Here is a 56786-nt window from a genome sequence, read left to right on the forward strand (position 1 = left end):
AAAACCAAGATCAATCTAGAAACATGGTATAGCAACACCTTAGGGTGATGCGCAATAAAAAATAGCATGTGTTTCGGTATTGTCTTGCTACACAACAGTTGTACAACACAATATGGGGAAAGAGCTCACTCTGATGCAGATACTAATGCAAGACCACAATAGAACACCACTTGTTACAACGTTATTTACCAAACTGAGGTAAATCCATTAATAGAACATACACCTAGGGCCTAATAAACCTTATTAGATCATAAAATAGAATTTGAAGAAAAACATCTATGTCATTGGAATTTATAGATTGTTGCTTGAGCAGAATGAAAACACTTTTGTGACAAAAGCCAAATATGTCTATGAACATGAGCTACCTCATGTACCAATTCAATAGTAAGAGGGAGGATGTTATACATAGAGGAGGGGTTTAGAAAATCTGTATCCCAATAAAAGTCATGGAAATTATTTACTTTAGGCCTCAAAAGTCAGAGAAATATCCAGATGCCACATCATAGCAGGTTACCAGCTGGACAGAGACAGGCAGAATGACACAAATCTACACCCTAAAAAAGCAAGGGAACTCATCTCCTGGAAAGATACATGTTCTAAGAGACTCCTGAGATGGCAGGCAGCCAAAGCCTGATCTCATGGGACCAACCAGATGTAGCCTTGGGGACTTTTCAACATGCCAAGTAAGCATGTTCAGGTGGTTATGTCAGGAAGATGCCTCCTTTAAGTCTGACTATAAGGGAGACCCTTTGGAAGAGCTGAAGTGGAGTAGCCTACATCTGGAACCAGAACGTGTGCACACACCATTCTTCTGTCCTGACCAAGCCCAAGCACCAACTAATTATTGGAGTCTGGCTAACTCCAAAGTTAAAGTATGAATGTGTGAGTGAATTAGGTACATCATTCAATCTTGTTATTGAAATGTGGATTTTTGTCTGTTGCTGATTTTTGCCATAATTATTTGTCACTGCTACCAATGCTGAATATGTTTACCTTTGTGCAACCCTTGCCTTAATTAAAAATTATATGCATTAATGTCAAAATTATACCAGGCCTCCAGTAGCTTCCTCCCTCTAACGCTCTGGTAGCGAGTGGGAGACCAACCCCCACATAACAGTACTAGGAGTATATTATTCTGGGTTCCCAATGGAAACAGAACACAAGGTCTTTAAGCAGGGAGAGTGCTTTATTCTTCCAGTGATCAGTTTTTAGAGCAAAATCTTTATCCCGGTTACTATATAGTATACCAATTTGGTTTAATCAAATCATTTAAAGTCCAGAATTGATTTCTTACCAAAAATCCAAAACAAAACCTGGGTCATCTGTGCGGCCAATGTTGTGCCATGCCTGGAAGCTGGCTTACCAACTCAAGCATGAGTGGCCATTTTAAGTTACTAGCTGCATTTAATATGTTTAATGCCACAAGGATTATTACCTATTATTATTAATAATAATAATAATAATTTGATTTCTAAACCACCCTTCCAAAAATGGCTCAGGGCAGTTTACACAGAGAAATAATAAATAAATAAGATGGCTCCCTGTCCCCAAAGGGCTCACACTACCTTTACTATTTACTGACTTGTTTCTTTGGTGAAAAGTTGGCAACAAAAGTTAAATACTCTTAGCCTTTCCCAGGATTTGATTCTTTGATTAGAGTACTACAAAGACAGGACATGAAGGCACAAAGGCTTCTAGACATAGCCAATAAATATTGGCCTCTGGCAGGAAAAGTCCTCTTTATAGCTGTCCTAATCATTCTTCATTTACAGTATCTTACCTATTGCCTTGAAACAGACAATCTATTACATCCAGTTACCTAATGGACTCTCCCTTGATGGAAGTCTTCATGCAGAGGTTGGACAGCAATCTGTTGGAGATGTACTAAGCTCTGGATTTCCTGCATCAGGCAGGGAGTTGGATTAGATGGCTTACAAGGCCCGCTTCCAACTCTATGATTTTATATAATGCCAGATATAGAGAGAGTAAGCAAGTGATATAATGAAGCTATACACCCAGCTCCTCCAGCGTGGTGCAGTGGTTAGAGTGCTGGACTAGGGCCGGGGAGACCCAAGTTCAAATCCCCATTCAGCCATGAAACTAGCTGGTTGACTCTGGGCCAGTCACTTCTCTCTCAGCCTAGGCTACTTCACAGGGCTGTTGTGAAAGAGAAACTTAAGTATGTAGTACACCGCTCTGGTCTCCATGGAGGAAGAATGGGATATAAATGTACTAATCATCATCATCTTGGGATGAGAGGGGCAATTGAGGAGCTAGGCAGCAAAGCTTTAACAAGACTGAATTATGCTCACAGAGCACCAGGAGCAAACGTCAAGGTATTTTAATTCTACTCCAAGCCATCAGATAGTGTAGTGAAAAGGCAGAATTACCACCACCCCAAAACTGACAGACACACAAGTCGCAAACAAGTCTTTATTTCTCGAACATGAAAGAAGCAAAATCTAAAATATACATAAGCAAAAAAAAAAAAAAAAGCACATTTCCATGAGAATGGCTCTTGGGATAGTGAGGGTGAACTACCAGGGGCCAGAAAGCATTTTAAAATACGTACAGCCAGAAAGTATGGCTACAGAGGGGGAAACTGGGTTTTTAAAAACTACAGCTACCTTGCCTTATGAAACAGACACCTCTTTTCTTGAACAAAGTGAATGCCCTGTTTTGGACACAGGCAAAATGTCATTGAGAGACAGACCACCACCTTAGAAAACAGCTTATCTTGGAGACCCAACAACATCTGTCAGTTCAAGGAGTGGCAGATGCAAGTTGGTGCTGGGACCTGGAGTAAGAATAAAGACAATATGCCCAGGACTCCCCATTCGTCTTTGTTGCCACAAAGTAGACGAGGCAGAAGACTGTGCCCGTCACTCTCAACATAGTTGGAATCTACTACTGGAGGCCCACCAAGAACATTCTTTTATTATAATTTTTTGGAGGGACCAGTGTCTTGCTGTTAGCAGATCCAACTTGTGTCTGGGTCACAACAGCTTCCTCTTGTGTTGCAAAAGAAAACCCAAACAAACCAAGAACACCAGGGGGTGGGGGAACCACTACCTTGTCCCCCCTAGGAGCAAAAAAGGAGTCCAAGAGGAGAGCAGGGTATAGGGTTCTGTATTTCCTCTCAGTTTATTAGTTTCCATTTTAATACAAAAAAACACAAACTGTGTATCCATCAGAACAAGGGCATAAATTTTTATCAAGCAAAAAAAAAAAAAAAGAACAGTTCAGACCATTTATACCATAATCTAAGCAGTCAAGTTCTACAATAACTCTCCAAAAAAAGGCAGAGAGGTGCAGAAGGGACAGAGGGCTGCTCAAGGGGGACCAGAAGAGTGGAAGGCAGGGACAGGGTGAGGGCAACTTCAAGATGATGCCCTTTCCGCATTTCCTCTCCTCCATGGAATGCTGGTCCATTCGACAGAAGGCCGTTTCTCTTATGTGGCTGTTCCCTCGTCCCCACTGCTCCCCTCAGCCTTGGAAGATATGGCCTCTCCCGAATCAGTGGTTGGGGAGCCATGGGGAGGAAGGCTGCTGCTTTCTTTCTGCGGGTCATCCACATTGATGGGGTCACGCAGCACGGAAAACTTCCGATCGCCGAAAGCAGCACTCAACTTGGCTTCAAAGAAGCGCTGCAACCCAATAATGGACTGAACATCCTCCTTGTCCTGAGAGGCAAGAGCAATATAGAGAGTGGTCAGTTTCCAGAGACACACATCTGGAACACTGTCCACTTCACAGTCACAAGGCACTGCAAGCAAGTCCCGCCTGCATAGCCCTCACAGTTCCCACTTTACATGGTAGAAACACAACTGAGACAAGTCTACCCAGGGTTACTCTGAGCCCCACTGCTGTCCTGTGACCAACAGAATTTGATGGGAAGCCACTGCCAAATTTCCTGAAATCGTGGCCCTATTTTCTATTCTCAACTATGCTCAAAGCTGCTAACACAATGCCCAATAGGCAAATTAAAATATATACCAGCCATGACAAGTTTAAGAACTGCTCCACTAATACACACTCCAATCAGTTGAAAGGCTCCCCCCAGCAAAGGCTTACTCGAATAGAATATTTTCAAGGCTTGCCAAAAGTGGGAAATTGAGCCAGATGGGACTTCTTTTGGGATGGCATTCCATGATCTTGAATCTCTGCTGATTCAGATGCCCATTCAATGTCATCAATTAGCCTGCGCGCGCACGCACGCGCACACACACAGTAACTGTTGTCCACCATTCTAGCCATTACCTAGAAGGTCAGCCCTATTCCCTTCATGCTAAACAAGCCCTCACCTCTGTCAGCTTGTTAAACTGCCGGAACATCTTCCAAACGTCGTCTGCAAATTCATCAGGAGAACCATAAGGTGGTGAGAGCTTCCGCTGCAGCTTGGCTCTGATCAAGGTCAAGTCAATGGTGTTCTGCCCCTCCTGAAGGATAAAATGACAAGTGAATAGAAACAAGCTGTCCAATAAAGTACTACAACTCCAATCAGTCACAAATGGTAGCTGATCTTTAGAACAGACAGACATCTGACAAACTTGCAAGTTCAAACAAGAGGCAACAGATGGCACACTTTACCTTTACCCTTGTTAAATAGAGACATTCAGAATTTTCCTTCTGCCTTGTACACTCACCGTGGCATTGGAAAGCCGGTGAAGGGGTCTGCATGGCTCATAACACAACAACTCCAGGAGAACTTGTTCACATCTCTAAAACAAAAGGAGAACTAGATTAGCACAGAAAGATCTGGTCTTCCCATGGAATGGAGGCATTTCAGATTGCATTCCAAAGATCTTCACTAAACCTAGATTACGCAGAGGTTCCAGAGTAAAATAAATAGTTCAGCAATAACTAGGCAGGCAGACTAAAGGGATAGATAGTATACATTGTAAGGTACAACGGACAAGTCTACACAAAAAAGCAAGTTAATATTTTTAATGCAATTTTGGGCTATATTAACAGTGGCACAATGTCCTGATCACAAGTAGTAATTCCAGTCTATACTATGTTGGTCAGACCTCACTTACCTCTCTCTTGCTGTTGCTCCCCTGCAACTGGTATTTAGAGGCTATATGTGGCCTATAGCCAGACTAGACATTGATAGACCTGTCCTCCACAAATTTGTCTAAGCCCCTTTTAAAGTCATCTAAGCTGGTGGCCATCACCAGACCTTGTGCCAGAGAACTTCATAGATTAATTATGTGCAGTGTGAAAAAGTACTTCCTTTTGTTGGCCCTAAATTTCCTGGCCTTCAGTTTCATGGGATGACCCCTGGTTCTAGTGTTGCGAGAGAGGGAGAAAAGGTTCTCTGTCCACTCTCTCTCCTCCATGTATAATTTTATACACCTCTACATGTCTCCCCATAGTCACCTCTTTTCCAAACTAAAAAGCCCCAGATGCTGTAGCCTTGACTCATAAGGAAGGTGTTCCAGGCCCTGTCATCTTGGTTACCCACTTCTGCACCTTTTCCAGTTGTACAATGTCCTTTTTAAGATACAGTGACTAGAACTGTATGGAGTATTCCAAATGTGGCCACACCATAGATTTGTAGAAGGGCATTATAAAATTAGCATTTTTATTTTCAATCCCCTTCCTAATGACCCCTAGCATGGAATCTGCTTTTTTCACACATCTGCCATGCACTGAGCTGACATTTTCAATGAGCTGTGCACCATGACCCCAAGATCTCTCTCCTGGTCAGTCACTGACAGCTCAGATCCCATCAGCATATATGTGAAGTACAGGGCAGTAGTGCAGTCGACTATGTTATGGTTTCCCGCTTCCTGCTCCCCCAGATTACATCTTTTGAGGTGGGCGAGCAAACTTTTAGTGACCATCTCCTGATGCTCACCTGTTTAGATCTACCTTGGGTGAGGGGGGGGACACCCCTTTCCCTTGTTTGTTTGCACAAAGATCAGCTAAGTTGGGTTGTAAAATCCAGTGGTCAAAGGAAGTTGAAAATGAGCTGAATACTTTATATGATTCCCCAAAGGGAAGCAATTTATATAATTTGATTTACTTAGTCGTCTCAAAACTGGTAAAGCTCCTGGTCCTGATTTTATTCTTCCAGAGGTTTTGATAGCCAATGTGGATTAGTGGGCCCCAGTCTTAGCTAATTTGTTTACTTCGATAAAACAGTACAGGTATCTTCCCTGCAAAGTGAAGAATAGCAATAGTGGTCCCGGTCTTCAAATGGGGTTCCCATCTTGACCCATCTAACTATAGGCCCATTAGCCTGCTTTCGGTGGTGGCCAAAGTATATGCCCTTTATTTGTTATCCAAACTTGAAACGTGGAGTTCTGACCAGCATTGCTTAGGGACCGAGCAGGCAGGCTTTAGAGCGGGTCGTTCCTCACTTGACCACTGTATGATTCTGAACCATCTTGAATGTAAATACTCTAGTGCTCCCAAAGGTAGACTTTTTGCTACTTTTATGGATTTAAAAACTGAGATCTAATTCCTAGGGAATTATTGTGGTACAAGTTTGGGAAATCCTCGATGATTGTTGTTCCTGATTATGCAGCTCCATGTCAATTCTTATATCTGAGTCAGATATGCTCCCAATGGGGCTCTAACTGATTCAATCCCCGCCACTCATGGGGTCAGGCAGGTTTGTGTTCTGGCCCCTTCATTGTTTAATCTTTTGATCAACAATTTAGCACGGTGTTTAGAAATGGTGGGTTCACATGCCCCCAAATTGGCTGACATTCATGTGCCAGTGTTGCTATATGTGGATGATGCGCTGTTATTGTCCCAGACCCATCTTGGTCCCCTTAGATTGCTGGGGGCCTTTGCCCGTTATTATAATGACAATAACTTATCTATTAACTATGAGAATCTAAGGTTCTGGTTTTCACTAAAGCTAGGAAACTTGGGTGGTAAATAAGGAAAATATTGAGCAAGTTTATAAATCTAATTATCTTAGTATACATTTCCAATATAATCTTAACTGGAAATCTCAAAGATTGCATTCTATCTCTATTGCTCATAAAACTCTCAGTGCTCTTTTGTGATTCTATTATTCCAGTATATACCTATGGCTCTCCAAGTTTTCTGAGCAAAGATTGTAGCTCAGTTACTTTATGGGGTCCCACTTTGGATTCAGGGAGAAACATCAGAGATGGAAAGGGTTCAATCAATATTCCTTAGGGCTATCTTTGGAGTACCCCGATGTGTACCTTATTCAGCGTAATGTTTGGAATCTGGATCACTTTAAAAAAGAAATAGTAAGTGATCCATGGGATAAGCATGGGAGCTTATTTTTATAAGATGGATTAAACTTTGCTTGGATATTCGGGAGCCCTCCTATTTTTGGTTTCTATGGAGGGACTCCTTTCCTAGCCCTTGGCTGCCATAGGTCAACAATAAAATACTGCAAAAGGGTCTATCTTCTTCTGAAATTCTACTCATGGGAAATGAGAAGGCGAAGGTTATACTTATTCAATGCCTTCATGACATTGAGCACCATTACTAGGGGGAAATAGGCTCCTCAATTTCCTCCTGCTCTCCTCTATTTTTTGGTATTATATCCCCTTTGGGGAATACAAGTGCTAAATATTTAGCTTCCCTACACTTTTTAAAGTTTAGGATAGCATTCACTAGGGCCTGCATGAATGTGTTGCCCTCAGCCCTTTTGGAAAAAAGATCCGATAAGGGATTGTCAGATTTTGGCCTATGCCCTTATGGTGCAGGCCTCCCTGAAACAGTTTCGCATGTGTTGTTATATTGCTCCCTTTACTATGATACTAGGAAATAATTCATATTCCCTTTGTTACAGCAATTTCCAGGTAGAGTTGACTCCTATTATTTGAATTTCTGTCTTGAGGATCAAAACAATGAAATTACTAAGGTGGTGGAGAAATTCATTTATGTCACTATTAGACTAAGAACTTGTTTAAGGTCTAATTCATAGGAGCTATTGTTTTGTCCTGTTTATTATGTATGATATTATTGTTGGCATATTGTGTTTTTAATCTTGTTTTAATCTTTGTATGTTATCTGTATGACCTATGGCTGTAATAAATTGATTGTTTGTATATGTGAAGTTGGGGTTATTTGCCCCAATATGCATCACTTTACACTTGCTTACATTGAACTGCATTTGCCATTTTGTCACCCACTCAGGAGAGATCCTTTTGGAGCTTCTCACAATCGGTTTTGGATTTTGCAATCCTAAGTAGTTTAGAGTCATCTGCAAATTTGGCCACTTTGCTGCTTACCCCAACATCTAGATCATCTATAAATGAGTTAAAGAGCACTAGTTCCAGTCCAGATCTCTGGGAGACACTTTACTTCTCTCCCTTGTCAAACCTATCCATTTATTCCTACCCTCTGCTTCCTGTCCTTCAAGTAGTTACAATTGAACCTGTCCCCTTATCATATGACTGCTAGGTTTACTCAAGAGCCTTTGGTGGTGATCTTTGTCAAAAGGTTTTTGGAAGTCCAAGGTTAGTGAGGCAAGACGTGCCCTTGCAGAAGCCATACTGGTTCTCCTTCAGCAAGGCCTGTTCTTCTATATATGTTTAACTTGTCCTGAAGTATGCTGGATCCCGGCCAACCAAATCCCTTTTGGAAAATTGGAGTTACATTAGCTACTTTCCAGTCCTCTGGTACAGAGCCTGACTGTAAGGACAAGTTGCATATTTTTACTAGGTAACCAGCAATTTCACATTTGAGTTCCTTTAGAATGCTTGGGTAGATGCCATCTGGCCCTGGCGATTTGTTGATTTTTAGTTTTTCAAAACATCCTCTCTCATCACCTCAAGTTGGCCCAGTTCTTCAGCCTCCAAGCCTGAGAAGCTCAGTTCCTGAGTGGGTATATGGTCAGTATCCTCTGCCGTGAAGGCAGATGCAAAGAACTCATTCGGCTTCTCTGCAGTCTCCTTACCCTCCTTAAAAATCCCTTTCATGTCCTCATCTAAGGGTCCAATCACTTCCTGACAGCTCTGCTGCTTCTGATATATTTCAAGTTGTTATCCCTCTTGACACTTCTAGTTATATGCTTCTCAATGTCTCTTTTTGCATTCCTTATTGTCTCTCTTCATTTCTTTTGCCAGAGCTTGTTTCTTTCTGTTCTCTTCAATTGGACAGGCCTTCCATTTTCTGAAGGATGTCTTCTCTTTTATAGTTTCCCTGACTCTACCTGTTAGCCACGAAGACACCCTCCTGAACTTGGCAGTGTCTTTCCTCCTTCTTGATATACATTCCAACTGAGTTTCTATTATTGTGGTTTTAAGTAAGTTCTATGCTTTCTGGAGTGGTCTGTCCCCTCATTTTTGAGAAGTTGCCTCTTCTGAAGTCCAATGCATCTGTGTTGGACTTCCTTGGCAGTGCTCTACTCACATATAAGCTGAACTGGATCACACTATGGTTACTGTTCCCCAATGGTTCTCCAACTCTGACGCCAAGTCCTGGGCACCAATCAGGATCACGTCCAAGGTTGCCTTCTCTCTTTTTAGTTCTATGACAAACTGTTCTAAGGCATGGTCACTTAGCATGTCTAGAAATTTGGCCTCTCTTTCAACACCCACACATGAATTTGCCAGTCTATATGAGGGTAATTGAAGACACCCATTGTTACAACTCTGTCTCTCTTTGACACCTCTCTGATTTGCTTCTCCAACTCCTGGTCACTCTGTGTTTTGACCTAGAGGGCAATAGCACACCCCTAGTAACACATTTCCTTTCAGGCCACCTATTATATTTATATCACCACCACCACCACCACCACCACCACCACATTTATATCCCGCTCTTCCTCCCAAGGAGCCCAGAGTGGTGTACTACATACTTGAGTTTCTCTTTCACAACAACCCTGTGAGGTAGGTTAGGCTGAGAGAGAAGTGACTGGCCCAGAGTCACACAGCTAGTTTTACGGCTGAATGGGGATTTGAACTTGGGTCTCCCCAGTCCTAGTCCAGCACTCTAACCACTACACCACACTGGCTCTCCCATAATGATATGTGGAAGACTCTGGTCCTCCTAGGTTTTCTAGCTGATTGGATTCTATCCCTTCCTTTATAGGGCTACTTCATAACCAATTCACCCCTCCCTGTGCAGTTTGTATCCAGAAATAATAGTGCCCCACTGGTTCTCACCATTCCAGGTTTCCATTTTGCCCACTATATCTATGTTTTCAATAGCAACCAAGCACTCGTTAGCCCATCCTGGCTTCTGAAATTGGCATAAAAAGATCTGTTAACGCCAAATCTTTTACCTTGTGTATATGCCATCTCCATTACTGTCATTTTACCTTTTTGACCAGCTGTCATGTGTTTGTCTGCTCTACTCCTGGTTCTACTCTTCCCCTTTGCTGTTTACCTGAAAAGATTGCACCCTCACACACCTTAGGTGGTTTTGCCTACCGAACCAGATACCGCCCAGTTCCTGTTGGCAATCCCCCAGGGATCATTTTAAAACCTGTTCCGTGACCTTTTTGATCGTAAGCACCAACAGTCTGGTTCCATCTTGGTTGAAGTGGAGCAGGCTTTTGTACAGGCTTTGGTCGCCCCAAGTGGGGTAGTATTCACCTTCTCCTCATACTGGGTGTCTCTCTTGTGATAAAGGTGGAACGCTTGCGCGCCTCCCTGCACACTTCCCCTCTAAAGTCTACACAAAACTCCTTTGTTAGCAAACTCCTGTTTGCAGAGCTCTGGGCAGCAAAGGCCCCCTGGTCTGAGCCTTGTCTTCTCAAGAGCAGCTTCCAAACCGCGCAGCCTCAGGAACTTGGAACGGAACACCATGTCCCGTTCTGGGCACTGCCTTATAAGGACAGATTCAGGCTAGACATTCGGAGGAACTTCCTGAGTGTAAGAGTTGCTCCAACAGTGGAGGACTCCTCTTCTTTAGAGGTCTACCAACAGAAGCTGGACAGCCATGAGAAATGCTGCAGCAATCTTCTGCACACTGAGCAGTGGGCTCAACTAGAAGACCTCCAGGGTCACTGTGTAGTTTCATACCCTATTTCCTTACTCCCATGGCCACAGCACATCATCCCGTACCCCTTTTAGCCAGCATATACCTGTTGGTCAGTAGATGAGAGCATCTTTGGCTCCCCGTCTATGGAGATCGCAGTCAAATCAGTTCCATCCTCTTCAATGGCTGCCACAGGCTCCTCACACAGCAGGCACTTCCATTCCCGGCTGCAGGAGTAAATTGAAAGGCAGGTGTGTGACTGCGTGCTCAGGTAGTCCATCTCTGTCCACCGCCCTCCCCAAATAGATGCTATGTACGAGAAACTGTCCCAGCAGCTTTTAAAACCAGACAGTATAATCTTAATTCTACTTTTAGCTGCTTAAGCTGTACACGTTACCTCGTGCAGGTGGAGCATACTGAAAGTAATTCAGAGCTGCTTGAGAGGCTGTCACCTCTACTTTTTAAAAACAATATTTGTGCTCCAGTTAAAAAGCACAAGGCTCTCACACTCACCCCACCCCTGAGAAAGTTAGATATGCACAATGCAAACATATTTATTATTATTATTTATTCAATTTCTTTTTTCTTTTCTTTTTTGGTCTTCATGGATGTATATTCATGCCCATAATTGCAAAAAAGCTAGTTGGAGGAACTCCTAAAGTGGAATGTGTTTTGCTGTATTTAATACTTCCGAGGGCATAGTTGGGAAAACAACTATGTTGGGAAAACTGGTGCCCTAAAGACGGGGGGCGGGGGGAGAGGTTCTCAGGGGTTGTCTCTTTTAGAGGCCCTGCTACATGCTATTCCCACCCACAGGTCAGACAGCATGAAGAACAGAGGAAGGGAATAGTGAAGGATAAAGGCTCACAAGTCGGCCTGGCCTAGCAGTCAAAACTAAATTGATGGTTGCCTACCTTCTGTCCAAGAGGTGCCAGAAACCTTGTTTAAAAAAGGTTTATTATAATGTGCACCAATTTAGGATGGATAGAGACACTTCTGCCAGCTCCAGACTTCAGCAGCACAACAACAGAGATCCCTCCCACGATGAAAAGGGGTCTCATGTTGCACCAAAGCAGCCTTCGGCTTGGCCAACGGCATAGAAAATGAGACCATGTTGATACTGCAAGCAGTAACTGTGACCAAAAGGCCTTACCTTTTGTGGTGCTACAGGGATTGCAATACTGGTTAAGGAACTTCCCTGGGTATCCCAAGTCTTCACAGGGCTTGCTGCTTGCACTACTATCTCCCATCCTGCAACCCTGCCTTCTCTCCCAGAACTGTTGAGCGGAACCAAAGAGGTGAAGCTGGGTGGGGAAGCGGGGGGGGGGGGGGGAAGCAGCCTGTACCTGGGGACTTCCTGAAGGACAGGCAGGTGGCAATCCAAATGGTAGCACTTCTTGCAGCCATCACACATGACCACGGCGCCAGCCTTCAGGCAGACCCTGCAGTAAGCAGCTTCTTCCCCATTGGCTGTGCCGTCATGGCTGTGAACAGACTGCATTTCCATGGCAGAGCTGGTGCTGCCACTAGGGGATATAAGCCGGGGGGCAGAGGAGCCTTCTAGAAGAGTAATGTCCTGAGGCAGGACAAGAGGCTTGGTGTCTTTAGTATCAGAAGCTGGGTGTTCAATAGCTGCCTCCATCTGCTCCTCCTACAAGGAAAGACAAGGAGAGAAAGAACAGCTGTATAGTGAAGAAGCCTCTCATTGCCACAATACAAATACAAGGTTGTTATCTGCAGTCCTGGCACCCACGTTTTTGCACAGACGCGGTTGGGCAATATAAACACAACCTTGTTATCCACAGTTTTAAAATAGGCAAAATTTGCCTATCCACAGTTCCTGAGTGGGCAGAAAAGACTTTCGATGTTGTTTCCAGCCACCATTTCGCAGCACAGAACCATTTTGTGGCTCTTCCTTTAAAAAAAAATGTTTTTACCCCAAGAATTCTCAAAAATTTGGAGATTTACAACTGGATCTGTCCTTTTTGGAGAGAAAGGTACTGTGCTTTATCCCCTCTATTTCTGCTTTTTTTGGACCTCAAGGAACCTAACCCCCAATTCCCAAAGACTTAGGGTCTCATTATTCACAGTTTCATTATCTGCAGTTGTAGGTTGGAACAGAACCCCCACAAATAATGAAGGGCACCTGTACCAAGGCGAGGGGGAAAGCAGAAAGCAAAGTTACAGCAGGACACTTATTAGAATAAAGGGCAGCTGGCTAGCACAAAGACTTCAGAATACCCCTTCCAGAAAGTAAGAAATGGCTCCAGAGGGGCAGCTAATACTACCCTTCTCCCCTCACGTTACTATTAGCTCCCTAGACTTGGACCTTACGGGGTAACCAGAAAACTGGCTCCAGATTGTTTGTGGGGGTGGGGAGACACAAGCCCTTTGCTTCAATGATAATCCATGGAGCTCATGACTGGATCTGTCCTTCAACATCAAGATGCCAAGAGATTCCAATCAAAGATGCTGAAAGGCATCATCTCATACGGTGCGGGAGATGGCAATGGTAAACCCCTTTGGGTAAACTCCAAAGGCAACCACATGGCTCTGTGGGTGCCAGGAGTCAACACCGACTCAACGGCACACTTTAAACTGCCCACCTCCACATCATCACCAGGCTGCCTTTCATTTTAGTTAATTTTTACAATTATATCCCGCTCTTTCTCCAAAGAACCCAGAGCGATATACATGGTTATTTTTATCCTCACAATCATCCTGTGAAGGTTAGGCTGAGAGTTAAGTGACTGTCCCAGAGACACCCAGTGAGTTATAATGTCATGGCTGAATGGGGATTTGAAGCCAGGTTTGTCCAGTCCCAGTCCAACACTCTAACCACCGCACTGCACTGGTTCTGTGCACAATAGCCCCCAGGAGTCAAACACACTGGTGCTGGGTTGTGCAGCACATCGGCCATGGGTTATAACAACATAAGGATTTCATAAAATGGTCTCCCAGTGCTGCACCTTTGCATTCAGCCCCTGCCACCTTTCCTTATTTAACATTCCATTAGCAGAACCAAACTTGGACACTGCAGGTCAGCACCAACAATATTGGGCTACCAGTATGTTTCCATCCCTGGGTCCCCAGAAGTTGGAACTATAGACTCCCATCATCCCCAGCCACAATGACAGAGTTGTAGTCTAACAACATCTGGGGACCCGAGGTTGAGAGGCCCTGGGCTAGATGAGCATTCCCTCCCCAACTTGACCCCTCACGGGTCCTTCCCCCACCCCTATCAAAATTGGAGGGCACATGTCACTCTTTCACTTAAAGAGATTATACTCTCACCCCGACTTCAGCTCCAAGACCAATAGGCAGACATTCTTCTCGCAACCACAGGCAGTCAAATATTGCCACCTGACATCTACCCTCACCACTGCCTAGCTAGCAAGAGCTCAGGGAATGAGACTGTGCTTTCTGGGCAAAGGCAATGCTGTCAGTTATAATGCAAGCATAGGAAGATAGGAAGCTGCCATATACTGAGTTACAGCTAGCTCAGTACTGTCCTCACAGACTTGCAGGGGCTTCTCCAAGGTTGCAAGCAGGAATCTCTCTCAGCCCTATCTTGGAGATGCCAGGGAAGGAACTTGGAACCTAGATGCTCTTCCCAGAGCGGCTCCATTCCCTGAAGGGGAAATCTTACAGTGCTCACACTTTAGTCTCCCTTTTGTATGCAACCAGGGCAGACCCTGCTTAGCTTAAGGGGACAAGTCATGCTTGCTACCACAAGACCAGTTCTCTTCCAACCATGTTAGCAATGCCCGTATATTACTATTTCCCCACTTGAGCTCATGTTGTCACTGCCTATATATTGGCAGCTGGGAATTGGTCTGTGTTGGGCAGAGGATTTGCTTGATTACAAGCACCATAATCAATACATGCTGGATATGCATCCAGTACAATTAGAAACACTTGCACAACATTAGAGAAGTTAAAGATGTATACTTTAAAAGGGAGGCAACTACGGGGAGACATGATAAGAGGTATAAAATTATGCATGGAGTAGACAGTGAACAGAGAAATGTTTCTCCCTCTCTCAGAACACTAGAACCAGGGGTCATCCCATGAAACTGAAGGTCGGGAAATATAGGACCAATGAAAGGACTTTTTCACACAGCACATAATTAATCTACAGAATTCTCTGCCACAGGATGTGGTGATGGCCACTAGTTTGGATGGCTTTAAAAGGGGGCTTAGACCTGTCCTCAATTAATTTGTCTATCAATGGCTACTAGTCTGTTGGCTATAGGCCACCTCCAGCCTCAGAGGCAAGATGCCTCTAAATACCAGTTGCAGGAAGGCAACAGTGAGAGGACCTACCCTCACCTCTTGCCTGTGGGTTTCTTAAGAGGCATCTGGCGGGCCACTGATCCAGCAGCACAGTTCTTACGTTAAGACTGCTTCATTGAGCTCTGTTGCCTTTTAATATATTCGTTACTATTTTTCCCCTTTAAAAATTTTTAGCAAAACATAATTAGGGTTTCTGGACTGACATTTAGTTCCAGTTTATTGTTTGCTACCTTCATCATAGTTAGAGAGGCAGGTGCAAATCCTGGAAAGCTGGTCTTTTTAATAAGCCCTTTTAGCCCTAATCGTAGTAACTCTTAAACCCTTTTAGTCTTACTCCCAGCAACTCCTTATCCTGCACATGAAATGCTGACATTCTGATTTAACAAGGGCCCAGGATCACTAAATGTTGGTAGCCATTTCCAGCACACACCCACAAGCCCTACAAGCCAGATCCAGACATATCCGAGTCCCAACCTGAAAGAGCAATGCTAACCTTCACTGCAGTAGCTGACAGCCCTGCTTGTTGGGCAGCTGCTGCTGCTGCAGCTGCTGCTGCAGCTTGCTGAACCCCACGTTCAATCACAATGAGATTGTAGTCTTCAGTGGAAGTTCCTGGGAAGACTTTGAAGACCGGTGGCTGGCTGTCAGATGTCAAGTCTACATCCAGCCGCTCCAGACTGACACGGGGCACTTTGCGCATGAGACCAGAGTCTCCATCTTGGCCACGGGCTCTGAGATAAATACAGGAGAGAGTGTTAAGTGAAAGAAAAGCTGCTAGTAGATCAAGCATTAGAAGTTGCCAGTTTTGCCTTGTAGTGGAAATTCTAGGAAATCCCAGTAGTTTTATTTTTAAAACACAAGTCAAGTTCCTAGCCCTCTTTGTTAAGATTTAAATGGCCACAAAAGGCAGAGATTATAAGGGGTCTGGGCAACACCTGCAACATCGGAAACTAGTTTCCCCCATCATAGCGCCTATCAACATGCTCAACTCCCATCCCTTCTATTACTATGCTGTACTTCCAGAGAATGCACTCAAATATAGGACATAGGCGGGAAAATGTACAGAGATGGGAGGAAGGAGCACATGCTCCTAGGTTTGAGGTCAGTCACACAGAGCTTGGGTTCCACCATAACTGTGAACCTGCCCAGAGTGTGGGCCATTAGTTTGCCACTTGATGAGATTTGGCTTTTAAATGTCACAGGGATGGCAGCAAGAAAGCCTTAATCCCCACTAAGGCCTTGACAGTTCAGTATAAAAGTCTTCCCAAACAAAAGGGCTATTCAGACCTTATCTCAAGATCTCTTAGTTGAGGCAAGGTAGGTAGAGTGGCATAGCAAGAGCAATCCACAGTGGCAATAAGTACAAGATGTTTTAATGCTGAAACCCCACAATATGCTCAGAACATGGAGTCTCACCACTATCCCTCCAAATCCATGAGGGTTAAGCTCATTTTCAACTGAGAACACACATTTAGGTCCAATTAAGTGCTAGATACACCTTAAGTGGTGCAGTGGGGAAATACTTGACTAACAAGCAGAAGTTGCCAGTTCAAATCCCCACTGGTACTATATGGGGCAGCAGTGATATAGGAAGATGCTGAAAGACATCATCTCAAACTGCGCGGAAGGAGGCAATAGTAAACCCCTCCTGTATTCTACCAAAGACAACCACCAGGCTCTGTGGGCACCAGGAGTCAAAATCGACTCGACGGCACACTTTATTTTTACACCAGAGGGCACAAGAACATGTAATGCAGATCATAGGAGTCTGCAAAACCACAGTAGGCAAGACACATAGAACCAGCTCAGGAAGACACAGCAGTGTGGAGGGAGAGAAGAGAATGAGCCTTACCTTTTCATTCCAGATACATTTGCTTCACCAGAGTATGATCCTTCTGTTACAGTGAAGGGGGAAAAAGGGTGTCAAGAGGAAGTCAGTCATCCTCACCTCTGACCTCCTTCAACCCTCCCAAGTCCAAATGAAAACCCCTGCCATTTGCTGTTATCTTGATACATGTCATTCACCTGCTGTGCAAAAAGGTTATCTTCCTAAAACCTGTCTCCAACTCCTTTCCCCAAATCGTGAACAAGTGGCAGGACTTCCCAACAGCAGGCTTTACCTGGTCTCACTCTGAATTCCCCTTGGACACTTTACCTCTTCCCTTCCCCCATGACATAGCTTACCTACACCAAAGCCGTCACCGATGTCCATTGGCTGCAAAGGAACAGAACATGGTCAGGGAAGAGACTCACAAGAGCCCAAGCTGCTGCCTATCCAGCTTCACCACCTCCTGCAAGATCTAACAACAATTCTACTGATGGTTGCTTGACATCTAAATGGGAACATGGTGCTGTATGAGATGATGGTTCTGCCTGCAGATTTACAACCCAACTCTTCTTCCCATAGAAGAGCTGTCACCATCTCGCCTCCATATCCTGGGTTACGCTCACCTGCCCTGCAGAAGAGGCACTGGCATCATTGATATAGCAATCAGGGATGGCCTGTCGCTGGCTGTTGGAAGGCAGCACAGGCTGAAGCAGGGCTCCTTTGTTCACCATGCTTGTCTGCAGAGACATCTGCTGCACACCCTACACAGACAGGAACAGGAAGCTTGCTACTGCCCTCTTGGGCCACAAACTACTATTCAATCCACTGTAGGCTAGCCTGAAGCACATGGCAGAATCATGCCAGCAGCCTGCAGGAAGGACCCCACTTACACACAATTTGCTATTGTGGTAACCAAGGCAGCCTCCTGCAGACAGCAGGAGCTTCACACGAAGGTGCCGCCACTACTCTAATAGACACTCCCACTGACTGGCTAACCAACTGAAGCTATTGGCTCTACAAAGCTAGGGAGAAGGGATCTTGATACCAAGAAAAGCCTGTACCTGAGAAGGAGGGACAGAGCCCTGCCTAACTGCTACTCCTCCAGATGCAGCAGAGGTGGCATTGGCCCGCTGTTGGGGGGTCTGAGCGTTGGGGGTCACTGGCAAACCGCTCCGTTCAGAGACTATCTGACCTAGGTGAAGGAGAAACAATGAGTGTTAGGTTTCATTTATTGATTAGTACTTTTTGTTGTAAAATCTGCCAGACGGGAGAATCCAAAACTTGCCATGGTGGGGAGGGTCAGAACCTCAGCATTCTGTCACAGGGCCTGACAGCTGCCACAGACAGATGCAATGATCTTAGCATTTGATTGATTGATTGATTGATTGATTAATTAATTAAGTGCTGTCAAGTCGGTGTCGACTCTCAATTCTCTCCAGGATGATCTGTCTTCAACTTGGCCTTTAAGGTCTCTCAGTGGTGCATTCATTGCTGTCATAATCGAGTCCATCCACCTTGCTGCTGGTCATCTTCTTCTCTTGCCTTTAATGTTTCCCAGCATTATGGACTTCTCAAGGGAGCTGGGTTTTCGCATAATGTGTCCAAGTATGATAGTTTGAACATGGTCATTTGTGCCTTGAGTGAAAATTCTGAATTGATTTGTTCTATAATCCATTTGTTTGTTTTCCTGGCTGTCCATGGTATCCTCAAAAGTCTTCTCCAACACCAAAGTTCAATGTCAGTGCTTAGTGTCAATGTTTTTTCTATCCTGCTTCTTCCAAGTCCAGCTTTTACATCCATAGAGTGTCATGGGAAAAACCATTGTCCAAACAATTCTAATCTTTGTAGGTGTAGACACATCACAGCATCTAAATATCTTTTCCAAGGCCTTCATTGCAAACCTACCAAGTGCTAGTCTGCGGCGTATTTCTTGACTGCTGTATCCTTTACTGTTGATGGTTGATCCTAAAAGGCAGAAGCTATCCACCACTTCAATGTCTTCATTGTCAATTCTGAGGCTGGTTGCTGTACCCGTTATCATGAGTTTAGTGTAACATTTAGGTAGTGTTATATCATATACAAAAAAGATGCCTTAAAATGCTTTGTCTGGGGAGCACCCCTCGTTGTAAAGGGGATTTTTCTCTTGAAACACACAGGTATTTGAAGAAGGATCTATGCATAGGGGACTGAGCTGTGCTTTGCACAGCTTGAAGCTCAAGATGATGTACATGGAGTTTCCCAGGCAGTTTTCCATCCAGGTACTGACAAAACCCAATTCAGCTTAGCCAGTGGTGGCACCCAGGAGGGAGGACTGACGGGGGGGGGGGCAAAGTGGATTCATGGGTCGGCTGTGTCTCACATATTAATATCTGAGATAAATGGGCTGGGGGGGGAGAGAGAAAGAGCCGCTGGGGTGGGAAGACGCTTGCCGCCCCACCACCCCTCTGGAGCCACCCCTGAACTTAGCTTCAACAATGCCACATCATATACTCACGGACCATTTCCTTCTAGTCCGGCACACAGTACATATGAAGCTGCCTTAACCCAATAGACAATTAGTCCCATTTAGCCCAGTATTGGCTACATTGACTGGCAGTGGCTTTCAAGGGTTTCAGATGGGAGTGTCTCAACCCCACCCAAGGACTGAATCTGGAACTTTCTACATAAAAGGCATGGGCTCTGATACTAAGTTATGCCCCACTCCCCCAACATCATGATACAGCAGATGGTGCAATGAGCATTCATCTTCACGAAGGAGCTGCAGCCCCACTGCACGATCATCCCTCCCCGCAGGCTCTTGTGCCTTGAATGGGAAGCATTCCTAATTCCCCCCTCACCAAATGTCTCTGCATTCTTGGTCCAGGCATTTAGGTCCCACTGGAATTTCATGTCTCCATGGGGTTCCACAGGATCCACAATCATTTTTAGAGCCCTGTGCAGTTGGAAGTAGATCTGGAGGAGAAAGGGGGAAGAAAAATCTGTTTTAAAGTGTCCATCGAGACCGTGCATTGTAGCTAGTCGGCTACCCTGATTCTGCATTTGGGTAACCAAACAGTTTGACTGGCTTCCAAAAGCTGCAAGACAGACACAGCTTGTTGCCAGGCTTTCAATGCTTCACCTCAGGTGAGTGTAGTCCAACTTGCAACAGGAAAGACTAGAGCTCTTACCAGCTTTTTGGAAAGCAGCAAGGCAGTGTTGTTGTCACTCTCCAGGGCGCAGTTGGCAAAGCGCAGGATGTGTTCCTGGTGGCGCTGGAGCTTGGTCATGGCCCAGTGCTGCCTCTCCAGCTTCTCCTGCTGCCCTTCAGTGACTTTCTGCACAGTGAAACAGGAGACCTCTTAAGTTCCAATGAGGTAGAGGCTTTCCCCAATCACATTTAGCCTCACCCCCCACTCCTACAGTGCCTCAGTGTCACCATCACACCAATCCAGGGGGGCCAGATGAGTAGTAACTGTGAACAGCATCTGGACTGCCCTCAGTCTGGATCTACGCAGAGTGATCTTATCTTGAGGAATACAGGCCATTAAACACAGTATATCAACAGCCAGCTTTCAAAATGTTTCTTTATAACAAAAAAAACTCCAGTCTTGTTCTCTTTGGTTAGAGAAGCAATTCCGAACTGGCCACTCTTGAGTCCTCTGCAAAAGCACAAAAATGCCCACATTTGGAGCTGACTTGCCCCATAATGCACAAGGAGGTGCCCCCTTCCTAGGCATAAAGAGCCAAGTCATCCGCAGAGCCAGTTTAAACTTCCTGGGCTTAGAGCCAACTCATCCCCCTAATGCACCAAGTAAAGTAAAGTTGTGCCGTTGAGTCGGTGTCAAGTCCTGGCAACCACAGAGCCCTGTGGTTGTCTTTGGTAGAATAGAGAAAGGGTTTACCATTGCCATCTCCACGCAGTATGAGGTGATGCCTTTCAGCATCTTCCTATATCACTGTTGCCCGATATAGGGGCATACCAGCGGAGATTCGAACTGGCAACCTCTTGCTCCCTGGGCAAGTTATTTTCCTGCTGCAACATTAGATGGCTAATGCACCAGGAAGGTTAAACAAATAAATTAGTACCTGTGTGGCAGATTTGCTGCAGCAACCCCCCCCCCAAAAAAAATGTTTCCTGGAAGGGGCTGTGTGCTCCAATTCCCTTCACCCACTCCCCTAATCTAAGTGTGCCTTGTGAGAAAAGACTGAGTAACACACAAGGTTAGAAAATAGCTGCAGGCACATGGGTGTTTCCAGCTGACGCAAATCAAAGCTTCCTACTAGTTGCAGGTACATTATCTCCCCACCTTTCCCAGACTCCTTGTACCATGCAGTTTCATAGCCAAGCTGCCACACTAGCCTTACCTGTGCATCACTGACCAGCACCTTTCCCCGCTTATTAAGCTCCTTCATGATCTGCAGGATGGCCATCTTCACATCCACCTGCACGCGCTTCTGCACGTCTGCCACCTGCCGGATCCTGTGAGGACAAGGCAGTGCCATACACCTTCCTTAGTCAAACCTTATGCACGTAGGTAGTTCACACAGGAGCTAACAGGAAGACGCACAACACAGTGTTGATCTCCCTTAATGGAGATAAACTTTAATGAGGTATGGGTACTTCAGCCCTCCTCAAATTGGTTAGTGGGCCATTTTGCAGGGCCAAAATGCAGAGCGCCAACCTTCCCAAAGTTGAAGCCAAACAAATTATTTCTTGCCCCTTCCCTCCAAAGCCTCAAAACCATGCTGCAAGGTAGGGTTAAGCTGAAAGTTAGTGGCTGGCACCAGGTTCATACACCAAGCTTTAAAGCTGAGTGGAAAATTTAACCTTCGGCCTCCTTACTCCAACACCACCATCTATCACACTTGGACTAATATGCAGGAAAGGAGACAGGACAGCTATCCAGAGACTATGAAGGTGGAACTATGCCTCACTCATTTATAGCTTATCAATAGAAGAACAGCGTGGCTTGCACAGGGATCAATATGTTTCAGTTGGTTTTGGTGGCCAATCAATGTATAGTTGCTTGACCTCTCTCTGTGCAGGGATTTTTGTTGCTGAGACTAGAACATAAGAACAGCCGTGCTGGACCAGGCCCAAAGCCTATCTGGTCCAACGTCCTGTTTCACACAGTGGCCTACCTGATGCTTCTGGGGAGCCACAGGCAAGAGGTGAGGCATGCCCTCTCTCCTACTGCTACTCCCCTGCCACTGGTATTTAGAGGAATCTTGCCTCTGAGGCTGGAGGTGGCCTATAGCTACCAGACTAGTAGCAATTTATAGACCGGTCCACCACGAATCTGTATAAGCCCCTTTTAAAGCCATCCAAGCTAGTGGCCATCACCACATCCCGTGGCAGAGAATTCCATAGATTTATGTGCTGTGTAAAAAAGTATTTCCTTTTGTCAGTCCTAAAAATAGCCTATCTTCAGTTTCATGGTATGGCTGGTGGTTCTAGTGTTGTGAGAGAGGGAGAAAAGGTTCTCTGTCCACTCTCTCTGCTCCATGTATAATTCTATACACCTCTATCATGTCTCCCCTCAGTCGCCTCTTTTCCAAACCAAAAAGCCCCAGATGCCTCATAAGGAAGGTGCTCCTGGCACCTTCCTGCGTGCACCACAATGATCAGCGGCAATCCCACTCACCCCTCCCCAACCCAGGCCAGGGAGAAGGCATCATTCCCTGCCCTCTTTAATTTGATGCCAGAAAGGAGGGCAGGGACCTGACTATATCATTTGCAAGGCAAGGAACTGTAGGATCAACAAGAGCAAGTCCTTTTTTCACACCACACATAATTAATCTATGGAATTCTTTGCCATGGGATGTGGTGATGGCCACCAGCTTAGATGGCTTTAAAAGAGGCTTAGACAGATCCATGGTGGACAGGTCTATCAATGGCTACTAGTCTGGTGGCTGTGGGCCACCTCCAGCCTCAGGGGCATGATGCCTCTCAATACCAGTTGCAGGGGAGCAACCGCAGGAGAGAGGGCATGCACATACCTCTTGCCTGTGGGCTTTTCAGAGGCATCTGGTGGGCCACTGTGTGGAACAGGATGCTGGACTAGATGGGCTTTGGGCCTGATAAAGCAGGGCTGTTCTTATGTTCTTAAGGCAATCCTGGCAAATGCAGTGTCCAAAGCAAGCCCTTCATCTGCCCATTCTAGCTCCATGGGAGAAGGAAAGTCCCTGGCCAGTTTTGCTGCTGCCTTTGAGGCTCTCCTTGCAAAAAGTGGCTGGCCAGGCCCCTGTTTCCTCCCAGCCTTGAAGTTGGGGAGCAGGGTGACCAAGTGCGACGACGACACCCACCCACTCTTCACAACTTCAGAGTTGGGAGGAAGGCCTGGACTCATTGAGCTCTCAAGTGGCATATTTGCCATGGCAAGTGAAAAGGTAAAAACCTGGATAGGGCAACAGTACATCTGGAAGAAACATACTGCAGTGCTGCTGTCCCCCCGCTTCCCAAAGAGCACAATTGCCACCCATCAGAAGGAGCTAGAGCCAAACAGTTATCACCATCACCCTTGGTTTCTGAAGTTTGTGGGCTTGATATACTTCAGAAACCAAGGACGTTCTCAACAACCTGCCCTGTACTTCCTAAGCTGCTCCAGGTGGCGTACACAGTATGTCATCATTTCCTGCCCCACTTTATCCTAACGACCCTATGAGAGGTAAGTTAAGCTGAGGGAATAATGTGCCCCACATCCCCTAGTTAAGGAATCAAAGGCACACCCTTTCCTTCAGCTTTAACTTGTGTCTCATAGGGCAATTATGATAAAAGGGGAGTGTAGGAAAGAATTACCAAATGCCTTAACCTTGTCCCAGGACTCAGTAGCACTTATTGTATTCTCTTCCCAAAGTATAAGCCTTCTGAGGAAAGGGCACTTACGAGGAGCGCACTTCCTTGGTCGATTTCTGCAGGTTGGCATGCTTATCTCCCAGGCGCTTGACCAGCGAGGCCAGCATCTTGCGTTGGTTCTTGACTGCATCTTCCAAGAATTGGTACCTGCAGGAAGAGGGGATGCCCTTAGATATTTGGTGCTAGTGCTTTCAGTGCTACACACATTGTGCCAGTTTAAATCCCAGAGCAACAACCTTGATAGTGTTTCCCTTGAACAATGGCATGTTTTCTCCATCCTGGCCTGGGATTGGTGGAGGAGAGAAGAGGAGAGGAGAGGAGAGGAATGTAGCGTTATAAGGAGAGGCATGTTGCTGGCTCTGACCACAGCCTTGGCAAAAGCCATTTTCTTATTTTGTCATGTGTGAAGAAGCTCTAGTTAGAATGAGCCAGTAAATAGATAGTTTCTGTTTTCCCTCCAAAGCATTCTGCACCAAAAGATTTATTAAGTAAGCCTCTAGTCTAAAAGTATAGAACTAGGAGTTCACTGTATAACTGTTTTATTTTTCATACTTGTACTTTTTCTCTCAACAACCCCATTCGTGTTTTTCTTCAATAAAAGTGTTCTGTTAAGCTGTAGTGAGCTGTTGGTGATTGTGTGCTCTAAAGGAATTAACTCTTCCCACATGCCTGCCACTTGGGCACGTTCTCTGGGGACCCAGAGGTGGGGAAGACTAGCAGAGGTTTGATTCCCAAGGTGACACAAGTCCTACTAACTGTGTGCTGGAAAAGGAGAAGGTTCAACGAGATGGTGGCAGCATTAACAGATTGGAAGGAGTAAATGGGGAAAGAGGATGTGGTGGTTTTAAGGAGCCACAGTTTGTACTCGCCAGTTCTCCACACTACAGAGAACTCATATCGTACTTTCCACATGACACAGCGAGGTAAATCTTTTCCCTTACCAGTCCAACTGAACTGGGGAACAGAGGGGGGAAACAGGGCAAGTGAGAAAAACTCAGGAAGTCTACTCAAGACAAGTGCAACCTAATCCTATACCATAAAACCCTTCGTTGTGCGGCCGTGCTGCCCGTGTCTTTTTGGGCCATTCTGGGCATGCGCAGAGCGCATGCCCAGATCGGCCCAAAAAGACACGGCCGCCCAGGCACGGGCAGCCATGTTGGGGCCCGAGAAGCGGCGGCCTAGGAGAAGCGGCCGCCGCCAATGGGAGAAGAGTACTGGCGAGGCGGCGGTGGCCGCGGTGAGGCAACTGGCCCCGATGGCGGCGGCCGCTGCCACGACAACAGGGCCGGGAGGAGGAGAAGCGGCCGCCACCAGCGCCAAAGGAAAGTGCGGGCCGAGGTGGCACTGGCCGCGGCGGGGCGACTGGCCCCGATGGCGGCGGCCGCCACCACGGCAACAGTGCGGGTGAGGCAGCAGCGGGCAACCCCCCCCCCACTAGAGCCCGACTTCCCCGCACCCCCCCACATGAACAAGGGCCAACATGGCCCAGAAAACTGCCTCTGCAGCCGCCGCCGCCAACCGCCCACCCAGCTGCCCGAGACCTCCTTACCCGAAGAACAACGAACCCAGATGAGCGAGGAAAAGGAGCTCACGAAAAGAGCTCCTCTCTCGGCAAAGGCACTGCCCAGACTGCCGCTATGGATGGTCACCCAATGCAACAGTCCGGGAAGAGGCTTGGCCGAGAAAGGAGCTCTGCTTGCGAGCTCCTTTCTCCTTCGCATTCAAAACGGTGAGTAAAGTTGCCGGGTGGGGGGTGGAGCTCAAGATTCTTCTGGGCAAGGGGGAGGGCAAGAGGGAGTGGGGCAGGGGGGAGGGCAAGAGGGAATGGGGCAGGGGGGAGGGCAAGAGGGAATGGGGCCGAGGGGAGGAGGGAGGGCCAAGAGGGAGTGCGTCAGGGTGGAGGGGCAAGAGGGAGTGGGGCAAGAGGGAGTGGGGTGGGGGGAGGGCAGGAGGGAGTGGGGCATGGGGAGGGGAGAGGGCAAGAGGGAGTTAGGCAGGGGGAGGGGGAAGGGAAGGGCAAGAGGGACTGGGGTGTCAGGAGGGACTGGGGTAGGAGGCTGACATGAAGGGGAGGGTGCGAGCGGGGTGGGAGGGGGAGCGAGAGAGTGGGGTGGAAGGGAGAGGAAGAGAGGCCAGAGTGTGGGGCAGGAGAGAGAAGGGAACAGCCAAACAAGAGGGGGAGGGGCAAGAGGGAGGGGGGAGGGGGGAGGGCAAGAGGGAGTGGGGTGGGAGGCAGGAGAAGAGAGACAAAAGTATGGGGCAGAGGGGGAGGGAGGGAGAGTGGGGCAGTACTCTCAGAAAAGGACCCCTCTCGGCCAGAGGAGGCGACTACTAGCGCCCGTTATTTTAATGGGCTTAAAAATACTAGTCTTGTATGTATTTACTTAGAAGATGCTGGCCTTGGGCCGAAATAAACAAATAAACAGTAAACTTAGAAGTAAATCCCATTGGATTCTCTTTAGTGTACTGACATAGTCACAGGAAGCAGCATACCATATTCATTTTAACAAGTTTCCACAAGGCTAACAAGAAAACTTACTGGTGATCCTTGTGAGCATTAAGCTGGCAGTCTCGACAGGTCAGGGTGTCACAAGTGTCGCAGAATAGCACCAGCGGCTCATGCTTGTGGACGGAACAGTAGACTGTCTTCTCTTTCTCCTGGGACTTGGAGGACCCTAGAAAAAGCAGAGGCCAACCTGTTACCCTTTCGGCAGGGCACTCGCCCTGCATGTCAATAGAAGTGGGAGATGTGGGAGGAGAAACACCCATTGCCCCTAAACAAATATTAGTTCTTTTAGAGAAATGATATTTTAGAATGCAATGGGATTCAAGGGACCAATTATAAGGGTCCCATTATGGCTTAATTTGCCCCCCACCAATATTCTGCAGACAGCCCCAGATGTGTCTTTAGGCAGCACATTTTCAATGCTGAGTGCCAAACTGATTTTAATGTTAGTCCCCAATTACATTCCAGGGAAACTACCTCAACAATTTATGCTAGCCAACTATCTCACCACACTTATAGCAATAGCACTTAGCAATAGCACTTACTTTTATATATCGCTCTATAGCCGAAGCTCTCTAAGCGGTTTACAATGATTTAGCATATTGCCCCCATTCTGGGTACTCATTTTACCGACCTCGGAAGGATGGAAGGCTGAGTCAACCTTGAGCCCCTGGTCAGGATCGAACTTGTAACCTTCTGGTTACAGGGCGGCAGTTTTACCACTGCGCCACCAGGGGCTCATTTAGGTACTTATGGTACCTAAACAGAGGAGGGTGTTTACAATGGCACATATCAACACCCTTCCACTTGCAGTGCTAGAGAGCAGATTTCAGAAAATCCCTCTCAGAATGTACCTGTCCTTGTGGATCTGGATTCATGGAGATAGAGGGGCATGTCTTAATGCACTGCATGTTTTATTGCGAGCGTCACAGTATTTTTATTGCCCCCTTTTTAATTGAACTTAACAGGTCCTATGGATGAATTTTATGCTTTTTCCTCTTCTTTCTTATCAGAACCCCACTATAACAGCTAGTACAGGTGAAACTCGGAAAATTAGAATATCGTGCAAAAGTCCATTAATTTCAGTAATGCAAATTAAAAGGTGAAACTGATATATGAGACAGACGCATTACATGCAAAGCGAGATAAGTCAAGCCTTAATTTGTTATAATTGTGATGATCATGGCGTACAGCTCATGAAAACCCCAAATCCACAATCTCAGAAAATTAGAATATTACATGGAACCAAGAAGACAAGGATTGAAGAATAGAACAATATCGGACCTCCGAAAAGTATACAGTGTACTGTGCTTGATTGGCCAGCAAACTCGCCTGACCTGACCCCATAGAGAATCTATGGGGCATTGCCAAGAGAAGGATGAGAGACATGAGACCAAACAATGCAGAAGAGCTGAAGGCCGCTAATGAAGCATCCTGGTCTTCCATAACACCTCATCAGTGCCACAGGCTGATAGCATCCATGCCACGCCGCATTGAGGCAGTAATTGCTGCAAAAGGGGCCCAAACCAAGTACTGAATACATATGCATGCTTATACTTTTCAGAGGTCCGATATTGTTCTATTCTACAATCTTTGTCTTCTTGGTTCCATGTAATATTCCAATTTTCTGAGATTGTGGATTTGGGGTTTTCATGAGCTGTACGCCATGATCATCACAATTATAACAAAGTAATCTCGCTTTGCATGTAATGCGTCTGTCTCATATATCAGTTTCACCTTTTAATTTGCATTACTGAAATTAATGGACTTTTGCACAATATTCTAATTTTCCAAGTTTCACCTGTATAGTAAAAATTTGTCCTGTGACATGCAAAATCTGATACAAGTTAATCAAAACTTCTTCTTAACTTCAGTCAAGTATAGTAACTAATAGTTAGGGGTTGTTGTTTTTTTACAGAAATTAAGTCATTTATTGTGTTTTGTGTATTTCAATCCAATTATGCTACCTTTTTTTAATACCTTTTTGCTAGTCAATGACTGAAATTAAGTTTCTATTATCGGAGGATCACAACTTTTCAGCCATGTTGGCAAACCAGCAAACTTCCAATATATTTGAGAGTTCTTCCAATATATCCCTCACATACAGTACATGTATGTAATTTTTCAGCCATGTTGGCAAACCAGCAAACTTCCAATATATCTGTGAGTTCTTCCAACATATCCCTCACATACAGTACATGTCTGAGAGTCTGAGCTAGTATGGTACAGAGGTTCAGTCTCCCTCCTCAGACCAACAAGCAAGCACAGCCTCCTGCCCTTCCTTAAAAAAAGCTCTCCCACCCCACCCCCACCACACTTCCATACCCCAGCATCCATGATCAGGATAATTTTCAACCTGCATGGATTTCTTATGTATGGCCACCTACCTGTGGATCGGACAGTATGATCCTTAGTGTATTTCACTCTCTGGTGAGCCTCCACACAAGTCTCGCACAGAGGCTCCTGGCACTCCACACAGTAGCTGGTGGCTGGGGCATTATCTTCGCAGCTGGTGCAACACTGATGCGAAGAGGGCAGTAGTTAGTTAACCAAGAATAGGCCATTTCCCCCACAAATCCAAGAGAGGAGGAGGACAGTTAAGTCACATCTAGAGACACAGCAAGCACACACTTTAGAATGAGAAGCTCTCAAAGAGAGAGATAATAATTACCTGGTTAGCATCCCTTGCATCCCCAAGAGTCTCTGTACCACCATCTCTCAGGAAGTAGTTCTCCACTATGTCTTTTAGGTAACATTGGTGCTTGCACACTGGGCAGTCAACCACTGTAAAGAGAAGGATATGTGAAGTGCTAGGCAAGATGCACAGGGAGAGCAGCAGCTCTAGGTTGCTGGCTATGTTTGTGCATCCATTTCAGGGTAAGGCAGCCTTGCAAGTGGAGAGAGGGCTTCTGTAACATACAAGCCAATGCTTCTCAGCTGTCTGTCATTCATCTGCCTTTCCAGTAGCCATCACCCCAACAAGAAACACACATAGCCCCCAGGTTTATGTCATTTAACACATTTTTATGCTGCCCCATATGCAAGTCCCTGGGCGATTGACAATCTAAAAACAATTAAAACATTAACACAATTAAAACAGTTTAAAATACAGATACAAACTCTTAAAACTGTAAAACTATGAACTAAAAGCCTAACTAAACAGGTATGTTTTCAGGTCTTTCTTTAAAACAGAGAAGGAGAGGCTCTAATTTTGTTAAGAAGCGCATTCCAAAGTCCTGGGACAACCCTTGAAAAGGCCCGGTTTCGAGTTGCTACTAACTGAAACGTTGGCAACCACAACTGGATCTCACCAGATGATCTTAATAGGAGGTGGGGTTCATGAAGGCAGCATTATCTTAAATACTTTGGACCCAAGCTGTTCAGTAGGGATGTGCACGGAACTGTGCAGGCACGGTCTGGCGCGTGTGTGTGTGGGGGGGCGTGTCTCGCTTTAAGGGCGGGGGGTTGTACTTACTCCTCCCGCCGCTTTCCCCCCTCCAGTGCTCTGGTTTTTTGCCAAGTTTTTTGGGCAGCAGCATTCCTCCCTGCTGCCCCTGCCCCCGCCGTGCACGTGTGTGCGGCGGGCACATGTGTTGCAGCTACTTCCGCTTTTTCCAGCCAACAACGGGGGCAGGGGTGGCAGGGAGGAACACTGCCGCCCCAAAACCTTTGCAAAAAACTGGAGCACCAGAGGGGGAAAAGCGGCAGGAAGGGTAAGTACAAGCCCTCCCCCGGCCTTAAAGTGAGACACACACACCCCGGCACCGGAACGGGCCACGTTAGAACCAGTTCAGAGGCCTCTAAGATGGCCTCCAGACCAGTTTGTGCACATCACTACTGTTCAGGGCTTTATAGATAATAACCAGCACTTTTTATTTCAGCCAGAAACTTATTAGCAGCCATTGTAGTTCTTTTAAAATGGGTGTAATTTGATCTCTTTGGGCAACCCCAGAGACCAACCTGGCTGCTGCAGTTTCTGAACTATGTACAAAGGCAGTCCAAAATAGAGCGAACTGCAGTAGTCAAATCTGGATGTTACCAGGATATTCACCACAGTTTTAAGGTTGTTTATATCCAAAAATGGACATCACTGACATATGAGCTAAAGCTGATAGAAAACCGTTCTGGCCACTGCCTCAACCTGAAAGACCAGGGAGAGGTTTGGGTCCAGAAGTACTCTCAGACTATGTGCCTACTTTTTCTGGGGGAGTGTAACCCCCATCCAGAACACGCAGATCTAAGCCACTTCCTTAGTTCCAACCTCCCACAATAAGTACCTCCATCTTGCTTGGATTCAGCCTCAGTTTTATTTATTTATTGTTAAATGTTTATACTGCCTTTCATTAAAAAAAATCCCAAGGCAGTTTACAAACAGTAAAACAATGTAAGATTATAAAAAATTACACAATAAAATGGAATATAAAAATATAAATCTAATTAAAAGAGTTTTCACACACACACACACACACACACACACACACACACACACAAATGTAACCATAAAATACAAAGTAGCAGCAATGAAAAACAACACTCATCTAAAAGCCTGGGTAAAAAGCCAAGATTTGTTCTCCCTCATCCAGCTCATTGCCACCTCCAGACAGGCATTTAGGGAAGTTAGGCCATTTCTTAATGAAGCTGACATGGAAAAATAGATCTGGGTGTCATCAGCATATTGATAACACCATGCACCAAATCCGGATGATCTCTCCCAGCAGTTTCATGTAGATGTTAGATAGCACTGGAGATAGAATAGAGCCCTGCGGGACCCGATACAATAGCTCTCGTTTCAATGATATCTTCTTTGTTCACTACTCTTCATAGTTTGCACAAAAATTAAATAGGTGCAGATGTTTTACAGCAAAGGAACTAACTGAAATAGAGCAGGAAGTCAACCAAGTCCTCCAATAATTCCCATTAGATTTAAAGAAGTCATCCTGCAAAAAAATGCCTATATTCCATTTTTAACACCTACATTTCCTAAAACCCTATAAATAAGTGTACATTGCATTCAGTTATTTACAAAAGTATATGCTGCTTTTCAATTACAGTGGTTTACAATTAAGATGTTTACTAAATACTAGATTAAGGTTATTAACACTGCTACATTTGTCACAACTTATTCCACCAAATTAAAATGTTCAGAATGAAACCCATGTGCAAAAGCTAGACAGAATCGCTACAGTTGGCAGCAAAAGGAAAGCATCATGAACATACAAGCTGGTGTCGCTGAGTATGCTTTTGGTTCATTCTCAACCCCATCTCTCCCCAATAACCTTCCCTTTAAGCACCATCATGGATGGTATCTTCACTTGAATAGTTCTTTGCAAGAGAGAGTCCTGCTGGATCAGACGAAAGTGAACACAGGAAGGTGCCTTATATCAAGTCAAGAAGAGCTGGTCTTGTGGTAGCAAGCATGACTTGTCCCCTTAGCTAAGCAGAGTCCACCCTGCATTTGAATGGGAGACTAGAAGTGTGAGCACTATAAGATATTCCCTTCAGGGGATGGAGGCGCTCTGGGAAGAGCATCTAGGTTCCAAGTTCCCTCCCTGGCATCTCCAAGATAGGGCTGAGAGGGATTCCTGCCTGCAACTTTGGAGAAGCCACTGCCAATCTGTGTGGACAGTACTGAGATAGATGGACCAAATGGTCTGAGTCAGTATATGGCAGCTTCCTATGTAAACCATCAGTCCAACTAATTCCATATTGTCTACATTGACTGCCAGCAGCTCTCGAAGGTTTCACACAGGATTCCTTCCCAGCCTTACCTGGAGATGCCACAGAGTGAACCTGGGACCTTCTGCATGCAAGCAGATGCTCTACCACTGAGCCCAACTCCAAAGGGAATATCTTACAGCAAACAGCTCTCACATGTAGCCACCAATCCAAATGCAAACCATGTCAGACTGTGCTTAGCAAACGGCACAATTCACGCTTACTGCAAGACTGTCCCTGCAAGACCCCCTATCTGAATGGTATGTGGTCCAGCAGCAAACAAGGTGCCTCTACAAGCCCAAATGCAGAGAATGATAACAACCCTCCACCACTGCACCGCTTCAGCAACAAATATTCAAATAGCACACAAACAGCTATATGGAACTTAAATATGGAAGTTCCATATAGTCATGATGGTCAATATCATGGGATATTGACTACTACAAGAGAGCCAGTGTGGTGTAGTGGTTAGAATGCTGGACTAGGACCGGGGAGACCAGAGTTCAAGTCCCCATTCAGCCATGATACTTGCTGGGTGACTCTGGGCCAGTCACTTGTCTCTCAGCCTAACCTATTTCACAGAGTTGTTGTGAGGAGAAAATTAAGTATGTAGTACCCTACTCTGGGCTCCTTGGAGGAAGAGCAGAATATAAATGTAATAATAATAATACCCATTGATACACCTATCAATCACAAATTTGTCTAGCCCCCTTATTAAAACACTTTTCTTACAAGAGCCTACAGTGAAAAATCTCTTCAGTCTTAATCTACAATTACCACAAGTTGTCGTGATGGTAATTTGCTTAGATGTGGTTTTTTTAAAAAGTTTCAGTTTCACAGAGAATGTGTCTATCAGTAGCTATTAACCACAGCCATTTAAAAGGGAACCTCCATGTCCACAGGCAGTCTACCTCCCAGCCAACCAGCTTCTAAGAACATACAATAGGGCAGCATCCCAGAGATATCAGGCTGGTGAAAACAAGACTCGAGGGACCTTTATTTGACTGGAGTAAGTTTTTATGTTCATCATCAGGATATCCTCCTCCACTGAGGGCGAATCCAAGGGTATCTGTCAAAATAAGGTCCCCCAACGTTCTCTGAGCAAGTATCAAACTCTAAGAACAGGCTCCTAACTCTGTACATTAGCTGTAGTCACAAAACTGAGTTGTGTGCCTGCAGATTACATTTTGCCATGACACTTGCCACCCCTCCGCCCAGAGGTTTCTCTCTGCTGAAGAAATTTCTGGAAAGCTGCCCTACTTCGCTCAGAGAACAGGTACAAGAACACAACCACCTCATCAATACATCTCAGCCAACAGAAGCTTCATTTACATATATGCCAATTTGCTTAATACAAATACACAAGTCAGCAGACACATCTCAATCAGTCACTGTCACCATACAACCGAAGTAAAGGAGCCATCACTAGGAATGCCTTTATAGAGCAAAGCCAGAAGGATCTGGTTCAGAACACTGAAAATGAGCAACAAGCTTGAGTGCTCCCTACTCCCCTCACACACCCAGATGAGCTGAAAGCTTCCTGGTTTGTTGTACTACAATTTCATGTGACCAGGCAAAAAAAATTTTATCACTGCTTATGAACCAAGATATCTGATATTCTCCTTTACTGGCTGTGCTCAAGCCAGTCTCCCAGTTCAGATGTCATTGCAAGTGGTTCTATGGACTCCGCTCCTTGAGCCATCTAACTCACTACTGCTAACACTAACTGGCAGTGCATCTGGTCTAGTATTCCATCAACCAGGAATCTCTAGGAAGCTCCCCTATGGCATGTTCTTAGAAGTTGGTTGGGAGGTAGCCTGCCTGCCAACATGGAGGCCCCATTTTAAATGGCTGTGGCTCTCCCAGTCCTACCTAGAGAAGCCAGGGATTGAACCTGAGACCTTCTGCATGCAAGAAATGTGCTCGACTGTTGTGCTATAGCCCTTTCCCAGACAAGGGGAGTTTTCAATTGAGTTGGGTGCTCAGGAAGGCAAACAGATGGGAGTGCCAAGTTCATTCCAGCTCAAGCTATGGTTTGTTGGAATGTCTGAATTGTGTCAAAGATTACAGGGTGCAATGCGGATGCCAAATAACTAGTGTAATGTGGCTAAGAGTACTGATCCCACTGGAGGTGAACCAGTGTGCTCCGTGCCAGCTATCCCTCAAAAGTCTCACATACAACCAGTGTTCACTCTAACTGGGATTCCCAGCTGTTGTTCACTACAACTCCCAGACTCCCCAGCTGCAATGGCTTTTGCTTAGGGATTCTGGGAGTTGTAGTTAACGACATGTGGGAATCCCTGTTAGAGGGAACACTGCATATAACTCATGGTGAAATGCATGCAATCACCAATGCAACACAAAGTGCCAGGTGCAACTATGAATCCAGAAGAGCCCTTGGACTGTCAACTGTCTGTTTTAAACTATATATTGTTTTATATTTGATTTTATGTTGTGTTTTCATTGTAAACTGCCCAAAAGGCATGGGTCATTTGGGAGGTATATAAATTTGATTAAAAAAAATATCAATACACCACAAAATGTGTTAGGGTCAGATTGGTATAGTAGTTCAAACTGCTCGACTAAGACCCAGGTTCAAATCCAATCAAGCCACAAAGCTCACTGGGCAACCTTACAGATTGTGAAGAGGGGGAAAACTTGAGGTCCTTGAAGGAAAGGCAGGGTAAAAAGCAGCGAGGTTCCCCCTCCTGTCCATTCTTCTAAATGATTTTTGCTCTACCATTTCTGCTACAGTATGGTAGGCCAAATGTAATGCCAGAAAGAGCACTATGAAACAAGGGCCCTGAGCCAGGCATGACATCATCCCTCTAAGACAACAGAAGCTGTATTTGCATACAGCCTCCTTTTTGCTTTTCTGTTATGCGCAGAACAGGAAGCACTACTTGACTGGGCAATTCCATGTATTTCTTATCCTAAATACATGCAACAAACACTTGAGCACCAAATATTTAGGGCTGAGTCAACATGCACTGTCAGTTCAGACAACTGCACAGCAAGAATACTTTTAACAGGGACAGGAATTTTAACTGCAGTCACTACTTCCACAGCTCAGGGGCCTGCAAGAACTGCAATCAGCACACAATGGAAAAATAGCAGGACTATAATCCTGTGTGGTACTGCCACATGTGCAAGCAGCACAAGAGTGAACCACTTAGTGTCTGATTAAATCTGGCACTATGTAACCTTCTGCTCAATACATACATAGCCTGGCTTTGTATGTAAGGAGGCAGGTGCTGCAATGCAATCTTTAACATGCCAGTGCTGGAGAATCTCTTTTTCTTCCTTTCCTGACAGCCTTGCAAAACAAGAATGCTGTTTTCTTGACAGCCTTGCAAAACAAGAATGCTGTTTTCTTGTAGCTGGCTATATTCTTCTAAAGAGTGTCTGTGCTGTGTGCATGCGCTAGAGTTTTGCACTACCTTATTGTGCAGAATTGCTCCAAAATTTATGAAGTTAATTAGTGACTGGTAACTGAATAGTATTTACTTGTTAGTGAAATAATGAAACTGCCATCCCTTCTTCTAAGTTCCGTAACTTCCTTGTTTCTTTTTATAAACTTGCCAGTGATAAGACTATTCTAAAGTCTTTTGTGTATAGCATTTATCCCAGGTGGATGGGAACTGCAGCATGACAAAGATGCCACACCTTTTGCTAAATCCCCCATCTTGTTCCCATTTGCCTGACAAAGCAAGTATTAAGACAAACAGCAGGAAGGGAAATCCTTATCTCTTTTCTCCATAACTGTGTGAGAGGAATGCAACTCAGTCTTCTGCATACTTGAACAATAATTTGCCCTTGAGCCACTGGAAGAGGCTGGCTGATAAAGCCAACTTCCATGGTGTTCCTTTTTTTTTTTTTTTTTGGCATAGAGGAGCTTTCAAAATGGGAGCCGTGCATGCAATAATACTTCAGAACTCTGGCACTTAATTCTCATGCACAAATAAGCCAGGCCAAGTCCAAATGTGACTGTACAATGCCATATAATATTTAGCGCTACAGATGTCCAAAAGTGTGCATTACATTGCTGTAACACTTACAGCAATCCTGAACAGTAAGCCTAGGATTCTGCAGGACTAAGATGCTCTCAAGAAGTAGAACATCCTCTTCGAGCACCATCCTGAACACTTCTGAAGCACTGTTCCCTGTAACAGGAATTCCCAGATGTTGACTACAACTCCCATCATTCCCGAGGACCACTGCAGCTGGGGATGATGGGAGCTGTAATCAACATCTGGGAATCCCTGTTACAAGGAACACAGTTCTGAAGCATGTTATTGAACAGCATGAAAAAGTCACAGATGCTGATAGAAACATAGGAAGCTACCGTATACTGAGTCAGACCATTGGTCTATCTAGCTCAGAATTGTCTACACAGACTGGCAGCGGCTTCTCCAAGGCTGCAGGCAGGAATCTCTTACCCCTATCTTAGAGATGCCATCATAACCTGGCGGTAGTCTATCCTCCCCCGCTCAATCTCCTTTGGAGAGTTGAAAGCCAGATCTTCAGTCTAGTATGGCACACAGCGTCCTTACCTTTGGCCCGTGCGATAGCATTTAAGGAGGTTGAGCGGGGAGGCCTAGCTCTACCTGCCCTGCAACCCTATTTTGTAACTGAATTCATGTCCTACAATTTTGGAAACTGGATTTTCATGAATGTCCATAATATGTCCAACCTCCTGCAAAAAAACTGGGTCTCGCTTTTCGCTCTGCGTTGGCGCAAGTCAGCATGGGGCATAGCATGGTGGGGGAAAGGATCTTTCAATGGTAATACAGGTGAAACTCGGAAAATTAGAATATCGTGCAAAAGTCCATTAATTTCAGTAATGCAAATTAAAAGGTGAAACTGATATATGAGACAGACGCATTACATGCAAAGCGAGATAAGTCAAGCCTTAATTTGTTATAATTGTGATGATCATGGCGTACAGCTCATGAAAAACCCAAATCCACAATCTCAGAAAATTAGAATGTTACATGGAACCAAGAAGACAAGGATTGTAGAATAGAACAATATCAGACCTCCGAAAAGTATACAGTGTACTGTGCTTGATTGGCCAGCAAACTCGCCTGACCTGACCCCATAGAGAATCTATGGTGCATTGCAAAGAGAAGGATGAGAGACATGAGACCAAACAATGCAGAAGAGCTGAAGGCCGCTAATGAAGCATCCTGGTCTTCCATAACACCTCATCAGTGCCACAGGCTGATAGCATCCATGCCACGCCACATTGAGGCAGTAATTGCTGCAAAAGGGGCCCAAACCAAGTACTGAATACATATGCATGCTTAAACTTTTTGGATTTGGGGTTTTCATGAGCTGTACGCCATGATCATCACAATTATAACAAATTAAGGCTTGACTTATCTCGCTTTGCATGTAATGTGTCTGTCTCATATATCAGTTTCACCTTTTAATTTGCATTACTGAAATTAATGGACTTTTGCACGATATTCTAATTTCCCGAGTTTCACCTGTATTACACAAGTATTAAAAAGAGAACACCTGGACTACTTGAGAGATTTGTTATTCACAAAAATGGAAGGTTGAACCGGATCTATTTAAAGGATCCTCCTTAGTTAAGCAGCTAAGGGAAACAATTTATGGAGAGATTCTAGAAGTGGGTTTCTTAAAACCTGATTTAGAATGTAAACGCTATAAACACCACACTTCACAGTACTTGTTGCAACCCGATCACCCTATCGCTCTCTTTAAAGAGAAAAAAGTCCCTTTCCATTTATGGGAAGCAAGGTGGCACTTATACCATCAAGTACTACCACTTAATGCGGCTAAGCCATGGCTCCCAGAGGACTAGCAAGAGTGCCCTAAAATCACCTGCAAACAGAAAGCTAGTGAGCTAGGTAAAACATTCAGGGAAACCCACTCACATTTCTTAAAAGAGTGTGCGGTAGCCAAAAGAGTGTGGCAGGGAGTAAGCAAGTTGTTAGAGTGGCCTGATTTGGAAAAACAGACTTGGGAAGAACTAACCTTGGGTTTGAGCGATAGAACCTCCTTTCGAGGTCCCAGAAAGAAACCTTCAAGGAAACGGGATGGAACGGGTGCCCTCATACTAGGGAATTGGAACGTTCCCCTTCTCGTAATCAGGTTAGTAAAACTGTATGTCATTTATGCAATGCTCGTGCATAGGAATAGGAAGGGAAGACGCGACCAAGAGGTTCAAGCAGATGAGACAGTAAATCTCTTCTGGAAAAGTTTGTATGGTTATGTGCAAAAAGACAAGAGTATCTCTTCTAAACAGCAATGGGACAAATTGTGGAAATGGACGTCGGACATAACCCCCCCCCCCATTACCTGATGTGCCTTGAAATCCCCCACCCCAGAGTTACAGTACTACCTGCATATACTTCATAACCTTATGGGTTTCCAAATCCTTGTGTGTAAATCTTTATAGATATATCATGTACAAACAATCACTTTGTATATAATTGTGCTTTGGCAATGTACTGTATGCTTTGGTAGTTTGTTGGTTCAATAAAAAAATCTTGTCCTATCTTGGAGAAGCCAGAGAGGGAACTTGAAACTTTCTGCTCTTCCCAGAGCAGCTCCATCCCCTGTGTATCTTACAGTGCTCACATGTGGTCTCCCACTCAAATGCAACCAGGGCAGAACTATAAAGACAATTGATTAGAAAAATAAGACTTTAAAAGGCTGCATCTCAAGAAGGTGCCACAAAGCTCCCCTACTCCAATGGAACCCTCACAGCCTTTTCTGTAGAGTGCTGATATGGGGTCCCTCCAATTACTGCTTCAAGCTTTTATCAAGTGTACAAATATTCCTCTCATCCGGAACAGTCATTGCGTCTTAAACATTTAAGCAAGTGTAAGACAACAAAAGTGCTGTAGAGACTGGAGAATGCTGTCTTAAGATGCTTTAAGCTACTCTCTGGGGAAAGTCGACCTCAAACAGCAGCAGATCTGCTGCTACAGTTTTAGTTTCAAATTGGGATTTTATCTCCTTCCAGTTTCAAAGTTTTCCCCATCCTATCTGAGCTGGGCCCAGACTAGTGGTCCCTCTATTTTTTTTTCATCTCTGTGCAGAATGAGTTTTGTTCTGAGCGGCAGTATTAAGGCAGTTTGCACGCCTTGTTTGCACGCACACATTCAGAGTGGGGCCTTCCTGATTCAACCTGAGCAGGATCTAAAATGAACTGAGTTGACATCCAAGAACTTGTGAGCATGCACACATGAACATGCCTTAGAGAGAACAGTGGCCCAGATCCCTTTGAACTCAGGTTCAGATCAGGATAGTGCTCATCCCCATAACTAACCAGACCTCCCTGCCAGTTCTTCCACAACCCCCTTCTTTAAGTATTTATTTTGCTTAGAAAGGGGACAGCCATGGAGGGCATGCTGAGGGAGGCCCGCCTAGCTTCTCCTCCACTAGAGATGCGCACAAACCAGTTCACAGGCCCTGTTATGGACCTCCAATAGTTGGAAGGACAGGCAGTTCAAAGGGGGGGGACCTTTAAGGAGCAGGGAGGGTGCTCTACCTGCCCACACCACATTCCCCCCCCCCGCTGGCTCCAGGGGGGGAGCCCCTTCCCTGCTCCTTAAGGATAGCCCCCTGTGTCAGCAAACTGGCCACCTGGGGGTTCTGTGCACATCCCTATCCTCAACTGGAAATCATGTTCCCAAGCACATGGTCAGGAAAGCCATTTCCTGCCAAGGAAGAATGGAATGTGTAGTTCTTTCTGTCTCCAGTTTAAAAAAATAGAATGGTTTTCTAAGTCAAGCTGAGGAGAGTTTAGCCATCATTACTTCATATACAAGTCAAAAATTATTCAAGAAAAACATAAAGGAGGCAACAGAAACCCTTTCTACTAAATAGTTTATATATTAAGTTAGTGTTTCCTTCATGTAGAGCTTCGAAAAGTCTAATTTTGTGGGAAAACAGAGTAGAGAACTAGAGTATTCCTTCCTCCTTATGCAGAACGTATTTTCATACAAAATTCTGAAAACTATAAATCATCCCTACAGGTAGGCAATCCTCCTGTGCTTTGTACTAACATGCTAAAATGCTGTTTACCTAAATGGCCACACCTTTTCAACCATTTCTGCTCAACTTTCCAAACACCTGAAGTAGGTCCAGTGGAAAATGTTACTGTACATAGCACATCCTGAATGTGAAGAGAACCCTGTGCAACACAGGCAGCCAGTCATAGCCCATTGCCACAATTTGCCCCACTTTGCAAAATGCTTCCATGATGGATTTTATGTCACATAAATTAAAATTTATGAAAAGCAAAGGAACAAATAATGGAAGCTGGGGGGAGATCAGCTCCAGACTGAGGCAGAATGTTTTAATAAATGGCTGCAGGCTTCTGCCAAGTTTTTACTTGTGCCTCCAAAATGGAAGCCAGAAATCTAAACTACCCACATTTAAATGAAGTTGGACAATTGGGGGGTGGCGGGGAGGTCAGAAGCCTTTTCCAGTTATGGTGAAAGATGTGTCATGCAATTTTTAAGCACTTATATTACTAATGTTTATAGACTGCTTCTCAACAAAAGTGCTCAAAGCAGTTTCAGTAAAAATAAATAATTTGAATACACCAAACAAGGTGTATCAGGGAAACAACTATAGGTTTCTCTGGCATTGTGTAATTTGTAACATTCCTTACAAAACATCCTATATTTAAACAACCAAAATTTGGCCTCTATCAGAACATAAACACCCCCAAGCCTTCATTATACAGAATATAATATAAGACAACAGAATAAACACCAGAAATTTTATTTAAATAGCAATATATACTAATCTGGGGTTTTTTAAATCTGGGATCAGGACATAATTTATAATCTTGGGTATACAGCCCCTATCAATTGAGACCTTTAACTTCTCAGCTTATTAGTTTGTAAATATATGCTTGCTTGCTTGCTTAAGTGCTGTCAAGTCAGTGTCAACTCTTAGTGATCACACAGATAGATTCTCTCCAGTATGATCTGTCTTCAACGTGGCCTTTAAGGTTATTGCTTATTGGTCTGTAAATATATGAATTTTCCTAAACTCAATACGAGCATAATTGAGCGTGTTTGGCTATAAGGGGGCATGCACAAGATCCCCCCCTCTCACATAGCTAAATTACAAAGAGAATTCAAATGTGTCAATATATTGTTTATATATAAATTTAATTTATAGTAGGGCAGAAAGGAAAGCTGTATTTCCTTGAAGACAGAAGAAATGAACTAAGTACTCAAGTGCCTGAACAACTGATGCAAGTATCTGTGTGCCAGCATTTCCAAGTACTGCTTAAACACTTGTAAAACACAGTGGAGACTTAATGAACATTCAATTGGAATCAAACCCCTTGCAGTCATGGAGTTGGAGAACTTTGAATATTCAAATCTGGTGCTTCAGAGAAAAAATGAAGTGGGGAAAAGAAACAGATTAAAAATATGGTTCTAAGTACTTTGCAAACATACTGTATGAATGATTTCAGTTAAAATTGTCACTGTGACGGCCAGCAGCAACATAATCCTGAAATCTGTGCTCCCTATAACAGATTCCCAGATGTTGACTACAATTCCCATCATCCCCAGCTGCAATGGCCTTTGGGAATTTTAACCACTATCTGGGAATCCCTGTTACAGGGAACACTGCACACACATACACCCCCAAAACTCACTCAAGGCACAGAGAAGCAACCAACAGTTGGAGCTAACTATGACGGCTAACAAGTTAAAGGATTTAAAAATGCGCCCTTTCGAGCCTTCTCTCTGGTAAGCAACTCTGATTACCACCCGAATTAAGCTCGAGGGAAAAAACAGAGTGCTGTTTCGAGGGTGCAGAGCAGCAACCTTTTTGAATGTAAAGAGCTCTTATCAAGAAAGTAGTGTTGGACATGCAATAGCGTCGTGATGACAACCACAGGAGGTGTTTCTTTGAGTCTTTTGGGCTGAAGGAAAGAGAAATGAGAGGACCGAAGTTGCCGCCCTACACACACAACAAGAGCACGTGCCACGCAAGCCCGGGAGATTCCCTTCCGCACAGACTCTGAGGCGGGGTACCGGCTACTTCAGGCTCCCACGCACAAGTGGGAGAGAACTGAAAGAGTGAATTCCTTTTTGGATGCCAAACCTAGACAAGGTCTCTCTTCTTTTTTTTCGTCGACCGGACGCTCCTTCCATGCAAAGAAGGCGGGAATGCTGGAGAGGAAGGAAGCGCAGCGCCGCTAGGCGCCCCCCTCCAACAACCGCCATCAAACTGCTCCTCTTCTCGCGATACACGATGCTAACCCCCCCGTCGCGAGCCCCACTCGTCGGAATGCACGTGGCCACGCCCCCTCACTGCACCTTCGCCGCCATCCAGCCGCGCACCTCCCCGCCCCCCTCTCGATCTCTCTTCCCCCCACACACACACGACCCTCCCCCGCGCCTTTTTTTTGCACGACCCACACTGTCTCCCCAACATGCCTTCCGGTGCACATTTCTCCCCCACTCCTCGAGAAACACTTCCTTACCGCTCCTCCTCCATTTTTGTGCTCCATTTACAATGCCTGGGAGTGAGCCCGGATTACGGTTTTCTCCCGCTCCTTCCAGCTCACTCCCCAGGCTGCTGACCTCCTCCCGATGCAAAAATGAGGCCTTCTAGACCTCAGGCTCCCACCCTGCCGTGACCCCATGAGTGGATCGCCAAGGAACGCCTCAGGAAAATAAAGAGAGGGGAGCGAGGGAGCCAATGCATTTCGACCCCGCTCCGTTGCCACCCTCCTGCAGAAATCACAGCCCCGTGCAGCCACCTTGCCCCAGCCAGAGCTTCCAAGGGCTCTTTCCTCCTCCCTCTCCCGCTCACCTTGGCCATCCTTGTTGTTGCTGCTGCTGCTGCCACTGCCGGCGGGCTCGGCCTTAAGGCACTCCTTACAAACGGTGTGGAGGCAGGGCAGGAGACGAGGGTCCCTCTCCGAGCGCAGCCGCTCCCGGCACACGCCGCACTTCTCCAGCAGGTCGATGCCTTCCACGTTGGGGGCGGTAGCGGAGGAGGAGGAGCGCTGCTTGTCCCCCGCGGCGCCGGCGCCCGCGCTACCACTGCCGCCGCCGCCGCCGCCTCCTCCGCCAGTTTCCGCCGGGGCAGGGGCCGTCGCCGGGGTCGACATTTCCTAAGGAGTGAGCAAGCCGAGCGGTCGCGAGGGCGCAGGCGCGCAAGCCGCAGACGTGGGCCTCGTGCGGCTGGAGCCGACGGCCTCGAGAGACAAGCCCTCCGCCAACCACGGGTACGGGTCTGGCCCGGTCTCCGCCTCTTCGCACGCGCTGCGGGACTCGCGCAATGATTGCCGCGAGACAGAGAGAAAGACAAGGGGAGCGGCGCGCGCAGCCAACACCACACAGAAAGAGAGGCCTGGCTCGGTCACAGCTTCGGTAAACCCCACCCACTCAGCCCCGATGAATGATGGGTAATTTTCAATAAGGGGGAGAGTATAAAGCCGAACAGCCTTAACACACCCCTTTCAGCCTTTCGGAGGCGGGACTTGAAAGGCCTCAACCAATGGATATTTTCAGGGAGGAAGCCCCTGGTAAGGTTTGATGCAATCCTTGCCTAATCGACGGAGTCGCATCATTGATTGACGTTGGAACTCGCCAACTGGCAAGCTTCAGGACGCTGAGTAGGGACGTGCGGTTCAAACGCACATTTAAAGAAAAGAAAAGAAAAGCTGTCCAATCAAACCTAGCTAAGCTCCTAAATTGGCCCAATCCGTTTTCTTGAATTTGGAGGCGAATAAATCAAGGTTCAAAAATCATACAGCCAGCACCGCCCTCTAGCTAAGGGGCGGAACATATGAAAGAAGATATAAGAGAGAGAGAGACAGAAACCATGGCAACTCCGTAGTCGGTCAGAGGGGCTTGGGAGACCAAGTAGGAGATTTGATTGATGGACAAAGAACCAGTTACGGCTTTCTGTTCAAATGCGACCTCTGGGAGACGAGCCAATCATTTCCATTCAGTTGCCTCCTTCCTCCCCGCACACCAGCGTTGGTTGCTTGCTTTGCTCTTTTTCTAGCCTCCATGTTGGAGTCCAAATAGGGGCTTTCCTTCAGGCATTAAATGGCCGAAGTTCAACCTCAGATGAAGCATGTAGGCTAGGCCAGTCTAAAATAGCTTCTCTTTTCTGATTTGGCACCAGACAAGGCTGTTCAGGGCAATAGACTCTGGAGTGTAACTTCCAGACTAATGCGGAGTGACTCCACTCACAGCTGCCTCAGAAATAAGAGAGTCTTAATAATAGACCGCATCCCAGAAAGCAACTGGTGGGGAGGGGGAGTGTTGCACTTGACCAGTGAGGAGTGACCAGTGAGGGTTGTACTCCCCCCCCATAAAATGTATTAATTTATCATTTATATATTATTATTATTATTATTATTATTAACTCTAGGTGGTGTACACAATTCAAGTTACAGTACAATATAAAAACAAAAACATTTTCACAGAATAAAAAAACAGTTCAGAGTAAAACAAAACATTTTAATTAATTAAAATTGATTTATATATCACCAAATACTGAGCTTGGAGCAAGTAACAAAAGCGGGAGAGAGGAGTTACTGCACTTTAACAGGTGTATTGTGGCAACAGCTTATGACAACTAAGGCACGCTTCATCAGATGCAACGGTCTAGTCCAGTGTTTCTCAACCACCAGTCCATGGACTGGTGCTGGTCAGCAAGGTGTCTGTGAGGCATCACTAATAAAAATTACCCCCTAAAAAAACAATTTCTGGCCAGCAGGATCTCTCCGGTTCATTTCCAGGCAGCCCTCATTGCTGAATAACGTTCATTTCGCTTCCTTGAAATGAACATTATCCAGCAGTGTGGGCTGCCTAGAAATGAGCTCCAGAGAGCAGACCAGAATTTTTTTGGTAGGGTGCCGGCGGGGGGGGGGGTAGGGACGAGGGGGGTGACCCCCTTACTAACTGCTGGTCTGGGAAACTGAGGATGAATAATGTACCGGTCCATGACTTCAAAAACGTTGAGAAACACTGGTCTAGTCCATATATAGGTTAGCCTTCAAGATGCTGCAATCCATGTTTTTGCTGTGAGGAACTAACATGGCCTAATCCTATGAAGACTAACATTCAACTCATTAAGATGCTCACTAGGACTGCAATCTTGAGCACAATTGCATGGAAATAAATCCCATTGAACTTCCAAGAAAACATGTTCTCAGTTTTAGGAAAGTTTTTCACTTTATTTATTTTAAAGACTGTAAAGTTGTGCCCTTGAGTTGGTGTCAACTCCTGGCGACCACAGAGCCATGTGGTTTTCTTTGGTAGAATACAGGAGGGGTTTACCATTGCCTCCTCCCATGCAGTGTGAGATGATGCCTTCCTGTATTGCTGCTGCCCGATATAGGTAATTCCCATATTCTGAGAAACATCTTCTGGGAAATATCAGCGGGGATTGGAACCAGCAACCTCTTGCTTGCTAGGCAAGTCATTTCCCCGCTGCACCATTTTAGGTCAGCTCTAATTCTCAAGGTTTAAGTCCAAAGCATCAGAAAGATACAGAAGTCAAAAACTATAGCATAGGTCAAAATAAAATATTAAAACAACAATTTAAACTGTTAAATATTTGTTATTTTGAGGGCCATTCAGCTGAACCATAACAGCCCCATACTTTGGCCCTGTAAAACATCTTAAGGGTACAATTGGAAATAATTGTCCACTCCATCATTTACCCAGAATTTCAAAACTCCATTGAATGTCTGGTTAGTCTTTGGTCTAACAGAGTGAGAGTGGACCCTCCAGCCAGTAGCTTCTAAAAACTGATTTCCAAACAATATGATGTTCTGTATCAGTGGTTCCTAACCTGTGGGGGACGTTGTTGAAATTGTAGGTGGGGCTGATGGGAGTTGTAGTTCAGCAACATCTGGAATACCACAGGTTGGGAACTCCTGTTCTATGGGATTGTTTATTGGGCCTGTGCAAAGCTTCAGCCAAAGCTGGATACTCTGCACGGTCCCCCTTGCACCATGCAGAGGTTATCGTTTGCAGTGCTGTACTTTGTCCAGTGCCAGTGAGGCTCCTTTAAAGGAAATGGAGCCCTCTTGAGCTCCTGTATCAATTTGGAAGATGTGCATGGAGTGCTGGGAAGTGTAGCCCTTCTCAGCTCTTTCCTCACAGAACTCCTAAGTGGGCTCAGTTTTTCTTTAAGGGTCCTCTCCCAACACTGAGAAAAGTGTAGTACTGTGTGGAGGTCTACACTCTCACACTGATGGTTGGGTTTTTTTTGCCAAAGTGGCCCCCCAAAATAGTAAAGATAACTGGTTTATGAAATAAAAAGGTTAGTGTAAAATTTAGCAGCTAAGTTGCTTAAACTAATGGGAAAATAATTACTGGGTTATTTGTTTACTATTGTTTTAAATAGCAATTGTGATGCATGGAATTTATAGAATCAAAAGCTTGGTGATTGTGGGGCCCCACCAACCACAATTGTTTTTAAACACCTCAACAGGGTCCCTTATTAGAAGCAAGAGGACCTAAGAGCTTTGGCATCATCTCCTCTTGCAGGCGTTTATCTTTTACATTTAACCTGTTAAGTTTTCTGATCATCTGTCCTCTAGGTTTGTTTTATATGGTGAAATAGGTGGTCAAAGATCCAGTGTAAAATGCTCTGTTTTGTAAAAGATATCCACTTAAGTAATTAAAAGCTGAAAATGTGTGGCCTCTCCCATGCATTGTTGGGCACATTTGAGATTAGCATGTTCTTACCTTTGCCGTAACAACTTTTAACCAACTAATTGTTAGAAGGGAGAGATTCTCCCTGACGTTCGTCTCTTGGTTAGGTAATTTCACCAGGCACCAGTGTCACAGTTTCAAACAAGTTTTATTCCATTTGCTAGCAAACAGCTTCTTCTTTGTGTGGCCGGCCCCCTTCTGGCAAATTCCATCCCCTTATATACTGAGTCACAAAGACATCCCACACCTGCGCATTGTATACAAGCCCAAGCACTTCTGTTTAACTCTAAAGTTTCCGATCTTGCTTCCATGTGTGATATTCCTCACCCATACTTCTGAAGAGATCTGGTTCCTGGCTTCCCCTCCCCACACACAGACATTCCTCAAGCAATGAGATATCCTCAAGGCGAAATGCGGGGGTGGGGGGATGTACCGGGCTCCAGGAGCACTGTTGATAAGGCGTGTATAGATTGTGCTGTGAAAACCAATCATTGCTTTTTGGCTGCTTGAGAGCAAGTTGCAAATATATTCCAACATTCTTAAAGGTCACACAATCCACAAAGTATCTGTCCCCTTCCTCTGCTTCCTGGACTTTATCACCAACTGCCAGGGACCAGAAGACTGCAGAGCAACGGAAGGGCTGCTTCTGTGGGCTGGCATTTCTACCACCAGCCAACCCCTGATTCCATCTGCAGCTCTTTCTACCCACTTCCTATGGAGGGAAGGGTCTGAACCTAGACTGAATCACCAACTGCCAGGAGCCAGAAGAGACTACCTCCCCACATCAACATACAGTATCCTTTAATATACCATACCTCTGAACAGATTTTAATTGTAAACCACTTTGGGAGTCAATCTATGGGTGGGTTCACACGATCTGGGCAAAGTCTGGTTCCCAGGGAGTGTGCGCACCCAGCAGGTGTATTGTATATGAACCCATCCAAGTCTAGGGCCTGAGCCTTCTGTCCAACTTCAGATATCAGCTACAAATATCAGGTGAAAAGCTCGGGAACCAGACTGGTGGGTTCAACCCATCCTGTATGTACTAATAGCAGACTCAGGTGGCGGTCAAATGCCTATCAGGTAGACATTAAATACGACCACCCAAACTAAAGTAGTAGCATCTACAATCTCAAGGAATACCCTAGGTGTGCAGAAGTAAATACGTTTGTTTAAATTAAAATTAAAAAAAGAATCTCCCCCCACAAAAAAAAACCTCAATCTGATGAAGACTGAGCACGCTTAATAGCCCCAAGGGGTTGGGCAATAGGCAGAGGAGATACAACATGTTGTGGTAGGTCATGTTTGTAAATAAACTATGTTTTCAAAATAAACATTGATTAGTCTTAACTAGCTTCTCGTAGTTTATATAGTTTCTGTTTGTATTTTCTATTAGTCTCTTACAGCATCAAATATACTGTAACTCATTAGTATAATTAAGTCTCCTGGCAGCTTTGGCATTCTTATATGCTTGCAGACATTTTACATAGCTATATTATTAATCAAAAGAAGGTTTAGCCTAATTAATGCCAGCAATATTAGCCAAAGTGAAATCAGTTGCTAAGAATAAAGTCTGGAAGAATCAAATGAAAATAAAATGGTAGATACGTCATATTACTGTGCAGAGCACAAATTTACATGGATCCAGTAAAATTAACCCTAGTCTTTTGACAGAATTTTACGAACACCAGTCACATCTTGTGGTAGATTTGTACCAAAATAGTGATTGAGTTGTGCTCCTCAAACAGTTATATTGTTAATTATAGACCAAAAAACCCTCCTTGTGGTAGGTGTTCTTGAAAGAACTACACATACATACCTGGCTACATATTGTCTAACAAAGTATTGATGACACTTAAAAGAGCAAGTCGCTGAATCACTAACATACACATTTTGGCAAGAGACATGCCTTTGGGACAGGGCTTTTTAAAATGTGCAAGCAGATTTTAAAAACTGTGCTGTTTTAAAATAACAGTTGTGCAGTTCAAAAATTCAAGTCATGCAAAAGTTGTATTATGTGAGATGATGTAAAAAGTGTCTGATAACAATGAGAAAAGTCAAGTGATTAGTCCAGGCTCAAGAACTCAGACTTTGATCAAATAAATAAATAATAAATAAATAATCAAATAAATAAATAAATAAGTGTTGCCCTTTCTCCTCCCCCTGCAAAGTTATTTCCTGCAGACTCCACTGCTACTCCCCACAGAGTCTTTGCCAATGAATCTACATATTTATTTATTTATTTATTTATTTATTCATTCATTCTCCTGGGTGTGCCATGGAACGTGTGTCTCGGCGGCCCAGCTGATTGGCTGGTCACCAGCACACCCAGGAGATCAGAGGCAGCAGTGGGCCCGGCCACGGAGGAGAGCGCCAGCGGGCTGTCCGGAGGCAGGCAGCAGTGGTGGGCCCGTCTCCAGGATGGAGAGATTACTGGGGAGGATGAGAAGTAACTGCCAGCCCCGAAGAGTGCACAGATGCTCTGTGCGGGGTCGGCTAGTATAAAGTAATACTGCAAGAGGGATCACTGGACACCTCTTCCATAGACCTTGCAGAAATAGTGGATTCAAAGTCGGCCCAAATACAGGAGATCTTGTTCGCAAAGAACCCATTAAAAGCATCACAGCAGAACGTCTACAGGGACTGATATGAAGTAGAAGGAGCAGAAACTAAACTTTTCACAACCCAGGATAGCTCTGCTGAGCGCGAACCTGCATTCACAATGTGTGCAGACCAAAATCTCTATTTTGCTGCGCGCACTGCCATTACATAAGTCTTCAGATGGGTCACATGCTGCATCCTGCCACATTCGAACCAAGTTCTCCTCCACTTGTGTTCTAGTCGCCTACCCAACTGCTTCAGCCCCTGCAACTCCTCAGTATACCAAGGGGCCATTTTTGAAGCAGGTCGGAAGGGACGCTTAGGCGCAATCTTGTCTATTGCCCTGATGAGTTCCCTGTTCCAGGTTCCCACCAGGGCAGCAACTGACTTCCAGAATCACTGGCCGCACCAACATCAAAATCCTCCAAGGCCTTTTGAAATTCTACTGGGTCCAGCAGCCTATTTGGATAGACCATCCTAATAGGTCCAGCACCACTGCAGGGGTGAATTGCGGCTGTGAAACCAACCTTAACCAGGTAGTGGTCCATCCATGACAATGGGGAAACCACCAGATCCTCCACCACCGGATCCTCTACCCACGGAACACCCCCCTGATCCAAACAAAAGACTAAATCTAGTGCGTGGCTGGCAACATGAGTTGGTTCAGAAACTAATAGTTGTCATGGCTGCTATGAACTCCTGAGCCGCACCAGACAAGCCAGCCCCAAAGTGGATATTGAAGTCCTGCAGCACCAAAAGTCTAGGAGACTCCAACTACATGACCAGCAACGTCAGCTCAGTCAGGAAGTCAGTTGGGCAGTGGGGTGGACAGTATACCAACAGAATCCCCATCTGTCCCTAGTTCCCAGCCTCAAAAATATGCACTCAATATCAGTCAACTGTCTCACGAGGGCCTTGGTAAGGGAAATGGTATTCTTATGGACCACAGCCTCTTCAACCCACTGCCTACTTCCCCTAGCCTGCTCCATGGCAGAGTAACCTGGTGGGAGAAGCTGAGCCCACAATGGACCACTTGCCTCTCCCAACCAGGTCTCGGTTATACATGCCAGATAGGCTCCCTCATCCATGATCAAATTGTGGATAATTTCAGTCTTATTCTGAACCAACCTGGCATTGCAGAGGAACAATTTATTTATTTGATTTAAATGGCTCAGGGCAGTTTGGATATGACTCCAAACAAATACATATGTGTGCACAAACAAGGAAAATGCACAGGTGTGTGTTGTAGCAGTGCATATTATGCACCTAGATTACACTCACATACCAATGTGCAGTTCTGAATTTTCCTTTTAATAAGACCCACTTTGGGACACAGATCTACCCCAATTCTGTAGATTAATAAAATCCAGTTAGCACGGGATCTTATTCATTTAATTGGATTCTGTATTCATTTGTACTCTGTAACAACCTATTGTTATTTTTCATATTTGTATCTCACCCTTCCTTCAGGGAGCCCAGAACAATGTACATGGGGCTATGTGATGTTATCCTCTCAATACCTCTGCTATCTTTATTGCTGTTGTCTCCTTCACTGTTTGACTGTTTGGACTTCCTTTTTTTCCAGGGGAGGGCAGTTTTATTCTCTTTGTATGCACTGCAGGGTAGAGATATATGTCAAAATATACTTGCAAGACTTTAAGATGCCACAAGACCCTTTGTTGTTTTTGTTTCAACCGATCAATGCAACTGATTGATTGATTGATTAAGTGCCGTCAAGTCGGCTTCGACTCTTAATTATCTCCAGGATAATCTGTCTTCAACTTGGCCTTTAAGGTCTCTCAGTGATGCATTCATTGCTGTCGTAATCTAGTCCATCCACCTTGCTGCTGGTCGTCCTCTTCTTCTCTTTCCTTCAACTTTCCTCAGCATTATAGACTTCTTGAGGGAGCTGGGTCTTCGCATAATGTGCCCAAAGTATTATAGTTTGCACCTGGTCATTTGTGCCTCGAGTGAAAATTCTGGATCGATTTGTTCTATGATCCATTTGTTTGTTTTCCTGGCTGTCCATGGTATCCTCAAAAGTCTTCTCCAGCATTCAAAAGCATCAATGCTTTTTCTATCTTGCTTCTTCAAAGTCCAGCTTTCCCATCCATAGAGTGTCATGGGGGAAACCATTGTGTGAACGATTCTAATCTTTGTAGGTGTAGACATGTCACGGCATCGAAATATCCTATCCCAACGCAACTACCCCTCTTTAGTTGTGTTGGGAAAGGATATTTAGATGCTGTGACGTGTCTACTCCTACAAAGATTAGAATCATTTGGACAATGGTTTTCCCCGTGACAGTAGTTCCCAATGCAACTACCCCTCTTTATTTCCTTAGTTGTTGTTTGTGAGAACAAGGTCTACATTCAATTGATCCATTTAGGTGCCAAATTTAGACAGCACACAAAGGCATTCGAACTGAGTGCCACATGCAACCCTTGAGCATCTTCCTTAAGCCATTTAAAACCTGCTGTTTCAGCTGCATTTTGACTGTCAGCTTTAAATCAGCATGGGACTAAAAATGCAAGGACTATCCTGCTAAATCAGACCAACTAACCAGAATCTAATTCCTAATGGCAACTAGCCAGATACCCTGGAATCTCACAAACAAGACATGAAGGAAAGCATTTGGTGTTCAGTGGTTATACTGTTCCTGTTCATGCTACCTGGAATGTGTAAAATCATTGACATACTGCAAATGTCTTTGGACATAGACTATCAAGAAACCTCTGCAGGGGCAAAACATGGCTGCTTGCCCCTGAATGGGGTGAAGCACAGGACATAAGGTTGTCCTCTAACTATTTATATTTCCTAACCGTGCCCAAATATTGGAATATCTTTGCAGCTGCTCGATTCAATTGTTTACCTACTGCTGTCATGGAGGGCAGTTTTTTAAAAAATCCTTTTGATCTGAGATTGTGTTCTTGTGGGCAAGGGTATGTTGAAACTGTTGAGCATGTTTTGTTAGAATGTGTATATGATGATGATATTAGAAGTAAATTGGTGAAACCCTTATTGACTCCACTTCAGGGGAGGGACAGAGGTTTTTTTGTTGCTTATCTTCTTGCCGGATGCGATAAAGAAGTAACAATAAGTATGGCCAAATACCTTGTTGCTGTTACTACTAGAAGAAGACAAATGTTAGAGCTGAATCAATAGTATAAATTGTAAGGGGCTGAGGTGAATCTCTTATGTCACTAATTGTATTTTTTGAAATATTGTATTAGTTGCATGCATGGAGCCAGCCGAGAGGCAGCCTGCGTCCAACCCTGCTCGGCAGCCGCCTCTAATACACCCATGCGCAAGATGTCACGCACATGGGGGCATGGCTTGGGCTCCAGAGGAGCCCAGAGTGAACTCCGCCCTCCCACGCCCGGGCAACCGAGAGCCGGGCGAACTCTTCGCCAATTATTATGCATTATGGTCTGTAGACTTCACCAATTATTTGCATTATGGTCTGTAGACTAATAAAGGCATACTAGTTGGGCCGGGCGCAGAGCATCTGCGCTTCTGACGGCTTGCCCGGCCCGCTTCTCCCCCACCCCCGGCCGCGGTTTCTGACTGGCTTTCAAGCCAGCCCATCCCCTCCTGCTGCCACCTCCTCATTCTGGCGCCCCACCCGGCCCACTGCAGCCTCCTCATCCTGGTGGCCAGGCCCGCCACCTCCTCCTTGCGGCCCAGCTGCCTACTCATCCTGTTGGCCGGGCCAGCCACCGCCTCTTTATCCCGGGCCGGGCCTACCGCCACCTCCTCCTTATCCTGGCGGCTGGGCCAGGCCCCCTTCCTCCTAGAGGCCTGGCCACCGCCTCCTCCTGGCAGCTGGGCAGCCTGCTCCCGCCACCTCCTCAACCTGCAGCCGTGCCTTGCCTGCCGCCACCACCTCCTCATCCTGAAGACCGGGCCGGGCCGGGCCTGCCACCATCGCCTCTTCATCCCAGCGGCTGTTTTCTCTGCATCCTGTTGCTAGTCAGGCAGATTCTCACAAGAGCTGCCACGCATGGGATTAGTGACGGGTACGCTAGGAGAAATAAATATATAGATTGTTGTAGTAGTAGTAAATGTCTCTTTAAATGTATACAAAATGTTTGTCACTAGCACTACCTGCCTGTAACTTACCACCTTTGCTTTCACACTGCATCCGAGGAAGTAGGTTATAACCCTTGAAAGCTCATGCATTAAAATATTAGTTTAAAAGGTGCTGCCTTATCTATATAATTAACACAGTGTGTGTGTGTGTGTGTGTGTGTGTGTGTGTGTTTGTGTTTGTATGGTGCCCAACATCACACTTACTGAGGCATGTTTATATTATGTTACACTGTATAGGCTGTCTTTATATAAAATGTACCCAAGACAGGGTACAATAATAATATTCAAAAACAATATATTCAAAATAAAAGCACAATTTAAAAAAATGAAACTAATAAATCAACCATAGAAATTCAGCAGACATAAATCACAGCATACCAAAAAACAATTTTACCCCAGATCCAGAAGGCAGGCTGGTAACAATTTCTGCAAACATGTAAAAAATGTGTAATCGGGTCAATCAGTTGCCAAACACTTGTATTGCATAACCATTATATTTTCATAATTTATATTATCACAATTTTATAAGGTTTCTAGCCAGTAGAGTAATTAAATTTTGTCAAGTAATGTAAGCAACCACTTTGAGAGGGGCTCTCTTGCTAGTATGCTTGATACTTATAACACTTTGACAAGCCTGAGTTTATACAGGTATTCTATGTATTTACACACTTACTTCATCTTTCTGCCGTCAGAGAACCCAAGGTAGCATACATATAGGGTGGCTTTGCACAATCACCGCCAAGTCTAGAAGGCGGGAGCCAGATGCTCTTGGCAAGTGTCACACAAACCCACCAACCAGCAGTTTCCAATCAGACTGCCTGAGATTCTACCAATTTCCGCTGTTCCATGGTAGCCTCCAGTCTGATACAGTAGGTGGTAGGAGAGTGCCAAAAAGGTTGACCAAGACCTTATGAACAGGAAATAACTTAAGGATGCATAACTCATGCATCTGATGAGGTTAGGTTGGGCCCACAAACGCTTATGTCACAATATGCTTGTATTTTGGATGTCACAAGAATCTGTTGTATTTGCTGCAGTGGAATAATGTGGAAGTTTGGAATTCCTCATAGTGTGTAGTATTGCTTTCTTGAGATTACTAGATACATTTGTCTTGGTCTCTTGGTCTTTCTCCTGCTTTTAAGAACATAGGAAGCTGCCTTACACCGAGTCAGACCATTGGTCCATCTAGCTCAGTGTTGTCTTCACAGACTGGCAGCAGCTTCTCCAAGACAGTAGACTTATCCCAGGTTGCAGGCAGGAGTCTCTCTCCACCCTATCTTGGAGATGCCAGGGAGGGAACTTGGAACCTTCTGCATGCAAGCATGCAGAAGCTCTTCCCAGAATGGGCCCCATCCCCTCAGGGAAATATCTTACAGGCATGTTCACACATGCCTCCCATTCAAATGCAAACCAGGGTGGACTCTGCTTAGCAAAAGGGAAAATTCATGCTTGCTACTACAAGACCAGCTCTCCCCCATGCTTGTGGTGTATTGCATCATTACAATTTACAACCAAAACAGCAACTGAAAAATCCACTATCACTGCAGGGCTCACTTTTTTCAGAAGGTAATTTATATAGTCCGTTACTACATTGCTTCTTCAATACCAGCGCAGCTGCCCAGTGTCTCCCACTTTCCCTAAGATATTTGTTAATTCTAATTTGCCACTGCTGATATGGTAGTTTTCCAGGTCAGCCAGACAACACCACTGCACTGCAGTCATGCAGCCTCTGGCTTCCTGGTATAGAAACAGCCCAGATAAGAAAGATTGGGCTGGGGGTTCTTTGCTAACAAAACTAAGTCTGGTTTATTTATTCCCCCCTTTTGTATGGTCATGCTGTGAGGCTATATACCTCCTAGTGAATGAATAATTTGTTCTGCTGCTGGGTTTCCATTCTCAAAGGCCCACCCTTCTCTTTTAGGGTATAGTGCTCTAATTCTAGTCTTTTTAAAATTACCACCACATACTCCTCACAAGACCATTTAACTTATCTTCCAGCATGGGGGCCGGGAAGAGAAGGAAGGAATAAATCCCAGTTGCTTCATTGACCTTTGGATTAGGCCACTATTGAGTTTCTGAGCAAGACACAATAGATTTTTCTGAATCCTTAGATATGGGTTACCTACAGGGCATAGGTGGGGTGATTTGGATGCTAATCTAGAGAAGTGGAGCAATCAACAGCTGATCCGCTCTTGCTTTTGCATTGTCCATGGAGACACAGTCATCCTGCCTTTTCACTCCATTGTTGCACTTGTTGAAAATATGCTCTCACACAGTTACCTGGCAGGTTATCTGGGCCCTCAATCCAACAACCACCTTGAAGCACAGACCTAGCCTCTCTAGCATACACATTGTCGGGCACACAGCTAGGAAATAATTATAAAAAACGTTTATCTCAACCATAAAAGATTTGCTGCCCAAAGAGAATGGTACTAACAACACATGCGAGAGATCCAATCTCCTGGATCTGTCTCACTGAACTTTGTAACAGATTTCAAAGACTGGGGGCCACTAGCACCTAAAAATACTGTTCCATAGTAGCCCCCAACCTGAAACAGGTGGTGGGAGGGCCAAAAACATTTTGACCAAGACCATACTGACTGAGCAGGAAATAACACGAGGATGCATAGGTCTGGCTGGCCCCCCAAAGCTTAATAAATTTGCTTGTCTTTTAGTTGTCACAAGATTCTTTTGTATTTACTACAGTGGAATAATGTGGATGTTTGGAATACCTCAGAGTGTGTAGGAAATAAATCAGGATTTTTTTACACTCTTCTCAGAAGTCATCATTTACTTATATAGATTCCCAGTTATCCTAAAATATTCTCAGCACAGATGACCTCATTCTCTTATAACACTCCTATGAGGGAAGTCACTGTTATTAGCACTGTTATAGCAGTGTCCTTCATTGCAAGGCCAAGGGGCCACTAGTGGCCCCAATCAACCCAAAGTGTAGCCCCCTGACTAATTGTTTATGGAGGGGGGGTGGGATTTGACTGAAGCTGAATACCCTGCATAGTCTCCCTGGCACCACATGGAGGCAGCCATTCTCACAGTGCAGTGTTGTGCTTTGCCAGGCCACGGGGCATCCTTTAAGGGAAATGGAACCCTCTTGAGCCCTAGCGCCATCTTGGAAAGTGTGCATGGAGTGCAAGGAAGTATAGCTCTTCCCAGCACTTTCCCCTTAGAGCTCTTGAGAGAGAGCGTGCCATCTCTCTTAAAGGGTCCTCCCAGCACTGAGAAAAGTACAGTATTGTCTGGAGGTCAGTACAGTGGGAAATGGCTCTC

General features: G+C 45.2%; 1 protein-coding gene across 2 annotated transcripts; it reads right to left on the reverse strand.

Annotated features, from left to right (window-relative positions):
• Window positions 1–2419: 2419 nt before the first annotated feature.
• TRIM28 (tripartite motif containing 28) lies at window positions 2420–43533 on the reverse strand. 2 transcript variants are annotated; one of them, XM_053262223.1, is made up of 18 exons: window positions 42934–43533; window positions 29063–29175; window positions 28779–28911; window positions 26425–26560; window positions 23916–24032; window positions 21395–21509; window positions 20218–20364; window positions 19888–20002; window positions 18112–18242; window positions 17674–17811; window positions 17407–17437; window positions 17075–17117; window positions 15716–15953; window positions 12273–12577; window positions 11033–11153; window positions 4647–4721; window positions 4305–4439; window positions 2420–3683 (listed from the first exon to the last, which is right to left on the reverse strand). In XM_053262223.1, exons 1-18 carry the CDS (start codon window positions 43232–43234, stop codon window positions 3453–3455), a joined length of 2625 nt encoding a protein of 874 aa, XP_053118198.1. In that variant the 5' UTR covers window positions 43235–43533; the 3' UTR covers window positions 2420–3452. The 2 variants fall into 2 exon arrangements, with proteins under 2 accessions (XP_053118198.1, XP_053118200.1); XM_053262225.1 differs by lacking the exon at window positions 17674–17811 and having other exon boundaries at window positions 42934–43532.
• Window positions 43534–56786: the final 13253 nt, after the last annotated feature.

The sequence above is a fragment of the Hemicordylus capensis genome, chromosome 6, assembly GCF_027244095.1.
Source record: "Hemicordylus capensis ecotype Gifberg chromosome 6, rHemCap1.1.pri, whole genome shotgun sequence".
NCBI lineage: Eukaryota > Metazoa > Chordata > Lepidosauria > Squamata > Cordylidae > Hemicordylus > Hemicordylus capensis.

Coding starts and splice junctions, on each gene's coding strand:
- TRIM28 (XM_053262223.1), bottom strand. CDS start 43,234: ATGTCGACCCCGGCGACGGCCCCTGCCCCGGCGGAAACTGGCGGAGGA. Junction 29,176..42,933: donor CAACAACAAGGATGGCCAAG/GTGAGCGGGAGA, acceptor TTCTCTTTACAG/TGGTTGACTGCCCAGTGTGC. Junction 4,440..4,646: donor ACCGGCTTTCCAATGCCACG/GTGAGTGTACAA, acceptor TTTATCCTTCAG/GAGGGGCAGAACACCATTGA.